At 33.7% G+C, this 57281-nt stretch overlaps 3 protein-coding genes and 2 long non-coding RNA genes across 6 annotated transcripts; 1 reads left to right on the forward strand and 4 right to left on the reverse strand.

Moving 5' to 3' along the window:
* Nucleotides 1–1607: 1607 nt before the first annotated feature.
* Nucleotides 1608–2554, reverse strand: LOC145560789 (uncharacterized). Its single transcript, XR_014093406.1, has 2 exons — nucleotides 2312–2554; nucleotides 1608–2078 (listed from the first exon to the last, which is right to left on the reverse strand). It is a non-coding gene; the product is annotated as an uncharacterized LOC145560789 (long non-coding RNA).
* A 415-nt stretch (nucleotides 2555–2969) lies between these two features.
* LOC145624930 (uncharacterized) lies at nucleotides 2970–12697 on the forward strand. The gene is made up of 2 exons (XR_014110482.1): nucleotides 2970–3000; nucleotides 12284–12697. It is a non-coding gene; the product is annotated as an uncharacterized LOC145624930 (long non-coding RNA).
* Nucleotides 12698–13403: 706 nt separating this feature from the next.
* Nucleotides 13404–18126, reverse strand: LOC145560757 (protein FAR1-RELATED SEQUENCE 6-like). Its single transcript, XM_081621807.1, has 5 exons — nucleotides 17915–18126; nucleotides 16004–17415; nucleotides 14100–15306; nucleotides 13874–13936; nucleotides 13404–13795 (listed from the first exon to the last, which is right to left on the reverse strand). Exons 2-5 carry the CDS (start codon nucleotides 17356–17358, stop codon nucleotides 13667–13669), a joined length of 2754 nt encoding a protein of 917 aa, XP_081477933.1. The 5' UTR covers nucleotides 17359–17415; nucleotides 17915–18126; the 3' UTR covers nucleotides 13404–13666.
* Nucleotides 18127–18927: 801 nt separating this feature from the next.
* LOC145560773 (membrane-anchored ubiquitin-fold protein 3-like) lies at nucleotides 18928–28932 on the reverse strand. Its single transcript, XM_081621808.1, has 3 exons — nucleotides 28251–28932; nucleotides 26119–26289; nucleotides 18928–19358 (listed from the first exon to the last, which is right to left on the reverse strand). The coding sequence occupies exons 1-3, from the start codon at nucleotides 28378–28380 to the stop codon at nucleotides 19303–19305; spliced, it is 357 nt and encodes a 118-aa protein (XP_081477934.1). The 5' UTR covers nucleotides 28381–28932; the 3' UTR covers nucleotides 18928–19302.
* A 13897-nt stretch (nucleotides 28933–42829) lies between these two features.
* On the reverse strand, nucleotides 42830–52620 carry LOC145560800 (uncharacterized). Of its 2 annotated transcripts, none has more exons than XM_081621810.1 (8): nucleotides 52306–52620; nucleotides 50562–50727; nucleotides 49645–49892; nucleotides 48957–49079; nucleotides 48704–48854; nucleotides 44723–44850; nucleotides 44262–44297; nucleotides 42830–43848 (listed from the first exon to the last, which is right to left on the reverse strand). In XM_081621810.1, exons 2-8 carry the CDS (start codon nucleotides 50635–50637, stop codon nucleotides 43030–43032), a joined length of 1581 nt encoding a protein of 526 aa, XP_081477936.1. In that variant the 5' UTR covers nucleotides 50638–50727; nucleotides 52306–52620; the 3' UTR covers nucleotides 42830–43029. The 2 variants fall into 2 exon arrangements, with proteins under 2 accessions (XP_081477936.1, XP_081477935.1); XM_081621809.1 differs by having other exon boundaries at nucleotides 48704–48860; nucleotides 52306–52619.
* Between the last annotated feature and the right edge of the window lie 4661 nt (nucleotides 52621–57281).

Below are 57281 nucleotides of genomic sequence, written 5' to 3' on the forward strand. Positions count from 1 at the left end.
GATAATTATATTCCTAAATTATATATTATAGTTCCCTAGTTTATTGCCATATACTTCCTCCATTTTCTTTTACTTGTAACACTTCACTAAAAAGGAAACGTCACAATACTTGCAATACACTATAAAAGGAAAGTTACTTTAGGGGAAAACTATATTATATCCCTCATTTAAAGCATATGGCCCACTAAATTACACTCCTAACAACCACTCATCCTATTTTAAAGTTTATTATATCATGTAAACCCCATCTTTCTTAATTACCGCGCTAAAGGGTGTGTTGCATCTAAAAGAAAACGGAGGAAGTATATTATAGTCAAAGGAAATAATTAGCTTGATAAAAATGACAATTATCTATTTATAGTTAATTGAACCCGAATATAACTTGACTTGGAAATGACCCGACCTGGTTGTAACCTGCAAATTATTGACTTGAACATAACCCGCCTTGAATCCAAGAATGACCCGACTTGGAAATGACCCAACCTGATTTTAACCCGTAAATTATTGACTTGAACCGAGCCCGACTTGAACCCGAGAATGACCCGACTTGAAAATGATCCGACCTGATTATAAAGGGCAAATTATTGATTTGAACTAAACCCGACTCAAACCCGAGAATGACCCGACCTCATTCAAACCCGCAAATTATTGACTTGAACCGAACCCGACTCGAACCCGAGAATTTCCCTAACTCGTTTTAACCAGTGAAAACCCGAATTCAACCCGACCTATTATTCACCCGACTCGAATGTAACCCGACCTGTTATTAACCCGACTCAAACCCGATAAGAAGTATGACCCGACGTGACCCGACTCAAGCATGACCCAACCCAAACCCAAACCCGACTCGCATAGGTTATGGAATTAATTAGAATTGACTCGACCCACTTATACACGACCTGTTTACCCGAATTGACAACTCTAATGATGAGGCCACTAATTTGAAATTGCTTCTATTACTAGCCAAATTGCACACAGGACTCTGATCCAACCCATGAAACCGTCTAAAACCGATCCAAGGATCCAAATTGATTGCTGATATCTACGATTACCACAATATACTCCGTATAAGTCATCTTAGCAGCATATGAGGCCATAGAAAATAATACAAACAGATTGCAAAGACATGATTTGATTGGTAAGTTCAACTCTGTTCTTATTTTTTTGGAGGCAGGGTTTGTGAATTATTAGACAGATATTTGTTAGAATTATTACCACCATGCATTATTTACATGTTGCAATTATGTGGCCCTCGAACAGACATTTTATACTATACAAATTTTCAATAATTATACAGGCGGCTAAATAATAGATTTGCTAGGCATCCAATGTCATTAGAACCCCCAAACAGTATTCCCTCGATTTCTAAATAATAAACCGTGATAAATAAGAGTCACTTTCATGAATTAACTTTTTACGCGTTCTTCTCAATAAAAAAGACAACGATTACATAGTAAAAGACAATAATGATAGTTTAAAGTTCAAACAAATAAATCGGAAAGTGATTTAATTATTCTTAGATGACCTATAATAGAATTATGACCTACTTATATGCAGTAACGAACGGAATAACTAGTAATCAAAATCCAAAATCACCAACACCAATATTAAGATAAATACTATTATTAATACTCTATTTGCATATAAATATATATATAATTTACTCTTATTAATATAGTAAACAAAAATTAGAAAATAAAAAACATAATTAAAGTTTAATTTGGGGAAGAAAAAGGCTTGTTAATTTCCACACAAAGCCTTGTTCTTGCTAGAAGGTCTAAAGTTCAAAGCACTTAACCCATAAATGCAGATATGCTGTTGGCTAGACTTAAAATACACAACATCAGTAGTAGTCTGATGTCCAGGCACATTACATTTTGAAGTATAACTCCCTATTAAACTCGCCCTGCATATCGTTTCGACGGCTGCTCCTTGTGCACATTCGATCCCATCTACTGAAGGTATTTCAAGTTTGTACCACCCGTATTCGTTTGTCGTTCGATTCACTGAGAATGTTATTTCTTCAGATGTTCTTGGTGCTGTTGCCTTGAACTTGCAATCAACTTTCACTTCCACTCCTATGTGTTTTTTTTTTTTAATGTAACAACCCGAGACCCCAAAACAGAAATCAAGTCAATTTAAGGTTCGGATTTTACAAACAAGTAGTTAGTACCTTGTTCGGTATCATTGTCAGTTTTTATTTTTTAAGTATTGTTTAAACATAAGGTGCATAATGTACTTAACTTTAGTCGCACAATTTTGAAAACTGATAACAAAAAAAAACTCGGAACTAATAGTTTTAGTTATTTACCTGCTAGAAAGTAGCTGTGCCTAGAAAAGGAGTTATTTGAGCAAATGTCACAGTAAACAGTACCCATGACAGTGATCTGAGAAGTGGGTTTAGCTGCTGGGTGGTGAGACTTGTGACCGCCGTGACCGCCACGAGACTGATGCGAGAGAGAAATTGCAAGGAACAAAATAAGAAGACATAGAATGCTGCTAGGTTTCTCCATTAGAACCAAAATTATGAGAAAAAAATCAGAGGAAAAACATGAAATTTTTTTTTTACATAAAAACTATGGGTGCACCCCCATTCATCTCAGAGATGAACGTTTGGTGTTTATCTCGGGGGTTTATTCGTCATTTCGCAATTATGACTAAGGGTATAATTGGAACATTAAAGTTAACATAAGGTGACTCAGAAACGGCTGTTTTTATTGAACGTTATCCTCGACCAAAGTAGACTAATGGAAACCTAGGAGAGAGAATGTGACATACAAAATGTTGATGTTCATTCATGGTGATAGTTGAGATAAAAGAGGCGAGTGTAGAGGTGGATCGAGAACGAAGGGTCGCAGAATCCGGCAACCCGTGATGATCACTTTTCCGGCCTTGTTACCAGAAGGGGGTTGTTGCTGTATGGTCTCCGAGCAAGTTAGGTGGGTCTCCGTGTTGGTTACCCGGAAACGTGGTCGATATCTTTGTATTTGATGACTGGCTGTAAGTATTAATTGCGTTTGTTATATTTAATTCACATTTTAACATTCTAGCCTTTTAATAATTAGTCCCGACTGAGTGTTGTTGAGCTTGCTTATCTGTTTGTCGAAGCTCAACGAATGTCCTGCATGAATTGAATGTTCCTAAATTATGAATTGAATTGTGCTAATTAACCAATTGATTGTCCCGCTAATTAATGAATTGATTGTTTACTGAGTTATGTTGAGGTTGTTAAATAGAAGCGACTGAGTTATGCTGAGCTTCCTAATATGCTTATCGAATCAATCGATTGTCCTGCAATGTGAACAATTGAATGTTGGTTAATTAGGAATTGAATTCGGCAAATTTAAATTTAACAATTTTTTTTGCTACCAATTGATTGTCCTGCTAATCAATGAATTGATTGTATGAATATGTGTTGCTATACTGCTAATTATGCAATTGATTGTTATTTTGATTAGTATGTATTTTCTTTGCATAAATGGTTACTTTGTATTAATGTTATTGAGTTATGCCTGACTTTGCCTATCTGAGCATCTTCACCTTGCAGTATGTGTCCAGGTTTTAGGACCCTTGTTCTTTTTTATGAAGAAACATTGAATCTGACTATATAGGAAAATAGTCAATATAGTTGCCTTGTGACCAGTCATATTCTTTAATCCAATTTATGAATTCTTTATTCTAATTTATGAATCTTTGTGAGGGAATTTTAGGTAACATCTTATGATTTTCATGCTTGAGTTGATTTTGTTTGCAATTTATCGTACAATGTCAGATGAAGTGTTGGGGATTCTATTTTGAAATTCCTGGTTCTTTGGTTCATTGGTTTACATTCCTGGGTCTTTATTGTGCTATTTTCGTATTTAACCATTTGGAACTCTCTGTTTTGGAGAGCGTTTCTTTAAATTTTGACATGTTGACCATTCTACATTTTAGAACGTCTGGTCTCATCTTCCTTTTGTACCTAGCCCATTGTCGAGGTCTTCTTGTAGGTGGTTATGACTATTCCAATCCCTTTATCTTATGTTGTCGATTGAAGCTATCGTAGATTAACAAGCTGAGTAAATTATGTGCAGTACTAAGAATGAACACAACAGCAACTTTATCTGGGGCTGGGAGTGAGGGGAAAAGGGTTTTTAATGGTAGGAATATAAGATGCTTCTTGGAGTCTTAGGAGGCATGATTATCGTGAAGTACTGGAGTTGGGGCGATGGAATACGGTTGAGGCGAGCAGCTGGGATTATTCTGTCATGTTTACTTCGTCTTGTGGTTATATGAAAGGTCTCAATGATGCGCGAAGACTATGTAGAAATTGCTGGTCTTGTGTGCTGTGGAAAACACTCTAGGCACCATACTGGTGGGGCTGTTGGATTATGCTCCCTTGTATGTATCCTAAATAACTACATTTATGGCTCTAATTTCAAAGGTACGGTTTTGATTACTTCTTCATCAAATGTGTGATGGTTTCATTATAAGAGTGCATTATTTATTTTCATCTCAATAACATCATAGTTCTTTATTTGAGCATTAGATGTACTGCGGAGATGCACATACAATTCCAAAAGTAAGCAACTTCTGGCTGCACATACAATTCCAAAAGTAAGCAACTTCTGGCTACTTTCCAAAGTTGGAAATCCTGTAGATGTTTGGTTGCTGAGACTTGGTAATGGTTCACCAGTATTTCATTACTTTAACAGCGCTGTAAGTAATAAGCACAAGTGATATGGGTTTCCTTAGAATAAAAACACAACAAGCATATAACTGATTAGTTGAATTATTTTTTCATGCAGTTGTGTGTTAGAAGGCAGGTGGATCTTCTGTACAATTTTATTGGTTCAAACTTCTTCCTTTTTACTGTTATACAAGGAATGTTGTCATCTCGCCAAAATGAGGACCTTATTATCATGTTGAATGCTGTCACATTGTTGTATTTTACTTTGTTTTACCAATATAGAACAAAGAAGTCGCCTATTTGTAAATTTAGATTTACTAAGAATGTGTAGAATAATACCACTTTATTTGGGCCATTCTACATAAGCTTGAGCTTGACTACTGTGCGTTCTGCTAAGCGTTATGCTAAGCAAGTTATGTTAAGCAAGTCATCCTTTTTTTTATTTTTAAGATTTGATGCTAACACCTTAAGAACTGTAATCGACATTTATTAGTGCATGCATGATTCTTCACTTAAAACAATTCAATCGCTAATAACTTTTGACTAAATTTACTTTCATCTACTTTACCTATAGTTAATGTTTTTTTTTTTTTTTTTTTTTTTTTGTGAATACCTATAGTTAATGTTGGTTATGGAAAACTACTACTACTTTTTGAATTAAGATATAAACTATGAAACCACTTCATTTGGCCCATTCACATAATCTTGACTACTGTGGATCCGGCTAATCAAGTCCTTTATTTATTTTTTGACAGAAGCAAACACCTTAGTACCTTTATTTGAAACATAGAAGTGCACACATGACTCTTCACTTCAATACCAATATATTTTGACTAAGTTTAGATTCATCTACTTATAGTTAATTTTAACTAGGAAAACTAAGCTCTACCTTTTGAATTAAAGTAGATGTGATCCGAATCATCAAGTTAAATTATTTGTTTCCATTCCGATTGAAAACGATTTCCAATGCACATTCGACAAAACTCATTTGATATTATAAAGTTGATCATTCACCATATGATGCAATAATGAAGTAGATAATTAAACCACACAATCTTAATAACCTTACATAAATTAAAAAGAAGCTCATACAAGCTTCACTTACACATTACATAAACATGGTTACCATGGACTATCCATGATAATACCTTAATTAATACATAATAATAGAAAGTCTAAAGGATGCTACTAATTGAACGAGTTCCTTGTTAATACAGACCAAAGTGCATACAAATTACATAAGAAACAAAGGTGATACAATCCAACCAACACAAACACCAAGGCAACCCGGCCCCACACATACTCAGGCTCCATCCTCATCAGCTGCTCCCTCCTCGTCAGATGCAATCGCCGCATCACCTTCGCCATCCACACCAGTAGCTCCCTCCTCATCCTTTGCACGGGGTTCATCAGCTGCTCCGTCCTCATCTTCTTTAGGTGCCGGCTGTGTGAAAGTAATAATTGCATTAATTAATGTAAGTATAGAAATCCATACAATTGATAACAAGTAATAATTGGAATTTGAATTTTACTAGCCAATTACCTTCATTGTGCCTAAGAGCCTCATTGGGAAGTCTTGTGTCATCGTGACCAGCAACTCATCTGGTTTGACTTCTTTCTCGTCCCATATCACAGCAAGCCCACCCATTAACCCAACACTCTCATCCAAAGTCCAATTGAACTCATAGTCAATTGAATTAAAAATTTCTTCAAATGACTTACGATAGACTCTTGCCTCAACAATTATGAATATGATAGGCTTGTGAACAGCGATAATTTTCTGGACATTGGACTTAAATGAGGGACGAGTAACGCCACGGGCATTCCACATAACAATGGAAGAACCTAGACGAAAGGCATTTTCACCTACTTCATACTTAGACTCAAGGCTAACGTCAGTGTACCTTATGAAAGGATCGACACGAAACCTTCCAACACATGCTATTACATCAAGCTCACTAATCTTCTCATGCAAATAAAAAATCTGAAAACCATCAGAGTAGCATGCAAATTCTGATTTAACCTTCCTAATAGTAAGTGGGTAAATAGGTCCCTCAATATTGATAATTGGAGTGGGGTCAACAATTTTCTCAAGAAATTTTGGAATTACTTCCCCAAGGTTTTGTTTGTTATACTTGGCATTACCACTGTTGAGTTTCTTAAACACATCAACTAAGTCTATTGTACCAACAATATCAACTAAATTAGGGAGATGGGCAGGAACGAACTCACCATTTGGTCCAAGCATGACCATTCCCTGAAGTTTCTCCTCCCATGGGCTGTCAGGGCTACGAATAATGTCTCGAATTGTCACGTTGCTAATAATCTCACGGGCATTACGTTCGTTTTTGACGGTAAAGTACATGGCCTTATTGAAATTGATCTCTGGTTTTCCCTCAATGTTTGTATCTTTAAAAACCATATGGTCTGGTAGCGGAACTGCGTAGCAGCCCTGAGGGTACACGGGGTTTTGAGGGTCGACATCAAGGGTAGCCATGAGGGTTAAGCTTTGATTATTTTTTTTGTTCAAGTGAAAATGGTGAGCACAGGTCTTTAGGTTGTGTAAGTCATGCTTATATATTGGTATTATGGGTAAGGGCACCTGTGAAGATAACAAGTATGTTTACTCACACGTGTCTAGAGTAACTTGATAACAAGTATGTTTACTCACACGTGTCTAGAGTAACTTGGTCTAGTTCATTCAAAACTACTATCCTCAAGGAATACTTAGCAAAACAAATGGGTTCAATCCTCAACGAAATTAGATTGCGTGTTTGAGTATAATCTGAATGATCTGATACATTGCGTTTAGTCAAATCAATTTTTTTTAAAAAAATTTGAACAATACAAGGGCATGCTTACTGAAGTCTATTATAGAATGGTTGAATCCATGTGTAGGAAGTACTGAAAAGGTAGATTAGGGAAGATATGGTTGAATTACTTGAGAACATAAAAAGTTCTACTATTAAAAATATATATGGTTGTACTTTTTATATACTTTTCCTCTGACACAACCTCCAACTTTCCTTTAAGAGCACCCACAATGGTGGGGTGGCTCACAATTTTCTCTTCCCTACTTTTTCCCTCCACATCATATTCCACTATCTTGAGTCACCCTCTTGAGTCACTCCTTTTATTTTTCCTACAATGGTGAGTAACCCCACCATTCTCTCTCCTACTTTTATCAATACCCTACCATGTTTTGTCTCTCCTACCAATAGAGTTTATGTTTAATTATTCTTCTAATAAACATGTTAGTCAAAGTAATGACATCTATAAGTTCTTGAATTTGTCATCAATTTAGTTTGCGTAACAATTATTTGTAATAATTATCAAAGTATTCATAATAATGACATGATTAATTTAAAGTGTGAATAACATATGCAATATTGGTCTCTTTTTATAGGCAAAAATATAAGAAAGTCGTTGGTAAAATTTTTTTTTAAAAAAAAATTACAGATTTTTTTTTATTACCGTTGAAAGTTTTTTAAGAGATAAAACTTACTTGAAAATATAACCTCCAACAGCCATAAAATCAATGGCTACAATTAAATCAAGATAAAAGCAACTTATTTATATTAAGAACAAGACTAATTCTCGATTAAATTTGTGGTTTTTATATGTTTATTTTTTTTAAATGAAGAAATGCGGTTTTCATGTAAAGCAAATAGTTATCAAAGTTCATATGTTCTGGAAAATAATAAAAATTAATTTAATTAAATAAAAATTATTTCATTAGTATCTTATTAATGAGAATTTTTAGAGATTAGCAAATTGATCAAATTTAATTACAAAATACTCCTAAGAACAAGAGATCTTATCCCAATCGATCCATTAGGTTTGATAAATTAAGATATAGAAGACAACGATAATACACATAATGCCAAGAGTGAAGTTTTCAGGAAATCATTCGTTGACAAATTGTATGAACACAGCTTTAAGTCAGTGGTTAAATAAATATCAAAAACTCAAATTATCAATATAATAAGTTGACGTTAATGAATCATTATGTATGGAATTCATAAAAGGTAACAACATCGCCGAGTGTATATATGATTACAAATTATGAACAATTATCAAATGACTGATTATATGATCGCAATATTTCATAAACACATATGTGTGTTCAAAGGAATTCCATATCGAGGAATTCCATATTGAGGGTTGAGGGTTTAGGGTTTAGGGTTTAGGGATTACAATTAAGGGTTAAGTGTTTAGGGATTAGGGTTTAGGGTTTAGGGTTTAGGGTTGCGGGTTGAGGGTTAAGGGTTTAGGGTTGAGGGTTGAGGGTTGCGGGTTGAGGGTTGAGGGTTCAGGGTTAAGGGTTTAGGGTTCAAGGTTTAGGGTTTAGGGTTTAGGGTTGCGGGTTGAGGGTTTAGGGTTTAGGGTTGAGGGTTGAGGGTTGAGGGTTTAGGGTTTAGGGTTTAGGGTTTAGGGTTGAGGGTTGAGGGTTGCGGGTTGAGGGTTGAGGGTTTAGGGTTAAGGGTTGAGGGTTGAGGGTTTAGGGTTTAGGGTTTAGGGTTTAGGGTTTAGGGTTTAGGGTTTGAGGGTATAATGGTAATTTGGTCCCATGAACTTAGTGTCAAAAGTTCCATAAACCTTAGTGACACCAAGCGCAATTACATCAAGGGCATTGACATATCTTTGATCCTTCATGTCCCAAATGTTTCCAATATGCACGTGTATCCTCAACAAATACTCATACCTCATCTTGATTGTACCACTCCTAAATTTAAATATTTGTTATTTTGGGCATTATTTTTTTTGGATCTTTTCTTGTCTTGGGAACAAATAGCATGAATTCAGTGTGATTAAGCAAGCACAAACATAAGATATATGAACTTAATTATATTAAGACAAATGAAGCTTCTTCATTGTATTAAATTATACTTCCTTCCTTTTTAAATATATACTTGTTCTACTTTCCATTTCCGACCCTATTTAAATATTTGCTCCATTTCCCTTTTTAGAAATCTTGTTAGTTTTCTTCTTTATCTGTATTTAAATTATATCGTTGTGTTATAATGTTTGAAATTTTAATTTTACGACGCTTTCAAATTTGTGTACGATGTTATAACATTAAATAATATTTGTCATGTATCAACAACTCCCTCCGTCCCCTTTTGACAGTACCTAATGGACAAATTTTAGTCCCAAAATGTGCACCCCATTTGCTTTTACAAACAACCCTTAATATTAATATTTTTACCAAAATTTCCTCCTATTTGTGCAAATTTAGATTTCCCAAATTTGTTTTTTTTTTTTAAGGTAAATGATAATAACGTACAGGACAACGTGAAGGGTTAAATTTTTTTATTGAAAAAGGGGGTTCATTGTGTAGGATATGTAAAACATAAGTTCTAGGATTGTGAATCATTCAGTTGGGAAGGATTGTTTCCTTGGACAAATAGTAGGTCTTGTCACATCAATACAAAATCAAATAACAACATTAGTAAGTTGACAATCAATGTAGCTTGTAGTAAGTTCTGAAAAGGTAGATTAGGGACGATATGGTTAAATTATTTGAGAACATATAAAGTTCTACTCTTAAATATATATGGCAGTACTTTGTATATACTTTTCCGCTGACACAACTTACAACTTTCCTTTAGGATGTTTCTCAAAATTTCCCTAGGATGAACGTCCAACCACAAAGTGAAATAGTATAATTTAATAATAGTAGGATTACGTTAGTTGATATTGATAAGTATCTTTAATAATAGTTGATGTTGGTTTTTTTTGTTATTTTATTTTATTGAGGAAATTTGTTTTTAATGTAAAGCAAATCGTTTAATTGTTGCTACAAATTATCAAACTTCTTATTTTCTAAAAAAAAAAAATTTAGTTATTAAATTTAAAAAAAAAAATTAGGTTTGAGTTTCTTACTGATGAGTATTTTACGAGATAAGCAAATCGATTAAATTAAATAAAATTGTTTATAAAGGTTAATTTAACTTAACCCAATCCACTACGTCTGGTAAATTAAGATCAACAATAAGATAAAAGGAAACAGATAAAAGTGTCAATGGATTAGCGTTATTTAAGGATCAGATTTCCTAAATCATCACCTTTATCAAATAACGAAGATATCACGCAATATGTGAATTTTAATGAAAATAGATTTGAAGATTACATTTAATTTAACTTATTATATCAAATTCATGTGTGAAAACACTTTTTTGTAGGTATTACTCGTCTTGTATAAAAATGGATTTCAGTAATTAGTATCTGTTCACCCAAGAATTAAATAAAGGAGAGTTTGATGAGGTATAGCATTGTTGATCTAGCCAATTTGCTTATTAATCAAACTTATTAATCAAACTTATTAAAACTCATTTAATCTATTGATGATATATACATATAGCATATTAATATACTTAATAAAAAATTGATATAATTATCCTTTTTTAAAATGAATTACCAATTCGGAGACGAACCCTATTACACTCCGCTAATTATTTGTATTCATCTTGCGGTCCTTAGATACTTGTACTTCGTATATTGTATTTAAAAAAAGTACTATTTTTCCCTCACAAAAAATAAAAGACAAACATAAATATATAAAAAAAAGTGTAGGGTTTGATCCTCTAAATACGTATCTGTTATCAATAGAAATGACATAGGGACAATGTTTTGGTTGTCTATGTAATTTACCAAAACAAATATATTGGTAACAAACAAATAAAGAGTCAAGGGAGAAAGTGGGGTCTTGTATCTTTACTTAGGAGGGCAATGGTCTAAATAATTTCCCGCCAAAGTGAATGTTTCATGGCACTCCATGATTGGATATCATTGACTATAAAAGGCTACTGGTGGGAAGACATTTCTTTCCCACCAAACCATCAAACATTTTTTTCAAAACCCTAAGCCTTATGTGAAGCATGTCTTCATCTTCATCAACCCACAAAATGCCATCCCCTCTTGGTTTGAGCCTTTCCAAAGCAACACAAAATACTCCTCCTTCATCTTTAGCCCAGCAATTTGTAGCCCTTAAGACTCGTCCTATCCCGAGGAGATTTCCTAAGAAAAGGACCCTCAGGGAGAAAACACTCTATCGCAATGCCATTAAGCGGTTGCGAAATGATGCTGTGGGCATTACTAAGAGGCCAAACGTGGCTTCAAACAAAGTGAAAAACCAACTAATGGAAGGTTTAGCTTTCTCTGACACACTACGGGCTTGTGGAAACCGTCAGTCTAGGAACTTTGCTAGTGACGGAGCTAGTGGCAGTGGCTGTCCGGTGGTGAGAGATGATGTTCTCGATCCTCTTGCAGCTAACGAACCACTTCCCACCAACCACAAAATCATGGTCAAGAGTAGACAACGCAATGACATGGGCGTTTTCTACGAGATAAGGGATGAAGAGACCTTTGAAGCCATTTACGAGGATTATGCTTCTAGGGTGGATGTTTCACCCTATGCAATAACTCTAGAGAAGAATGGTGTGGCTATTCCTCAAGAAGCCACGGCACTAGCTGTGAGGATAAGGACCGGAGACATAATCATTGTGTATGGCAGGGTATGTAGTATACTAAATTTATGCATTTCAAAACTTGTCTAAAAATTGCTTCCCCTTATATTATACTTATTATCTCATTTTGGTTCTCTAATTACAGAGTCCTAATGCTAACATGAATTCAAGGGTGAAGGCATTCTACATTAGAAACACTTGTACACCTTATCATGAAGTCAAAGTTTGCGCAAAGTTGACTTCGAAGCTCACAAGGCTGTTTCAGAAATGGGCTGCTGAAGTCAACTTGGATCCCAAAATCATTCGCATGCAACACCAAGACAAGAAGCTTAACAGGAGGTTCACCATTGGGGAATCCGGCATTAAGAACCAAGACTATGTCTATGCCTTTCCTGATTAAAAACATGTTGGTCAGAGGGTTTGATTACAGTAGAAGCTAATTAATGTTTTGTGTTTAAGAAAGTTTAAGTTGTTGCAATTTGTAGTAGACTTAGCCCTTTTGGATGTAATATAGTACTAGCAAATTAGCTTAATGGTTTTCAGCTAGATGAATCTTGTATTTCCTTAATCGTAATGTTTTTTAGCTAGAAAGTACAAACCTGTGTCATGTATGTGATGGCAACTTCATTAATAGTAAGGTTTGTTTTGTTAAACTAATTGACTTATTTGTTTTTGGTTATTATCAATGTAGCTTGTTCAAATAATCGAACTAAAAAGGGTAATTTCCGGAAATGTGTTTAACCCTAAAACGAACAATGAATGCGTGAACATTTTGTTATCGAATAAATAATTGTCAAATTAAATGGAATAATTTCGTGCATTTATCCTTTTTTTTTTCTTATTTCGTGCATTTATCTTGCACGATGTTTAAGTGGACGACATTTACAATCAATCATAAATAGATAATGAGCATTTAAACCCATTAATATCCTTAAATTATCTAGTTTTACCTTTAAAAATTTTATTTTAAAAGCATTCAGAAAGTACAAACTGAGTTGGACTTGTTCTGCTTAAGTGACCCGCAAATTAAGCAAGGCCCAACTTAAAGTAGGAATATAATCTTAATGCTTAATACGCTTGCAAAAGAGAGGGCCCCTTATTAAAGATCCAAAGTATAAAATTCTCCCTCACGAATTGAACCTTATGAAATCGAATACAAGGTCGCGCAATTTGATAATCATTAAAGTCACAAATAAGAAGCAAATTGTGTACTGCCAGATAGACATAGACCAATTTTACACTAAACATTAAGCATGTACAAATTACACATGATAGGCAATCAGTCAGATTAGGACCCCAATTTGGGTAACCTTGTTACCAGGATTGGTGACTACAAAATACGACACCAAAATGCTTACTAATTATACAAAAGGTCATACTGTAATCATAATTCCCTAATCATAATTCCTTAATCTCAATCTAAATAGGATGAATTACATCAAGCAATAAAGATCTGAATGAATCAGAATGCAAATGAATCACCAAAAGTTTCTCATCACAATAGTTTCTCGTCACCTAAAGTTTCTCATCACATATCAAACTGCATCGACCATCCTTCACCTGACATGTTCGCCTCAAAATCTTCACACCAGCCATCTGGCTCTGTTGTTGGCTCTAGGAACTCGGTGTATGGGTTGTCCTTTTTCTTCCTTTTCACCTGAAACAAAACCTTGATTACAGCATATCGTAAAATAGCAACATCATATCAACACATGAGAAAAAACTTAACGAATACCGGCAACTTAGTAGCTGCGCCTGTAACATCAGCACCCTCTGCTGGAGCTTTCTTTTTTGATGCCTACAGGAGACATAAATTACATTCAGAACAAGGGAGATGACTGATGATATTAGGAGAATACGAAAAGATCAATTCTTATTTTTTTAAAAAAAATGATTAAATTATCAAAGGGGTATTGGTACTTAATCTTCAATTATGGCTCATGAGACAGAAACCTTTTCACCTTTGCTTTTCCTGTATTGTATCCTAGCTCAGCCCGTGTCTTGTTCCTAGAGCCCTTAGGCCGACCACGAGGCCTCTTTTGAGTAATTGGATCTCGGACAACAAATCTTGAGCTGGTTGAAGCTTCATTTTGTGCATTGTTGGGATTTGTTCCGGTGTCCGATACATTGCATGGCTTAGACATTGGAGTACCTCCAGCTTCAGGGGGCTGATTTGATGATCCTTTATGAGAGCAAGGATCCATATTACTAGGTACCACTTCCGGAATATTTTTCTCCAAGTGAAGTGCACGACGTACTCTGACTTCGGTGCGCAATTTGAGAACTGCTTCTCTAACAGCCACAATTGTATCCTCATCTACATTGGAAGCTTCATCACACAAGGCCTCGAGGTCAGGAAACAGCTTGTTGTAGCGAATGCCTTCTGCGGTTTGACTTGGGTCATGATATGCCACTTTTACACGTGTGTGCCTCCGCATCACATCTTTGCGCCACCGATCAAGTACATATTTCGATGGTATTTGCTTCACCAAATTTTCATCAAAAACTCTAATGATATGCTTGCAAAGAATCCCATCCTTTTCAAATTTCCTGCAATCACATGTTATGTCTTTGGTAACGGGATTAAATACCAGAGAGTACAACCTTCGATAATCAGTGATTATTTCTTCATTTGATCCTTCCGGAACAATCCATACTCGATCTGAAAGCAGATAGTGAATTTCAACGTCACTAATCACAGTCTCAGATTTAGGAACTACGTACAACATTCTAGCACATTCTCTTTGCACTTCTTGGAACTTCGCATCAGTGTAAATTTGTTGGAAGTATCTCTCTGCTCTGAACCCACTCACAAGCCGTCTTATGTATTTTGCATCCCTTGCATCTGCATCGGTCTCATCACCAACCCTCTTCTTCATTGCAGCCGAGTACTTTTCGGGGAACTCGCACAACCTTGTTTTACGGGTGACAAACCCATCAAAAAACCTGTTGATGCTCTCAACCCTCTGTGTAGTTTTCATACCGGCCCAAAAGAACTCTTTCATCCAAGCTGGCACCCACATGTGCCGCTCTACAAACAATTCTTGAAGCCATTCATTGTCCTCCAAACCATACTTCTTCATTGCTTCACACCATCGGGTCTGGAATTCTCCGGTAGTGAAACTATCGTAAACAATATTCTTCAACGGGCTCTTGAAATCATTGTACCTGTTTGCTTCAAAGTGTTACTGACCTCCATACACATGTAGCCTTAAATACATATAGCAATTTTTTCAAGGACCAGGAGTTTACAAAAATGCTCACTTATACTAAAGCACTGAATATATCTAATCAGTTCAAGATCAACAACATACAAGTTAGCCATAAAATTATTTAATACACATAAAAAATGTCATATCAGATAAAGTTAAATTTCAGAAGACTTCAGAATCAGGATATGGATATGCCGTGAATCTAAATAATACCCTACTCCTACAAAAAAACCTCATCCTCATTTTACACCAGAGCATTGCTCCCAAAACCTCATATAGAGCTACACTCCTTCTGTTTAAGCTTATAAAGATAGACATGTTGTGCCATCTAAATGGCCATCTCATATACACCTAAATGGCAACAAATGTTATCAATTCCACCATAGCAGGTACTGACTCTCTTGATACATAGCAGGTATCAATTATAACACCATTTCACTGACAAATATGGCAACATCATACTGCACACAACACAACAAAAATAATAGCAGAAAACTTAAATGGCAACAAACATGCCAATATGATATTGCAAACAACACAACAAAACAACCACAAAACAGGTGAAGATTCTTCAGAACAAAACAAAAAGAAATCTGAAAAGTTTCATTATAAATACAAAAACAATTTTAATAAAATCAATCTACAAAACTTACATGGCACACCTCCCAAGTTTGTCAGGAAATTTCCGGAGAATATGCCATATGCACCATCGATGGCGTGTATTAGGCATGACTTCAACTAATGGCTTCCTCATAGCAGGGGCTTGGTCAGTTAGGATGGCAAGAGGGGCTTTATTGCCCATGCACAACAGCCATTGTTTAAATAACCACCGAAAAGTATCACAATCTTCATGAGAAACTAGGGCACAACCTAATAAGATCGACTGGCCATGGTGATTGACTCCTACAAAATTAGCAAATGGTAGCTCATACTCATTTGTGAGATACGTGGCATCAAAGCAAACGACATCACCGAAGTCTTCATAAGCTACACGGCTCCGAGCATCAACCCACATGACGTCCTTTAAACGACCTTTATCGTCCAACCTATGTGCATGGTAAAAATTCTGATTATCGGCTTGCATGGAATCAAAGTAAGCCATCATGGCTTGAGCATCTCCACCGGCCATCTTAAGCCGTCGTTGTTTGTACACCTCATGTTGCATATCCTTCACATTAGGCAAATTAGGATTTTCCGTGCCTAAACATCGACGTATTACACTCACAGGTACACCCACCTCATAATAATTCACCAAACGCTTGCGAACTGTGGAGGTCATCTTCTTCATACGGTACTCTTTCACTAAATTTGCCATACTTGGACACATATCATGATTATGCTCCAACTCCACTCTTTGCAACACCCAAAGCCCTTCACGATTCACACTTCCATATACCCTAGCTTTACAATTACATTTTTTAGATTTCCTTTTCCCACGTGATAGCTCTGCCTCCCCTATTACACCATTCACATTTCCTCCACAACCGCCAACATCCATTTGCTTCGCCCTTTTCTTAGCCTCTCGCTTCGCCCTCATATCCGGTGCACCATAACATTCACACTTCCAAGTGATTCCCCTTCTCTCTTTACTAGTAGTATATGATCCTTGAACCCGGCTAACCCCAAAGCCACACTCCTCAGCATATAGTTTGTAATAACACTCAATATCCTTCCATCCTTTAAAAACCATTCCGACCTTTGGAGGTTCAATAGAGGTGACTTCAATCACATCATTCGTTGACACTGTTGTATTTAAGGTCTCTACACTCTCAACTGGGGAACCTTGATGGTTTTGACTACAAGAGTTGTCATTGATACATGGTAAAGGAGAATTGTATTCTACGGTCTGTGAGAGGGATATATTATCCAAGTTCTCTTCATCCAAAGTAATATTGCCTTCATTTTCATTATCATCTACACCTATCTCCATCAACGTACCAATCTCATCACACCCCACCCCTCCTAAGGGACTAAATCTGTCTGCATCCATTTCAAAATTCTCATCCATTACCCACAGCTACCAATGACCACCAACAGCAGAATTTAACACATAACTAACTGCAAACTATATAAAACACATATTATGTATCATCAACTACAGCAGTTTATAGAATAATGCAATATCAGTAAAGACAGTAATCAAACACATAGGAAACACACATAGGCCCAAAAATTCAGAAATAAACCTAATCAAAATCGCATTACCAAAAATTCAGAATTTAATTCACATTACCAAAATTTCAGAATTCTTTCACATTACCAAAAATTTCAGAATCAATTCAGAATTCAGTTCACCCAAACTGCATTACAAATAATTCAGAAAACAATTCAGAAATGAAGTCACCCAAACCGAATAATCAAAGATTCAGAAATCATTTCAGAATTCAGTTTACCCATATAGCAATTAGAATTCATAATTCATACAATAACAATTAGAAGAATATACCACTACACAGGTCGCAAATCAAAGGTTACGACCAATTCACACTACAAATTGTCGAAATTAAATTAGCAACAGCGATATTAACTACGAACACCTCAACTACTGAGGACATTGAGCTTACCTTTATAAGTGACAACACCTTGCATCCAGGCCGAACATCAACGAATGAATTCGTCTGAAGGGCAGTGGGAGACCAAAGTTTACGAATCCTCCATAGATCCAAGCTCCGGACAGCTTACCCTTCGCTACTTTCTGGGTGGGTTTAGTTTGGTGAAGAAAACAAGGAGAGAAGGGCAACAGCGAACAGGGCAAGCTCGATTAGAAAAGTTTCTGGTGTTTTGCTTGTTTTCCAGCAACTACCCCTCCGTTAAATGGTCATGTAACGTCGTCAATTCACAAAAATAAGGACCCCACCTCTTGGTATTTAAAAATATTAAAATATGCTTATGTGGCTTGTGTGATAAATGAGAATTGATATCTCTGAGATGAACTCGAAATCGCCGAAAAACTATAGGTTATATAAATGGGAAGAAAACAGAAGGGTGTTAGAAAGTACTGTCCCTTATAATGGAGGGGTATAGAGAGAGAGAGAAAGCAAGTGGAGAAGGGTCTGAAATTACAGAGGACAACCCAAAAAAAATGAGGTTTTTATAGAATTTTATCCTTTTCACTGAAAACAAAGGCATGTGACTCGTGAATGTCTTTTTCAAAGCTCAAAAGTTATGGTAGTCATGGAGTGTTAACCCAATTCATTTATAGGGCCTTCTTTGTGTAACGGTCCTCTCCATGATTGTGTTTATGATTTTGTGACTATACTTACCTATAACCTCTCCCTCCTATTTATTGATATCATGCTTTCTGTCACCACCTTTCGAGATGCTACTACGCGACTAAGGGCAGAGGGGAATACCCTGTGCCGGGGAAGTCTACTGTGGTGCGTTGGCCTAGGGATTTTCAGCTGTAGATTGGCTATAGAAATGTCTTTTGGCTCTATATCTGCCCGGGCTTACGTACTCTTTAACCATAGAGAAAAGCAGCAAAGGGGACAAGATGGACCGATCTAAAATGGACCAAATTGAAATTTGAATGAACAGAAATAGCTGTTCGTGAGAAATTTCTTTCAGATCATAATCATAACCAAATAACCAGTAGTTTTCTTTCCATCTTGCTATACATTACAACTATAACATTATATCGATGACCATCTTCATTGCCAAATAAATTACTCCAGCAGATATAGAACTTATAAAATCGAAGGACCAGACTCCAGAGTGCACTAGATACATATTCATACACGGGTGTTCGTTCCCCTAAATTAAATAGAGAATACATCAAGGACAGCCTGCATTGCAAGATACATGCTTCCTAGCAAATTTAAGCAGTAGAGCAGAAATCTCCTCAGCATTTAGATTAATAGGGATTTCAAGCATAGTAATAGTTTCTCCTGGGAGATTACGCAGCAACATGCACGCAACGCACGAACCTAAAATCTGGCCACAACACAAATTCTCACAATATTGAACATGAACAGATGCTCTTTCTTTCAGACTCGTCAATTTTCTTTTCTGCATGGAAGAAACAGAAACTAGTATCAAAGATGTAAACAAGGAACACTAAACCCAAACTCTATCACTATTTACTAGCTATCACCAAGGTCACACTCAAAGGAAGTAACAACGGCAATAAATACACATAGCATCACAAAGCCGATAAACACTCAACAAACTGCTCTGCAAGGATAAGAAATTTTTTAAAAGTTTTGGTCCCCTACCCCCAAAAATAGTGCTAAGAATCAAGTCATTTCCTCAACTAAAACGGAATTCCAATAATTTAAGTCACGTACATTGAAGCAATTTAATGACATGAAGAATTTAGCGGGAAGCTTAATAAACTAGAACTTGTATTAGATTATCAAAATAAACAAGCTAATGACAAGCTAACCACACTTCGAGGAGTGGATTTTCTCCCAATGTGTTATCTTACTAAAATCAGCATCAACTCCCAACAAGTCTGGTCCCCCTTATCATTACGTAAGCTACTCACCCTGACTTACAGCCCAATTTGCCTCTAACAAACTTCCAGCTCCCGCAAAATGTCACCAATAACTATCTCTTAGTTGCTATTCCCCACCACACCCCAAAGGTTCCTTCTAGAACATGTGTTGTAACAGGAGGTCTTGGTGGATGCTCAACAAATCACCAAAAACTTCAGTCAATGCCACAGAAAACATCTCAACAGTTAAAAGAGAGGCTGCACTTTAAGCCCAACTCACTATGTTCACTCACAAAGATATATACAAGAATACGACCATAAAAATAACTAAAGCAGAGTTTTGTCAAGCATAGATGAAAATATTACTAGCATGGGAGCACAAAAACTTATTACGGAATAAAAACTAAAATTTTCCAATTTAAACTAATTTTTACAGATTAAAGCTTATGTTTACTAATTTAAAAGTTTTTTTTTTTTCTATTAACATTATTTTTTAAAGATAAAGAGAGAGTAAAATGTATGAAAGGTTAAAGGAAGCATATGGAGGGCTATCCTTAATACTTGCATCTCCAATTTTCAAATTAAAGGCAATAATGAAAGGAAGTGAAACAGAGACCAGAGAAGAAAAACTGCGAGACAGAAAACTATGGATTAGGAAATCATCATTGAGCATTCCAAAGAGATGGAGTAAAAAAAGACCACATTACTCAGACTCTTCATTTCACCTCAAGTACACATTGGACACTCTGACCAATTGAACACTTCGACAATTCATTTAATGCCAAAATCATGGAAAATTTTACAGCAAAATAGTAGAGGACACTTGAAAAATACTTAACATAGAGCTGCAGTCAATTAAATACCATCAGTGACATGTGGGTTCCTTGTGGGAACATGGGAGCCAACCATTCATTATGTTATTCAAGCATCAAATTCACCCTTGCCATTATCTAGACGTGTTTTTTTTTAAAAAAAACGCCTAAATTGACTCAAAAAGGGTATAGTAAAGCTGTTGAAAACAAAAATGATATACTAGTGCCAAACACACAACCATTCTAAACTAATAATGGATGTTATATCTTATAGTGTGCTGCTAATAAAGCCCTATTCTCAAGAACTAAAATAATGTGTGATATTATATGACCAGTTGGTAACCAACAAACCCCTTTCTCCTTTCCAATGCCACTATCTAGGTACTTAGTGTGGGTTCTATTCACTAGATTTAATACTTACCAAGGATCATCAATAAATTATTTAAATTTGAATCAGCTATCGGTGAAGAAGAGGAGGAAGACGCCATGGACTTTCATTAAAGCTTCTTGGCTTGTATTCTAAGGAATTATTGAAAAAATCCAGCTCCCAGCTATTCACATCCCAAACACAGTACAAGCCAACTTGAACCTTAAGCAAAGACAGGCCAAGATTTTCTTCTGGTTCTCAAAACATATTTTCCAAGAAGGTGGGTGAGGCAGCAGCTATATGATTTGGTCTGCAAATCGTGCACCGGTTTGGTTTAAAGAATATATGGGTAGAGAGTGATGCTAAGGGTGCTGTGCAGGCTGTCAAAAGCTCCTCGAAGCGCCAAGCTCCTATTTTCTTACTGTACGATGGTTTTAGATGGTTATCTAGCTTGTTTAATTTTACTTATTTTACTCATGTCAAGAGAGCCAGAAACACCATTGTTCGCCTTGATTTGAGGTGGGATACAAACGGTACCTCCGAGTTAATTTGTATGAACTTATTCCCCCAAAGCATTCAAACTTTGGCGGACCTTGATTTGCAAAAAAAATTATTATGCATCCATCAGGCTAAGGGAACAGAACCATAAATGTCCCAGGTGCGAGGCAACATAAATCGAAGACCCAGTCTGTTACTTTAGATAAAACAAGGCTGGATTGGCAGATACCCATCCCAAATCAGTTCAACCCAAACCCAAAAGGCAAATGCATCCGTGATTTCCCTAGTAAACCACTACCCTTACTTACTTTGCTAGTTGGCCGACCAATCCTCAAAATCTACCCTACCATCATTGCCTTCATATTATAGTCAACCAAAATAACTTCATCAAAGGGCCGATATACACTCTAAAATGCAAGACGGAGAGAGGGGGGGGGGGGGGGTCCAAGTTAACAGCAAGGCAACAGTCCATGCTGACCCACAACCCTGTCCTAGGCATTACTACAATCTTTCAAACCCCAACAATCAATCAATCAAAGCCTTAATCCCATAAGTGAAGTCGGCTACATGAACCAAAAGTAATTATTCCATATAGTCATCCACAAAAATCTTCCTCCTCCACTTACGATCAAGTACCTCATTCTCATGCAAATCCATATGCTTCAAATCCTTCCAACCAAATCATTTTCGGTCACCCTCTACCTCGTTTAACCTCTCCATGATCTCATTCTTCCACTCTTCGAGTCACGTCTAGATCCACCTCTCTATCCCAATCCACCTCCATGATTACTTTTTTTTGTAAAAGCCTTTAGCATTTGTGTCCCTTACACTAAGTTTGGATAGAGAGAAATGGAGGGAAAGGAAGAGAAGAGAAATGGAGGGATGCATCCTCCCTTGTTTGGATATCTAATGTAAGGAGGGAAGGGGAGGAAATTGGAGGGATCCATTTTCCTTCCACTTTTAATAAATCAAATCCCTGAAGAGATTTGGAAGGAAAATGGAAATTCTCCTTCTCCCTCCCCCCACCTCTCTTTCCCTTTCCTCTTTTTCCTTCTCCTCCCTTTCCCTTCACTATTGTTATCCAAACATAGTGTTAAAGTCCACCATCTTATCCTTGACTGCCCATGTCTTCCTTTTTTCTTCACCTTATCTTTCAAATATATACTCAAAACCAAAAGTCGGTGCTAAGCTGGAATGACCTTGAGTTCATGCAACTTTGTCTACCCATGCTCCTTGTGAAAAGGAAGTCTATTTGAGTTGCATTTGCTCTAACTCAGAATCCCTCTTCTTAGACCAAGTATTAGCCAAAATTAAATCATATGATTCGATAAAACCCGTAATAGCCTCACCACCTACGTCCCTCCACTCATACCCAAATCCACTTGAATTCAAATGAATTCATTACATTTTAATATGATTCAATATAAGAAACCATATAGTACAACATTTAACATACTACAATCTTAATGAGCACATCAAGCATTGGAAGGTGGGGCCCGATGGGGCTCTCTTTCCAGCATCAAGGAACAACCCGCGCAAACAGAATTATCCTCAAAGAACCATTGAGTATAAGGCTAAGCAGGGAAAAAAATTGGAAGTTCAAGGGTAGTGAAATTAGTTTCGTGATAATTATAAAATAAATTTTAATTTATGTCAAATGCTTATTAATCATCTAAATATTAACTGAATTTTTTTGAACTCCCAAATTTTTTTTTAACTCCCCCAATCAACTATAAAAGCCAATCCGACTTATAGGCCATCACAAATCTAGATAAGTGATTTTGTCCCATAACAAATTAACAAGTGAGAAGACAAAGAGACTTCTTAAGAGACCCTTATATTCCACTCCAGTCGCACAAACCACATGACTACCATAAAAGTGTTGTGCCATTTAACTTGGAGAAATTGACTTGGAATTTTTCTATTATATTCAAGGGTACTTATAGATCGGCTGAATCTTATTGTATGCAGTGAGAAGAGGATGTAAAAAGTAAAACAAAGTTAGTTAGAGTATAAAAGCTTTGTGTCAATGGACAAGAATAAATGGTAGCTGGGACTTTGAAAGGAAGAGGACAAGTTTTCCTACACTAATGTTTTGTTATTTAATTTTTTTTGGGTAATTTGTCATTAATGTTTTTACCTTTTTCTCTCCTCTATATATAACATCCACTGACGTGTATTATCCCTTAAAAAAAGGCAAACTATAATCTAATGACTTTCAATGGTAATATAAGTTTAATGAGAAGTTTCTAATAATGAAAAAATGAGAATAAAAATGTGCAAATGCAAGTTCAATCAGTTAGATATGCCTTTTTTTTTTTTAGAAAGCTACTAAAAACTTGATACACATCAATAATTGACACGCACGCGTGCACATACACATCATATTCTTCTAAAACATGTCCTTGAGTCCTTGAATTTGAGACTTTCAAACTCAGAACCATACCTGTGTTGGGCACTCACATCCAAGTCAAAGCATCCTAGCTACTCATGTTGAAAAAACGCTAACTAGTAAATTGATTGTCAGCAAATGTAAGAAAGGATAACTAAACGACCACACCCACATACCAGCTCTTCACACCATGTTTTAATCTTTTCAAGTGAATATTCTGCACAAGTTAGAACGTTTTTTGTCCCATCGGTGTCACCAATTCAGTGGCTTGTGAGCTCTATTTTGGTTTATAGACCCAAAAATATCTTTAATGTCAACTTATTTACCAAAACTATAGTTTTATTAGTCTATGACTCTATGTATATGATGCTATATACCCACATCCTATCAACTGTATGCAAAAATACTTATCCTATTTTCTTTAAAAATGGATAGACAAACTTAATCACCTAGTGTGATTACATTTGAAAATAAAACTCATTTGAGAGACACGTAAAATAAGATCAAGAAGAAGAATGTCACAGATCTAAACATGAATATTTATCACCAACATTATTTGTAAAGAGGATGTGAAATAAGATCAAGAAAACGCTCAATGAAGGAATTATTGAAAAAAGTTGCAAAAGTGATCTAGATGAGCAAGGACTAGACCAGACGAAATCAAGAACAGCCTTAAATATGCTAGAAACAAGAGGAAAGCTTAAGGACCAAATATACAATCTCTAAATCACCACTAAACAAAAAGTTTGTAATACCAGAAGTAGAATATGTACTCAGCATTCTGTTACAGTTAATGAACAAAAAACAAAAGCAGAGATTAAAAAAAGCTGCTGAAGTACTTGAAATTTTGAAAACAGCGACCCATAATCCTATGCAGGCAATACAGAAAAGTAACCAGTGTTAAACTACAATTTCAAGAAAAAATCAACAGCCATATGTTTTTACTATATAAAATACCATAGCACCGCCTAAATTTTAGGGATGAAACTCTTAGTCTTGGCACTCGACAAGTTGGTGATGCAAGCTAGAGCCAAAAGACATTTCTATAGCCAATCTACTTATATATTCCTGGGAACGACGATCAAACTTTTCACAGAGAGAAAGAATGACTCAGATTGCTTCAAAGGGTAGTATTTAACTATTAACTCATTGGAAATTGGAATGGAGGAAAAGTAACTTGTAAATTTAAAGTTAGAGCATCTTTAACAATGAACAAATAAAATTGTTTTTGTTACTATTGAAATAAAATAATGTAAAAAAATTATGGAATGATGAATAGTGGCATGAACAAATGTGAATGGTTTGGAAAACCAAACCATTTGTGAAAATTATTTGTCTGACAAAACTTACTTTTATTGATTATTTTAATGATAAATATTGTATTTTAATTTTAAGGAAAAGATAAATTGAAAATGGGGTAGGTGAATAGTAACATGAACAATATTGTTTTTTGGTTCATTGTTAAGAGGAGAATGTTGGAAATTATTTGTTTGATTTATGTATATGAGAGAGAAAGTATTTTTTTTGTGAATAGTAATATGAATAATTTTATTTTTTTTTGTTCATGAATAAGGATGCTCTTAGGAGATTTAAAAAATAAAACTCTAGTAATCTAGATTTATAATATAATTGCATCTTTGCAATTTCATATAAGGTATTCTGAGTTTCTGACTATTTTTTTATTTATTACTCCCTCTATCCCTACAAGATTGACTCGTTAGCCTTCTCTACTCTTTAAAGTGTTGTATAGAGTGGGTATCAGCTTGGTCCTTTTACAAGTGAGGTATCTAAAGAAGAAATGGGACAATCTTTTAGAGACAGCCCAAAAGGAAAATGGAGAAATTTTTCAATGACAAAGGGAGTATGTAATTATAATGCTACGTCATCAAATAATCAAAATACAGTGACAGAACTTCAATCAATAATAAATGTTGAGATATCAAACCTTCTTTTCCTAATTACTATACAACATTAATTTGGAAATTAGCAATTACTTTGAAAAGCCTTAGGAGACCTACCACTCTACCAGTTAAGAGGTTCTCCAACAAGTATAGTCTAGAATATAGTGACTACTGGACAAGACAGGTGAAATAGAGCAATTCAGCAGCCACCAACAACAGCTGAGGAGAAAATGTCGCTTACAAAAAAACAGCAATCAAATCAAGAAACCTAGAGTCTTAGATACAGAAACTGCATTATTGGAACATCTATATTGTGAAAGGATTTTTTTTTTTTTTTTATTTAAAAATGCTCAAAAGAAATACCTGACTTCGTTTTTGCTACAGTTGGCTGAACAACAACATGCATTGTTATAACTCCCTTTTGAAGCTCACCAAAGGTCATTCGGCATTGGCCAGCAGTCCTGCTGTTCTCCAAAACCTTGCCAGCACTTATGATCTTGACATCATTTGCAACCTTCGGTGTGACCTTATTATCTAGAATAAGCCAAAAATAGAAATTCTAAATTATAGGCGTAATAAACATGCAAGATCAATGATTTGTTAAAAAAAAAAACAGCTGCAAACAAAGCCCAAGTAAAACCAACGGAAACATCTTCACGTGTTATTTAATTACAGTAGCTTGCCAATCAAAAGCATTCCAAAACACTACAGAATTGTTAAAAACAGAAAGGCTTCCATGATCATAGCAATTTCATGACCAAATCACATTATCACTAACATTCATGAATTTACTTAATAATCTTCAGCAATTCACCACAAATCTTCCTTGATTTCACAAAGATAATACCTCCACCTCGTTTTAAAAACTTAACCGGATGCAGTCACACTTCAAAAATCCCTCACTCATAATTAGTGTTACATGCTTCGACTTATAAGATTTGGCCCAAAAATAGGGTCCATTCAATCAATCAATCAATCAATCAATCAAAGCCTTAATCCCAAAAGTGGGGTCGGCTAACATGAACCAAATTTGATTATTCCGTGTAGTCATCAACATAAATCTTTCTCCTCCATCCCTTACGATCCAAAACTTCATCCTCACGTAAATCCATTATTTAGGTTAATTTCTCTCTCCATTCAATTATTACACTAGAATTTTTCTCCGAGCTCTCTTTTTTACTTGGTTCTATTTGGATGGGAGGTTGAAGTAGTTGTTGAATGTTTCAACTTTTAAGATTTGGCCCAAAAATAGGGTCCATTATTTAAGTAAATTTCTCTCTCCATTCAATTATTACACTAGAATTTTTTTTTCCAAGCTCTCTTTTTTACTTGGTTCTAATTGGATGAGAGGTTTAAGTAGTTATGGCTTTCATCGGGACTCCACTCAGAGGAAGACACAAATCTTCACTTTCCTACTATATGCACGCTAATAAACTCATCAAGTATTTAGCAACAAATGAAGCTATCTAACACATCAAGTATATAGTTATTATAAGAAAACGGAGGGAGTAATTAAGCATGATAAATTTCGTAGATAGATACTTACAGAGGGAAGCAAATTAACACAAAATCAACAGAGCACTATATCCGTTCACTTGATTCAGTAGACCGGGTCAATGTGATTATCAAACATTTTAGCTTGCTTTGTGACCAAAATCAGGTTCTCACCCTTAACAATTTGTAAATTGCCTGTTTCATGATTCAAAAGCTAGAAGTCTAGAACCATCTTCATCAAATGGTTTGTCCTCAATAAGAAACCAGCTTAATCAGGCCCAGTAATTTACACTAGCTAACTCATGATGCCAGTAGATATCCCAACCCCCTACCCCACCCCCTCCCACAAACTGTAACATTCATGATCATTCGAAGTCACACGGCTCTCTCTCTCTCTCTCTATCATCTTATCCTCCTCGGCCAATAGAGCAAGGCAAGATATATGCCTACCCAAACCATCAAACTAGCTATCCTATATACCCATGACCATCCAAATACCCAACTAGGTTTATTATATAAGGGTCATAGCTTACAACTGAACAATTTGTTCAATGAGATTTCCCTATACTTAACAAGCAATTTTCAATATACTATGCCAATACAATTGAGACAGCAATATTCCAACGAAAACAACAATACACGACGAATAAGGCCACAAATTAATACATGGAATTTACAATAATCAGTATCTTAAATAATCACCTTTCTTAGACAGCCTCTTCATCAACAAGGTCTCAGCTAAATTTGGCAACAACCAACAAAACCACACAAATAACCACCAATAACATCCTCAAAATATTCTACCACCTCTAATTTCTTCTTACAATATGCTTACAAATTCATAAACATACAAAAATAAATATTCTAATTATCCTAAATTTCTAACACCTCAAATAAATTTGACAACATGCTTACAAATTCATAAACATACAAAGTAAAATTCCAAATATACATACAAACAAATTAAATAAAATTTGATTTTAGGGGATAAAAGAACAAACCTTTAGGCCAGTCAGCAATAATTCTTTCCTTGAGATTGGCCACAGTTGTCGCCGGAGCAACCCGAAACGGCCCGATATCTGACCCGTCATATAATCGGAATTTCACTTCAACTAAATCTTCCTCCGGCATCGGAAAACCCTCAAAACCAACCTTTTTTTTTATCAAAAATTAACCCAAAAAATAAATAAAAATCAAAACTTTCTTGCACCAACCCAGAAACAGAAATCAAACACAGCAAAAAAATTTGAATATTTAAATATTAAAAAATGAAGAAAAAAAAACTACTTAGCAAACTTATGAAATGGGGTTCGTTCGTTTACAACAAATAGATTCGTAAAAATGGAGTAAGTAAACAAATAATTAAATTAAATAATGGGGAATCTTCACATATAATTAGGTTCCACCAAGTTGAAGAATAACTCTGAGAAAAATTATTTAAAAAAAAATGGAATTTTTAAAAAGTTTGAAGAGAGAGAAAATGGAGAAGAAAGGGATTTTAGTATTGAAAAGATATGAAGTAGTAATATAAAACAGTGATTAAAAATAATAATTGTGATAATAATTGAAGAAAAAGGGAAAGGTGGAAATGGAATTAGAGAATATGAGAAGATTTAAGAAAGGAAAAGGAAGGAAGAAGGGTGAAAGTGTTGCAAGATCTGATATGGGGTGGAAATTTGGAGTGATTAATGATGGTGGTTTCATGACCACCGATATATTATTGTACGGAGCTATACAACTTTGACCGCCTCCAATTTTTACACTAACGCGATTATATCAAATTCAGTTTACGGAGTACTTCTTTCGTCCCTTTTGTTTATGCTACTCAATACTTCCTTTTTTCATAATAATCTTTCTATTTATAAAAAAAAAATTACTATACAAATTGAGAGAAATCTTCTAAATTATTCTCCATGTATAAGAATTAAGAGCAAATATAGTCAAACAGAGAGAGTATCTTTAATTTATATGAAAATAATCAAAATATTCTTAATTATTTATAATTACAATACAAATTAAGTTTTAATTGACAAAAAATAAAGAGGTTTCTTCGTTAACTTCTTTTGTTACTACTACTATATTTAAGAAATTTTGTGCTAATGATAGATTGTTTTCTTTAGCACCACTCGCCCAATACTTTGGGTTTGTGCAATGCACACATATATAAAATCGACAATGTAGTTCTACACTCAAAGATTTAGAACTTTGATTGAGCTAAATAATCAAATAAAACTCGTAATGGACATAAATTAAAAATAAAAAATAAAAATATATGTATACCCTCTCATAGATAGTTATAACTAAATAAATGTCAATAAGCTTATCTAACTAAATTCTAAATCGAATCATTTCATGTATGTTTACATCATTTGTCCTTTGTGACTCTCTCTACTACAAAAATAACTAAATTTTTACTACTAACTCGGTTTTTTGTCATATACATTAATACATATACATAGCTTTTATTCATTATCGTTCGCATCACTCAAGCCAATATAATTAGTTAGTTTGAACATATAGCGACTAACCTTACTACTTCATAATACAATCTTTATTTTTGTTGTTGTACACTTGTACTTAGAAGTGTTATTGCAGGGCCCTTCCAAGGAAAAAGCCCTTGCTCAAAAGCAACAGCTGCCCACATGACAAACAAATTATAGTTTGTACTATTAATCATTCCACTCCATTTGGCAGTTATCAATCTTATCATTTTACGATGTTCGTTTGTGTTTACCATTTCATTTTGCATTAACTCTAATTACAATTCAACTTCAATTCAATTCTAATAAGATATACTTGGAGATAGAAACACAAACTACGTACATACTATGGAAAAAGCATATAAATTACAGTACATGTGTATTTATTATAATATTCCTAGTATATTCTCTTTGTTTTGGGTAGTAAGCAACGTGCATAAGCTTTATGCCTTTATTCATGTATTTATAAAGTTGTATAAGCTATGCTCACTTAATGCAAAATTGCTGCCTGTATTATTGATTTAAGGAAATCATTCATAAAAAGAGTGAACACTAACAAATAAATTATATTAGGGTGGGATACCGAGATACTGAATACTTTATATTGGAGTTAAAGTATAAATACTAAGCGTTTGTCCTACTCCGTACTAAATTACTAATCAATTTAGAGATTGCATGAGTCATATATAACATGAGTATTGTTTGCAAAAGTGTATAATGTAACACTAATACGCCCTTTGTTTAGACTTTGGAGTAGAAATCTATACTTAGTCTATACTTAAAACCCTAACCGGAAAATACACATGTCTCCATTCTATTACACTTTTCTAGCTTCTTTTACACTAGATGTGCCACATGTTTTCTTATATATATATTTTAATTTTTTTTTATTACACTATCTTAATTATTTCATTAAACTTATATTTTCATCTCTCTCATACACGCTTCATATTCATCTCCCCTATTCAATTCTATCTTTTCCTTTTCTCTCTTTAATTTTAGTCCCTTCACCTTCTTTTTTTTAAAGCCTCATTTTGAATTAGAGCCCTAAAAATCTAATGTCTTTCATTATATTTTAGATTACACACTACACCCCATAATGATTTATTGGTATTTCCTCGATCATTACCTTTCAATACAACTTTCTATAAACAACTCGTGCATTGCACGGGCTAGAAGGCTAGTTACACTTGATTAAACTGTCCCGGGTTGAATATTTGATCGCCATATTAGACTAGCGAGCTACTTTCCTATTACGAGTACATTTGTTATTTGAATGGAGTAGAGTTGAGTTTGTTGTACTTCGTAATTAAATTTGCATTTAATCCCATGAAAATTTAACATGGTACTAGAGCGCCTATTATCAGCGCCTATGATGGAAGGCCCAATAACTAAAAGAATACCAATATAAGATGAAGTGGATTTGAAAATATGTTTAGAGCAAGTAGTCTAGCATAAAGGGCCTGACCTCATGTTGGAAGACCTAAAAGGGCCCAACAATTTCACTCATTGCCTAACTAGCTAAAAGTACAGTACATATGTACAAAAGGTATATACAATATACTACCTCCGTTATAGATTATATGCAACGATTTGACATAAATCAGAGAGGGAAAATGTCTAATCGTTGCACATAACCTGTAACGGAGGTAGTATATTATGATGTACTTGTCCCATTATTATTGGATGTAATAAGAAATTTGAAGGCAAAAATTAAAGAATGTAATTATGTAAGTTACTGCATGCTAGTCTAAACAGAATTATAGGAGTAACAAACAACATAATTGTGTACATCTCATGCATAAAAATGGAATGATATACTTGATCAAGAAAAAATAATGGAACAATTTTTATCATAAGAACACAACAACTTCATTGGATTTGATCATATAATGATATAACAACAGAGGAGGGAGCAAGTTACATAAATTTTCTCTGTGCTCTCCTAAAGAACAACATAATACATAACCTCCTAAAAAACCGAAAGGTAGTACACACATGAAAGATTGAGATTGACTCCTTAAAACGAACGTAATAATTGAACCGGATTCTCTCCAATAACTAGACGGTCCAAGTACTTAGCGAGCTAGAGAATGAGATGTTATCTTTTTTGAAAAAAAAACCCGGTAACTGGAGAAAATTCTTTGCTCAATAAAAGAGTCCATACTACAACAACACATCGAACCCCAAAAAATAAAAGGGGAACTCCACTTCCTCCGCAAATCAAAAATATAATTTTTTTTTTTTTAAAGTACGGGTATTCTAAGTAATATAGTTAAAGTCTCTTCCACTCTAGAAAAAAAAAAATGTAAAGAAGAAGAGTCTAGAGGTTTAATTTAATTAACGAGATTCATGTAGTACTAATAATAACCATACTAACTAACAAAACTAACTCCAAAAAAAAAAAAAGTTACGATCAAAGCCAAAGAGCACCGGCTTGTTTGAGGAGGGGGACGAGGGAGCCATTAATGTGGGAGGCCATGACGCGGTCCATGGCCCCCACAAGCTGACCCCCGACGAAGACTACGGGTATCGGGTTAGGTGTAGAGAAGAGTAGCATAAGAGCCTTCTCCATGTCTTGACCCCAAGGGTCCAAGTCTAGGTCATGAACCGTTGGATTAACTCCCATACCACAGAACAACCGTTGGATGGCATGACACATGCAGCAGCTGCTCTTGCTGAATATTACCACCGCATTTTCTGATGCCACCCTCTCTATTCTCTCTACTATTTTTTGATACTGCATTTTTTTTTTTTTTTTTTTTTTTTGGTATGACAATAAATTATATTAAATGGAAATATAATTGTGGAGTAAAAGTATTGATTAGTGATGATTTGATGAGTTGAGATGAGATGAGATGAGATGAGAGTGATAGTTGAATGATGTGAAGGTTTGGGAAGGTATTTATAGGAGTTTACATGGAAGGGTTAGTTGTTAGTTGCACTATTGTTACTTTGTTAGTTACTTCAATTAGTTAATTTAGTTTATTAGGTGTTTTTTAATTAATTTAATTTGTTGGGGATTAAATATGATTTTCAATGGAAACCTCACTGTATAATAATACGAAGTAGATCAGAATAATAACAGATAATACAATTAAGACTATTTTATTTACAAAAACTTTTGTTTACACTAATATTACTGTACATCGAGTAGTATAAAGGTAATTTTTACCTAATTTTAGGGTAACTTTTTGCCTTTTTTTGGATAACTTTAAACATAATACAATTTTTATATATATAGACAATAAGAAAAGTTTTATAATGGTAATTTAATTACATTCAATCACTAATAATTGATTTTTAGTCATTTAAAATGTGATTCTTTATTAATAATTTTTATTTGTATTGGATTACTTTTATGCATATTAGGTTAACTACTTTTATTTATTTCATGGGTAACTTTTGATCAAATTAGTCTATCTTTATAGTGGATGTACAATAATTAATGTACACCCGATTTTTTTTAAAGTTTGTGTTTTATTTATCAATGCTCCTAAATTACAAACATATATGTACTCATATTAGTCATATATATGAACAAATAGTCAAATACCACCTCCGTTTAGATGTTTTATTTTGACTTTTTACGCTATACACTTAAGTCACTTTGACTAACGTCAATGAGATAATAAATTAAAAATAAGAAAAAATTATTGTCATGTGGATTTTTATCAGTATTGTCTTAATCTATAATTTCCGAATATCGACATTTTATAAATTATATTTTTCATAATTAAAGATGTTGTTAGTCAAAGTTTTACATTGACATACGTGTTTAGTTTGATTGTGGTATTTATTTCAAAACATAGGGAGTAAGGACCTGTTCTCATTGACTGAACTCAACTGAACTGAACTGAAATGAACTGAACTGAATTGAATATTTTATAAGAGAAGGAAATTAGGAGCTGAACTAAACTGAACTGAGTTGAGCTGAACTGAACTGAACTGAGTTGAGCTGAACTGAACTAAACTAAACTGAACTGGACTGAACTAAATTTCAACGTATGAGAACAGGCCCTAAGTCTATGTGTATTAGATTCTTCCTTGCATCACTTTGGAATTTGTACGATTCACATCCTAATTATTACTTCTTTTTTTTTTTTTTTACACGGGCCTGATTTGGTAAAGAAATTTTGGAAAACTTTTTAACTTATTGAGCACTATTAATTAGAGGATTCACCATAATAAAAAGCTAATTAGATGTTTGGTAAAAAGCTTATTAAAAGAACTTTTTCAAATTAGCTTATTAAACAATTAGCTTTTTAGATATTAGATACACTGAAACAGCTAAAAATAAACAGCTATTTACCAAACATTTTTACACAATAAAGCTAATTACAATTTGCTAGTCAAAATCATCTAGTATAACCCTTTAGTCAAACTAGTTGATACAATTAGTTATATCAACCAACTAAATTATACGAAGTACATGTATACATATAAACCAATTGTTATCACATAGACCTTTGTTAGTTTAATTAGTTGCAATATATATTTTCATAATATCATTTTTTTTTTGAAAGACATAATATTGAATATTTACTTTGTACAAAATTAACAATGATATTTATAGTTTAAGGGTCTTTTCACTTTAACTTAATTTCAGTTCAGCTCCAATCAGTTTATTTCAGTTTCTAATTTTCTTCTCTCATAAACAATTTATTTCAGTTTTTTAATTTCCTTCTCTTACAAACAATTCATTTCAGTAATTGAACGTGTCAACTAAATAAAAACGGAGGAAGTATATGTCAATCTTATCGGAGGGAGTGTATTATACTGTACATGGAAACATAAATGGGCAAAAACTAAATAAAAAAAATTAAGGATGGTACGTGATCCTTTAAAAATTGTCGAGTAAAAGCAAGGAAGGGGGTCCCAATATGCGAAGGTAGTCAGCGCATGCGAGAAGAGAGAGAGAGGGAATGCATGGGTACAGAAACAGTAAAGCCATTAACCCACGTCGCCTTTTAAGGTTCATAAGCTTTGCTTTACTGTCCCACGTAAAACCACTCCCTCTTCCATTCTTAGTTATGTACTTATGTTACCATTTTTACCATTTAAGTTAATTAATTAACTACGAGTACGAGTAATCGTTAATTATACACTATAATACTTTTTTCTTTTTTTCTTTTTTAATAAAAATAAAATGTGTACGTATTACCAATTAAGAGTGATGAGTGTTTTATGTATCTTTAGGTCCATTATTCATGACGTTCATGGTAATAAAAGTATTGACCTAAATATGACTCAAGCGGAATGTGATGGTAGCAATGTAGCATACTCTAAGGGCCTGTTCCGATTGACTGAACTCAGCTGAACTGAACTGAACTGAACTTATTAATTAGTGATTTTTAACTACGGATTAGTGATCTTTGATTATTTATTGATTATTTATTACTATACATATGTGTATATACAAATGTACATATTATTATTATTATTATTATTATTAATTATTGATTATTATTATTATTATTATTATTATTATTATTATTTATTGATTATTATTATTATTATTATTTATTGATGATTATTATTATTATTTATTGATTATTATTATTAGTATTATTATTTCAATTATTATTGTTATTATTATTATTATTATTTATTGATGATTATTATTATTATTATTATTATTATTTATTACTTATTGATTATTATTATTATTATTATTGTTGTTGTTGTTGTTGTTGTTGTTGTTGTTGTTGTTGTTGTTGTTGTTGTTGTTGTTGTTGTTGTTGTTGTAATAAGAGCTTAAAAGAATGAAATTTGGCTTTATATCATTAGCAATATCATTAGACGTAAATTAAAAGCTGAACTGAACTGAACTGAATTTCAACGGAAGAGAACAGGCCCTAAGGCTAGGCTATAATGTTACTGGATAGTTACCTTTAGGCTTGTGGTTCGTTGTTAGTTGTTAATCTTAGCTTGTTATATGGGTCAAATACTCAAATTCAACAGAGAGGGTTAAAAATAAGATGAAAATTTTGGATTTTCATAAAATTTGTGTTTGAATTGCGCAAGGATCCCCTATTATTAACTTCTTATATATGACATTAATTTTCATAAACGAGGTCTGTGACCCATATGGCATGTCATGTCTTGCTAGTTATTAGGCCTAATTTCGAACCTAGAGCTTACTAAACTTCAGTAATATTGTAGGTTTTAATTGGATAACCAAACGACCATTTAATAATATTCTTTGCTAATGACAAGGCTCTGTTCTATTCAGCTTATTTTCAGTTCAGTTCAGTTCTTAATTTCCTTCTCTCAATTCAGTTCAGTTCAGTTCAATCCAGTTCATCTCAATTCAGTAATACGAGTATTATTCAAAATTTAAGCGGCTAATGCTTTATCAGTTTTCATGTGGGATAGAAGTGCTTCTTGGCGCAAAGGTAAAAGCAAAAAAAAAAATAATTAGGTGGTCAAAGTTCAAAAAAGAGGCGAATGGAGAGACATAAGACAGAATTTAGCAGGGAAGACGAGGAAGCATGGGCGAGAGCTTTTTTGAGTCATTAGACCTTTGATTATAATAAATCTATTTTTATTATCTCTGGGTATTATTCAATCAGCTCCATTATTTTATGCATGGAACTTATTTAGTCTCCACTGTGATCGATAAAATTTCTTGAATTTTTTTATATATTATTGCAACATGTAAGGGTTACATGCATGCATTCTATTATATTCAAAGTATTGAGGTCCCGTATATTTCACCTTATTTTTGCTTAACTGAAATAATTTTTACTGAACTGAAATTATTTTTCTGATTTTCTATTAAATTTCTTCTTTAAAGTTACTAATATTTACTGAACTAAAATTATTTTTACTTAATACTGTTCTTTAAGGATTTTTTAACAAAATAAAGAAAAATATTTTTACAATTATACGTATTTTCTCTTAAAAAATCATACCTTAAATTGTATAAATGTTTTCAGTCAAAACAAACGAAGACTTAATGATCGAGTAGAGTAAGTATTTTGTTAAAATATGTTTGAAAGGGCAAGGAGGAACGTGGGTATCACCAATCTTTGTTCCTTCCTTCCATCCCATGCGCATGAATATTTCGTCTTTCCCTTTCTCCTCATTCTCTTACCTTTTTAACACCATCTTTTCACAATCTCTCTTTTTTACATTGTGCAAAAATAGCGCTTTTTTAAACTATAAAAACAAAATCTTTGCTTTGAATGTTTGTCTCATGCTGACGCACGCCATTAGGGCTTCTTTTTACTTCAAACAACTTTCCACAGATGATTGAAATTTTATGGTGGCCCTCCTAAAATATGAATTGTCACAAAATAGAATACTTTTAATTGGTAATTTAACACTTATAATCGTTTAGGGAGAGAGATTTGTGGTCCTTTTTATTTATCAAACTAAATTTAAGAGGATGTAAAATTGTAAATTACTCGTAATTAATTACTTTTTAAACTTTGTATTATGTGCAACAAAAAATTTCATGTATTGTAGTATACATGAAGTATATATATTGTCAAGATGTCTAATTTAAATTTTGTGTAAACCATCCTTCACAATAATAAACCGAAACAACACAAAGTACCTACTAATTAGTACAAGAGCTCTCACTAATATTGATTAATTACATGCAAACCTATACGCGTAATATTGATTCTCACATACATTGTATAAGTCATAAAATGTCAAATTTTATATGATATGCTATCACAAAATACATATATGGAGTATACATTAGAAGATCTTATCCAACCCTACATATCCATGATCTTAACGTATCAAAATGACATCATAGGTTACACATACATTATGGACCATAAATCCATAAATCAGTTCTTGTTAATTCAATGAACACTCTTAATAATTGAGCTACTAAATTACGTTGCATTGTTATATCTTCCACGGGGCCACTATATCAAGTTTATATATTTTATGTTGATTGATGAATATATATAAAATGAAGTTTCTTGATTTTATTTTTAATAATTATAAGAAAAAGATAGGAATATACGAAGTACATGGCTAATTATGTGAAATTTTCTTGTCGGAGAATGCAATAATACTGAGCCCCAAATACGTACATCATAATCACCGGCCATAGAGAGAAAGGGCGAGACAGTGAAAGACATGTTAACGTTGTTGTTTTGGACTTTTGGTCAGTGCTCATTTCATACTACATTATTATGGTCAAATTCTTTCCAATAGCATTCTGTATTGTGGTCGTTTTTCGTTTATCTGCCTATTAATCGTACACCATCGTTTGTTTGTGTGTTTAGTTGTTTACGATCAATCTACAACTGATGAACAAGTCTCTAGTAATGATGTGATATCGACTATCTCACTCTAATTACTTGGTTTGTTACTAAATGTGGCAAATGATGTAGATGAGATTTGATTCTAGATTTTGAGTACCATCTCTTAATACTTTAATCAACTAAGCTAGTTGATCATCCACTGCATCAATTTTGATTGATCTATCATTTAGGGTTTGTTACTTTGAAAGTCTCATTCAAGGTTATGTATGTACACATTACTTTAACTATCCAATAATATCACTTATAATGCACGGGTACCACAATAACAACATACCCTAATAAATATGTTTGTTTAACAAAATTCAATTTAAAAGAATAAAATATACTTCGTACATATTAGGTCAGTATTATTTATATGTAGACACAGATTATTCATACAAGTATTAATTAGTGGATAAAATTTCATTCCACCTTGTGACCCTTAGATAACGAGGTACATTAGTAATTTTCCACTTTGTAACCCTTAGGTAACGAGGTCCATTATTAATTCCTAAATAAAATGCTCATCTATTATAGATGCATGCATTGTTATTAAAATTCCGATTTAAATCTTAGAATCTTAAAATTTTACGATTAATGTATGTCATACGATTCGATTTACGATTTTACACGATTTCACATATTTCTCTTAACTAAAGAAATCCTTACAAGTTTAAACATACCTACATAGTTATTTATAAATATATATTGTTAATTATTGGTTGTTTAATGGGTTAACAACTATATTTCCTACTCCGTATTAATAATTGAGTAATGTTATATGTAGCCCTAAGGGCTATATATAAGCATTATATATACTCTTGGAAATTGTATAAAATTAGTAATTCATGACAAAAACACGCATAAATCAGTGTTATTAGTGTTTATATTTCGATGATTTCTTAACTTTATACAATATTCGAATGTATATTTATATGCTTATATGTAGCCCTAAGGGGTATATATAACATTTTCCTTAATAATTAGGTATATATCAAACTCATAATTTAAATATATTTAATTAAATTTAGATATGATGTCTTGATTATTATGCATGTCGGCAGAATCTTATGATTCTACGATTCGATTTCGAGAGCCCTTTCCGATTTAAAGTAGAATCCCAATTTTAATAACTTTGGATGCATGGGTAACTTTCTATTTCTAAATTCTAAATGTTGATATAAATGCATGAAATTGAATAGTGAATAATGAAAGCGTGATGAGGTTGTCGAGGATGATGGCAGAGGGAGTTGGATAATGAGGCAAAATCTGAGCTAAGCAAGCTACAAAATCCAATGGAGAGACAGTCTTTAATCCCCAAAAACAAGACCAACTCCACTTTAAATCAGTTGTCATTTGATGAGTGCTAAATCTTATGTTATGTTAGGATCGGAGTGTATGTATGATGTATTATAAGTTTATAACATGTAATATGATAACATGTTAACATATTACTCGTACTCTAGCTTTCTAAAAGACTATATACAAGCTAAGTATACCATATTAATTAAACTCTGATTTGTCCCTTAATTAAAAGACTAAATTAAACTAGTCTACTTCCTACTCTGTATTTTAAAATAAATGTCATATATAAATTATGCATTATTGTCAATCTCCACTCTATTATTTCATATTTTACATTTTAAAGGATAGAACTACATACTTAGCCAATACAAATAACAAAAATTAACGTGAAAAAGTAGTTTAAGGAATTAATTCTCTTCAACTACATTTAAAATTACTACTTTGTATTATTCTTTGTAAAGATCAAATTATATTAGTAATATCTCACTTCATAGCATTTTTCTTGTCAAATCAATTACATTGCATAGTAAAATTTATATCAAATTAATTATACCATAACAGATTAGACCAAATCAAAATATATCTTACAGAGTACTAATTAATACCAAAACGAACATAACTCTTTATTTCAGATGAGAAAAACGAGTATTAATTGAGTATATGATAGTGAGAGTCTAGTAATATGAATTGTAAAATAGAGAACAATAGTTGTAGAAATGTAAATAGTAATGGTACGGCCACTACAAGAAAATAACCTTTTCGTAGCGATTATTTTAACTTTTAGTATCGATTGTAATTGCAACAAAAAATTTCCCAACGAATGATCATTCGATACAATATCCCCTGTTGCCTTAGCCTTTAGAAGTGGTTTTCAATATCGCTGGGGTTGGCCTCAATAATCGATACGAAAAACTACATCCAATTGTGGTGATTATTGTCGCGATTACAATCACTATAAATGTTTAACTCATTTTCTTCAAAAAAAAAACAAACAAACAAACAAACATGCAACCTCAAACTCTTATATAAATGTTTCACCAATAAGTTATATGACATATTTTACGTATTCTTTGTCAAACAATATTTATATATCTAGTGTTGAAAAGGCTTTTCGTATCGATTTTTAGGATTTAGTGGCGATTGTGAATGATACGATTTCTCAAAATTATATAAATGTGTAAAAATAGTGTGGATATGTATTATTATGTTTTCCGTATCGATTTTATATGGGAAAACCATGACGATTGTAAAATGATACGACTTTCTTAATTATTTCACAAACATATTTGCATATTGTAGCGAATGTACAATCGCTACGAAAAGACATTTCTCTTGTAGTGTGCCATGTTTTTTAAGAACCGCTCTGCTGTGTTCTGCTTACACTTGTTCTGTTATACTCTACTATGTCGAAAACTCAAAAGAACAGGCCGTACTCGTAAATGAGATGGTTGAAAAAGACAAGTAGAAGCAACATCTTTGAGCAGCTTTTGCATTGTTTCTGTTAACGGCTCACTTGTGACTCTTCCAACTTCCATATCATATCGTTGACTGCTTTTCTTTTTATGTCTTCCTATCCCCTTTTCAGTACATTTTTACCGTGTCGTTTTACTGTCTTCGTCCTTCTCTTATGGTATCATCTGAAATATTTTTTTTACCATTTCAATATTCCCCCAATTTCCGAGTTCCACCGAAAGCCACTACTTGTGTTTTGACTATTTAACATGCATTTAGCCATCTACTTGTACGTTGCGCATTATTATTATTATTATTATTACTATTATTATTATTATACATGCATTCAGTAATGAGCTAATGAAAATGCATGTATAATAATAATAAGACATACATATTGGTGGAGTAGAAGCATATAAAAGAGATAATATATTAGAAAATAAAAGATTTAATTAATTCAAATACGAGTAAGTTTTATCAAGAATAAAAACTTTAATTTCATTACATTTATTCAGGATATTGTGTGATGTTCATGTAATAGATAATGTGCTATAGTTCTCGCCAAAATAAAAAATAAAAAAAAAGTTATAGTAGGTTAAATTCTCTCTAATTTTAAAATGAATTTAATTCATATTTCTTTTTCTCGTTATTAAATGTTGTAATATATTTTTACATGTGTATAATATAGGTACTCACAATCTAACTTATATGTAGTCGAAAAGTCATGTGCTCCAACGACGATATAAGTGCAAAGATACAAGTTGTAGCATGGGGCAACTCCGAAAAAGGGGAATCATAGCAACAAAGATCTCATGGTAATTGTCTTTGATGAAGGTTTTAACCCTTTGGCTGACTTGTCAATTGTCATTAGTATAGATCTCCAACCAGTTCATGGTCAAGGCTTAATATAATGCAATGTTTATTAATTATTATTAATCAATCTAATTATAGAAAATCAAAAATGTAAAATCCCAAAATCATTGGAATTCAGAACATTTGACCATCCAGTTACTGCCACTAAAGTAATCATAGTGTATGTCGTGTGGTTTGGCTCCAAAAAGGATAAAGCACCAGACAACCCCAGTTGCTACTTTGCTACTTCCTCACTTTTTTTTATTGTTTGTTTTTTTAAAAAATAAAAATACTATCGTATAATCTATTTTATAGCAGTACAAATGTACAATGTCATACTGTCATATTATATGTTTAATGTGTTTCTTTTAAGCATGCAATATCACCGTCCATAGAGTACATAGAGTACATAAAAATATCACAAATTTATTTAATTAAATTCATTAAATTTGTTGAATGTTACTCCATAGAGTACATAAAAGAACAACATAAATGTGCTCCATACTACTAACTCTGAACAATCAAGTTATGAACCTGATGCATCATGTATGGCATTTTGGCATTATAATAAGGGTGGCTCCGCCTGATTAATGAATATTAGTATATGGTTGAACTCCGACTCAAATGCCAAATCTAGGTCTAAGGGCCTATACTGATTTACTGAATTGAACTGAACTAAATTAAATATTTTATGAGAGAAGGAAATTAGAAACTGAACTGAACTAAGTGGGACTGAACTAAACTAAATTGAATATCTTATGAGAGAAGAAATTATAAACTGAACTGAACTAAAAATAAGCTGAAAAGAACGACCCTAAACGTCAGCCCGTCTGGAGTACTTTTTTTTATTATTTTTTATTATACCCACCAATTTCCCGGTTTTTTTTTTTTTTTTTTTTTTTTACCCATTTAGCACAAATTTATGTTTTTTTTTAAAAAAAAAAAAAACCATCTAGCTAATTGGCCAACACGTCAATGCACAGGGAAACACAAAATGTTATATTGTTATGTGTTCTTGGTAGAAAAAGATATTTTTAAAGATGGACAATGACAACTTTCCTTGCAAAAAATTACTTGTAGATTTCTAATCGTTTAAAACCAGCAATCAAATGGGCCATAAATCCTTTGTTTCAAGAAGAAATGACTGTTAGTTAACCTTACTAGTTACTACATATCAATGATGGTAAAATAACCAAATGAGAACATACAACCAAATCATAATGTGAAACTCTCCAAATCAGTAATTTTAATTTGTAAAAGCCTACAAGTTACAAATAGTTTAGGGCGCTGATATGTGCAAATTCTAACTATGCAGTGTATAACCTCAAATGATACAAATCGCACAAAAGGTTTCTACAAAGGAACAAATCTATTCAAATCTTCCACCACCCTACATTCAACCAGCTCAATTTATGAAACTACAAAGTCTGTTGACGTGAAATTGGGGCCATAGGCACAGATGACGAAGGACTATAGAACCCGCTTTCAGATCCTGGATAAGGCTGATACGAGTTACCCTGAGGAGCTGCATAAGGAGACATACCTGTGACCGTGGCCCCAACAGAAGGGTATCCAGACATAGGGGGTGGCTGCGGGGTTGCCCCGTAGCTGTAAGCCACATTAGACATTGATCCAGCAGTCTGAATAAACTGAGGCTGCATTGGATATAATGGCATCGGTGGCAAAGGGGGAAGAGGTGGAGGGGAAGAGGATGGTGGGGGCGGCTTCTCACCAGCTGTTGACTGTGGATTCTGTTGCAGGGATTCAGGATGGGGGAAGGGTGGCAACGGTGGCGGTGGTTGCTGATTTTGAGGGGGTGGCATCGGCGGGGGTGCTGGTGTATAAGTTGCCTCATTCTCAAGTTTGGGTCTCTTATCAGAATGTTGGGGATCACTAGAGGAATCTGTGGTGTTGCCGAAAGCAACACCTGACACCAAAGAAGTAAGGACGTGACTGAGCATCTCAGCTGAAGCAGTAGAAGCAGTAAGCTTAGCTGCCACTGCGGCAGCTGCAGATTTACGAGAGTCGTCCTCAGCAGACGTAACAGACTTATCAGGCAAAGGGACTTGTCTGGTGTATACAACAGGATTTGGTTGCCTGTCCCCAGAAGTAAAACCAGGTGGTGCAGAGGAAGCATGAACATCTTTCATACCCTGTTCCTCCATTGTCATGTTGCTGTCAGAGCTCACAAACTGTCGACAAACAATAACGGCTTGATCCGATTGCAATTGAGCAGCCTAGAGATGCCAGAAGTGCGGAATAGTCAGCACAGGAAGAAAGACATTATGATATCCTCAACTAAACTAAATGAAAAATGAAATAAATTCCAATAGGTAGTTTCAAAATGTACTACATTTCTGGTAAGTGTAAGCATCCTAAATTTTTGAAAAATCATCTACATAGCCACTAATTGCAGGGACAAAGAAACAGCACAAATAATATGCAGTCAAGAGGTGAGTAAGAACACAAGCGTTTTCCCCCTCTATTTTCTTATGGGATGGATGCGTAAGCTTAAAATTATCTTTTTTTTACATGTGAGTAGTACGTGGTAAGAGAAAATAAATGGCAGTATCAAGATATTGAATTTGGCTAGAACCATAATTTACCATCTTATATCAGTGAACATTGGATATGATGAAGTTTAACTTACTTGGAGCTGACTACGCACTTGATCCAGTTTTATTTCCTGCAAACAAGTCAAAACATCACTCAGTGCGGTTACAGAGTGTAAAAATATCCACAAAACTTGTATAGCCACAAACACAACCCCCTCCAACCACCACAGTGCAGATTGAGAATAAAATTAGGGAAAAAAAAAAAAAAGGTCTGTTGAATATGTTATTTTCTTTGAGAAACCACTTACAAAACTAAAGTTCAAGAAACCGCCTTACAAAATACATGTTTAAGAGTTTTTCTTCTAGCCACCGTAAAAAATAAAATAGCCATTTTGCCTTAGCTAAACAGCCACTTAGAATTTGGGTCATTTTAAGTAACTAGAGGCAGTTTTATAATTTTATTACAATCACACTAAGTTACGTCTTCAATTATAAACTTAAAAATAAAAATGCAGCAATAGAAAATCACAATTAAAGCATACTCTAAATAATTTACCTGCTCTTGAAGAGCATCTTTCAAATGCGATACAAGACTTGCCCTTGAAGCTTCAAGTGTTGTCAGCTGCTCAATGCATTCCCTCAACGCAACATGCTGTCCTTGCAATTCAGCTCCGCTGAATTTACCTGTTTAACAAGGTGTTTAAAAGAAAATATAGCTCAAAACCAACAACAGACATGCATACAAATCATCATCCAAAAACAGAGGAAAACTTTTGTAATAAAGAGGAAGGCATATGCTGATACGCTATGCGTCATGTTTCATTCTCTCAAAAAGCAGGTTTAACAAAATGCTCTTCATGAAAATACAGCTCCGTATAGTTTTGTTTCTTTGGATAAAATACTACACAAGATTATGGCAAAAAATTTGTTTCCAATTCTCTTATTTTTCCACAGTCGATTAACGATACATGATGACACTCGAGTGCTCAACTGACACAAGTTACAATCATAATGACACCCGAGTGCTCGACTGACACAAGTAACGATACATGATGACACTCAGGTACTCAGCATTTAAAAAACCAAATGTTGGTCCCATCCATATGCCATATAGGACTAGCCGAGAAGGTTTAACAAAGAAGTACCGTCGCAAGACTAGGTTGAAAGACAAGACACGTCTGAAACGCATAAAATTTGGGTTTTGAATCAAACAATGTGTAGGAACGACCGACTGAGACCCTTAAACATTAACAGGCTATATGTTCTCCGACTCACGTGCAAGTCTCAATTGCCAAGAATCATGCCAGGAATTTTGGCAGAAACTAGCACCAAGACGAGCAAGTGAAATGGGATTTTGGATAAAAAAATATTGTGTAGGAACGACTAAACGAGTCCCTGTGAACACTAACTGACAAGAATCCAAACAAATAATTTTGCTGGAACAAGTTCCAAAATAACAAACTGATGCATAAATGGTACATTCTATTCATAAAAGACCTAACCCCTTAGATATATCCTACTATTAGATTTCTTATATTGCACATGCAATGTGCGTGTCTCTCCTAGTAAGTACTTACTGTAAAAACAAATCCTATGCACACTTCAAAAAATTATTTCTGTTCTCTATCATCTTTTGCTTCTCGATCCTGACTGAAGAATCAGCTGCTAGGTTTTTTCACATCTTTTGCAATATTAATATTACCCAAATAACTTCTTATTATCTCTCTTCTCTATCATCTTTTGCTTCTCCATTCTCCCTAATCCTCAAAATCCCGATCGATCTACCCTAATAGCTAAATCTCCATAACCCTTGCTATCCTAACTTTGTGAAGTTTCCTGGCTTTGATTAAACTGCAGACCTCACATGGCCCACAACAACCAAATTCCTACCATCCCTATTCTCTACTAATTTCAACAATCGTGAGGCCAAAAATTGTGATCAGCTGACTCGATGGTAGTAGGTCCTACAAAAATCTCCTTGTTTTGAAAATTTTGAAATAAAAATTAAAAAAAAAAAAAAAAAAAAAAAAAAACGAAAAACCTAAAACCTAAAACCCCCAAAATATCCCAATGTTCACTACTAACATGCCCATAATTGCATCTATGAAGAAATATATGTTGGCAAAATCATCGCCACTACTAGATATGATTGCGGGTGGAATGGTATTTGTATTTCAACTATGTGTTGGATAGTGGAGGTGGTTTGTTACTTGGTTATTGTGAAATTCCACCTCCAGTTGTTGATATTGATTGCAATGACATAGTGCTCTCAATCAATCAATCAAAGCCTTAATCCCATAAGACACAGTGCTCAGATTACAAGTAATTTGATAAGCATATATGAATGGTTGTACTGGTATGTAACATGATTTTCAAAATGATTAACCAACATTAACTAATTGTATCATAAGTGTTAAAATGAATAAAATTGGAAAATTTAATTCACTTGGAGGCTTGGAGCTACTATTATTGTTTAGTACTCTGTAATTGTCACATAAGTGTCCTATACACGAATCCAGCTCCCCTAAGGAAGTCCTTCAAAAGAATCGAATTGAATATTACCAATACTTTGCAACAGAGAAAAACTATTATGACTTCAGATGAAAGTAAAGCAAGTTTCAAAAAACATCTCGTTGTCAAAGATACGAAAATACTATAGACCATAAAACCCCAACAAGGTAAGAAGAGAAGTACATTTAAAATCTCTTAGTGCTATTGCACAAAATTTCATGTATAATTGAAAGAAAACACTGCTAAAGCAAGGAGCTAAGGTTTCACTAGGCATGCCTTGTACTTGCAGGAAAGCATTGTAAAACCAAACATTTACGGTTTACACATGTATTCCACCACGATTCCAACATTAACACCAATCTCCTGGACTATTAAGCACTCCATCATCAAATAACCAGGGAAGGAAACAAATCACTTCACATCTTCCTACATAAGACCACCGCTTATTCCAACAAACTCCACACACAATGCTCGGTTCTTAACTTAGGTTATACAAGGGCTAATAAGTTCAAAAAAGGGGTGTTTGGTTCATAGGTTTTAGGTATAAGGTTGGAATGAGTAAAACCCTTGATGTTTGTTTAAGATAAATCTAATTTCTAAACTCATACCTCAAACCCGGGGGGAAGGCATCAAATAAAAAAGAAGATATCCATTCCCAAACAAAAACTAAACACAAAATATTAAGGGTTCGTTTGGCATCACTGTGGTTTTGTGTTTTTTGTTTTTTAAAATCATATGATAAATAATGATCATAATGAATAAAAATTAGTCAAACTTATTAAAATCATAATAATTTTAAAAACTGACAACAGAAAAGTAGAAACACCTTTTTCTTGTTTCCTGTTTTTGGTTTTTTTAGCCTTAAGAATCAAGTTTCAACCCGATACTACCTTTAGCTTCATTCTTGTTTCCAAACCCACACCGCTATGTGAGCCAAATGCCCCCTAAATTAATATAAGGGCTAATAAGTTCAAAAAAATGAGAAAAGATAAGAGTTCATATGTTTAGATAAAATAAGATAAGGGTTGCGAAGTTTTGGCAAGGACTAACCATATAGTTAGCTCAAATAAAATAAGATAACAAATAAGGGTTAATCAGTTCATATAAGATAAGCACAAGGCTACCCATACTGCCATATAAGATAAGTAAATTTAAAGTAACTAGAGCACTACCCTTGGTGTGGACAAAAAATAATTAATGGGGTATAAAGTACTTCTGATATATTTTACACGTCAATTAGTGTTGTTATATACTTATATTGTGGGCTCATTATTGTAATTATATAGGCTTACATGCATATTTGGAGTTATGTTAGGGTTTTATATTTATTAACGTTATTTTTTTTAAAATAGAATGTTTATGTTAGTTTAATAACCCAATATAAAAGAAACGTAGTAAATTAATTTTTGGGATTTTTAAGTGTTTGAAGAGTGACACACAAACCTTTTATGATTAGTATTATTAACTGACCTTATTCAAGAGTTTTCGAAGGGATTCAAAAACCAATTCATTCTTTCAGGAGTGATTAAACATATCGTCTTCTACTTAATTTTAATTTTTGGGTCAAGATTCATACTTTTGAATCTAGAATCATATCAACCGTAGTCCTAGAATATTTACATAAACGATAACAAAACAACATAACACATTTGATAAACAAAAGTAAGGTCCAAGAAATAATAGCCAAACAATTGTTATTCACTACAGGTTTCAGGTGGTCAAGGGAACAGGCTAGCTGCACACTCACGTGTGGGGTAAAGTTCAATCAACATCCTTAACAGCATCATTGACTACATTGTATACGTAAATGAAATATAATGCTCCAATATTTCAATACTAGCCATCTACTCTTTTTTAAAATAGTATAATCAATTCAAGAAAAGTCATATGACATCACACTATACAAAAGAAGATTGAACCTAAAAAATCCACAAAATTGAATCTACCAACACATTACATTCGGAGGATGAATCATAATGAAATTGAAATTTGATGAGGACATTCCAAAAAGAACTAAGAAATTTACCTGATTTAATCCCGCTGCCAATATCCTTTATAAGTTTCTCCAAACAGCTAATGGTATTTGTACATCTACTCAGTAAGGCATCTTCATCCAATTGACCCCCATAAATCGTTTCAAAATCTGAAACTATTTTATCTAACATGTTTCCAATAGACTGTCTCTGTCCACAATCAAGTGGTGAAACTTGTGTTAGTAATCAAGTTATCATGCAGCAGAAACAAAACAGATCAACTAATCAGCTAGTAAGACTCCTTACAAATTTGAAGCTGAGTTGCTTCCCACTTTTATTAACATTGTTTTCTGGTTGCCTGCCCATAAACTCTTCCTTCAAGATGTGCCCTCTTGAGCCGAACACTTTCCTTTCATCCCATATACTAATCTGTAAAGATAATAGAAGCCAGATCAAAAGGGTTCATTAAATTACTTGAATAAACACATGTTTAAATGTCATGGCATAGAATCAAAGAAAATAATATTTCTATTTCAAAAAATATACGTAACCCGTGCATTTGCATGCACACAATGTAGTTCTAACTTGAAGGAATTCAGCATACATAATATGACATGCTATAGGTGCTCGACTTTTATTTGATGCATCATTCTCACAACACCAGATATCAATCCAACTCTCTATCCACGATAGTTAAATTCTATTTGGTAGGGTTCAGCAAATAGTTATTTTTAAAAAATATCAGATACAAACTTGATGCTTCTTCCTATTACTTCTCTAATTCTTTCAGTTTCTGGCCCTCAAAGCACCTATCTAGAATTTCAATATGCACCAAAAATGCCATTGAGCATTTCCATGCTTCAAAAACATATGCGATGTAAATATGCATCTAAAGAACAGTGATAGATGGGGCCAAGTAGTAAATTGATAACAGAAATTACTGAGGAGACCAAACGTTAGATAGTAGCTGCCACGTAATACAAAAAAGACTCACCAGTCTACGAGCTGCATTTTTTGCAAACTCATCTCCATTGCGTATAACATCACGAAGTGCTTCAGGAAGGACTCTCCAAAATTCAGCAACGAACTCAGCACCCTTTCTCCGACTATTCTGCAAGATATCATTCGCAAGATACAAAAAGGCCAACCTTTGCTCACGTGGAGAGCTATGAAATTGTCGGTCCCAGGTTTCAACCACTAATTTTGCTTTATTCATGTGAAAAATACACCAATGAGATAGAGCTATATGATGTCAAGGGTAACAATTGACAAGTGGAAGAAACTGAAAACAGTGGCCAACATAACATGGCAATATGCCATACAATTAATTGATGATTGATTTGTTAAACAAATTAAAAGAAAAAGGGGGGGAAATGTGGCCTTGAGCAACAGATACAATTAAAGGAGTACGATCGGATTCACTTACATCTCTCACAATCTTTACACTGAGTAACAGAAATAAAACAGATAAACAAAACTTGACAGTTGACAGTGTAGAATACTGGAATGTACAGTACACTGAAATGACACTGGTTGTAGAATATACTAGTAGACAACACTTCACAGCAAAAGTTGAGTAAAGTAAACAAATCCAAATATATGAATGACTAGATATGAGTCCACAATGATTATTTAAGAAAATGAAACGATAGGAATCCATAACATTATCCCCATGATGATATAACATTATTCTACATACTTTCCATAAACAGATCTTTAAATAACAAAACCCAACATATACTGAATATGGATTAAATTGAGCTTGTAGTAAACTGAAATTTAGGATAGAAGATTGAGTAAACAAACAAAAAAAAATTATTAGACAGCTTTAAGGTAAACAGCTAAACACACACACACAAGGAAGAGATGGAGAACAGCATATAAATTAATAATTAAAGGCAAATAGGATACTCTCTATGCTCTGTTGAGAATTATTGAGCTTTGTCAATTTCTCTACTAAAATCTGAGGGTTGAATGTGCTGCCCATTTTCTCTCTCTTTATTGAGCAAGTCCACCACGACTACACAAAAGGCTGGTCAGTTCCTGCCCTTCCTGGTGGACCTTTAATCGAGAAAACCTTCAACATAAAACAAAAAAAAAAAAATATAAATAAAAATAAACAATGAGTTAGAGTTAATCACAAACTCACAACAAGTACATGTAAAATGTTCATAAGAAGCACTGCCAACATCCAGAAAAACTTTCTTACAGCATTATTAAAGTATTCAAGCTTTTTAATTTCTTATAAATCTGTCTTTTAGGAACATGGTCCCACGTCCCCTTCATGTAATCTCACATTAATTGATTTTGTTTCAATCCTAATAGAAATTCAATCCATATTTTCAACATAATATTCAGCACAATTAAAAAAATAACTAGCCATATTGAACAGTACAAGTTTACTCATCTTCAGAGTATCTTATACAGGCAACTTTATATAGTAGCATACCATACTTTCAAAGACATGTTACAGCCAAAGTCCACAACTTTTGATACAACGTAATTGCTACTTTCCATTTAATCTCCCTTTTGATATTTTATACACAACGGAATCACACATAGTGGAATCACATTCCACCAACTGTTGAGTTATAATCACATTCCATCAATGTGAACAGAAGTTTCCAATCTCAAGCATAGTACTTGTAGTAACTAGTAACCGATACTTGACTTAAATGAGTGAATGATCCATTCCAGATTTCACAAGCAAAAAAAAAAGGTATAGGCAAAGTAGGCCCACAACATTACTTCTCAAGGAACAAAGAGTTCTAAACGGTAAAGGCCACTTAAACAACTTAACATATGTAAAGTTCAATGTGACTACTTCATACCAAGTGGCTGAATTTACAATGTATGAACACAATTCAATAGCCAAGTATTAACAGTGAAACCTAATTCATTCATAATAAACATTTTACTTGATTCTGAACACGACTCCTAAGTGTCAATGGTGGATAACCACTACACTCGCGAAATTTGAAAATCATTACAATACGAATATCAAATTGAATCCAAACCAAGACTTAGCTAACAGTAAGAAATTAAACTGTTGATCAGGAACAGGATGGAATCATTAATTATTATTTGACTAACAATTTAAAATTCTAGCTAGTACAGAACCAATGTAAAAGAAGAAAATTCCTAAATTGTTTAAGGCAACCCAAAAGTTAAAACTGCCAACCCTTTCAGCAGTTCAACTTACTTTCTCATATATGTAGGTTTCTGAATCTCTTATCAAACACCCACAAAATAAATTACAAAAAAAATTGTCACGAGATAATCTCAATGATTTAATAACAATTTTTCATTTTTTTACATCCACTCATTAATTATCCAACTTGAATTTAAAAGTTATAGGAAAAAAATTAAAAATAAAAATTCCATTCGTTCTTGATTAATGAGGCACCAGACAAAACAATTCACACAGAGTAATAAAGAATGAAAACAGACAAAAGAGGCAAACTTTAGCAAGAAAACCCTAAAACTCGAATGGAAAAATAACTTACAAGAGTTAGAAAATTAAACTGAATAGATAAACCCCATTAAAATTCAAACAATGAGGTAAAAAAACGAGAAAGAAATCAAATTTCAATTAAAATAAAGATATGAAGACGAAACAAAAATGTAGAAGCAGGGGATAAAGAAAACAACTCACCAGGAAAAATACAACCAAAGCCCAGAAATTAAACTAAATTGAAGAGGACAAAATTGGATAAATTAGGTATAATTACGTGAATTAAAAGGAAAAATCATCCTTTTAATTCGATTTGGATGGAAGAAATTGAAAATAAAAATAGCAGGTTAGGGTGAAGTGCAGTAAATTTGGATGCAGGGGAAGAGAGAGAAAGAAGAAGAAAAGGGGACGAACAAATAATTTGGGTTTGAAGAAGAAGAGGGCAACAATACAATTGCAAGGGTGCGTGAGTTGAGAATTTGTTTTTGCCAGATTTACCCCTGTTTCCTGTGGGTTTTTTTTTTTTTAGGGTGTTTTTTCTTTGATTTTTCAATTTGTTTTGGAGAGAGATTTCGTCATCTTATTTTGAGTCTAAAATTCTTTGTCTTTGCTAATGTCTGAACTCGGAAGCTTATAGACTTTTTTTTTTTTTTTTTTTTTTTGCGATAAATAATGTAGCGTGTGTAGCCTACTATTATAAATTTTTTTATAAAATTTTACTATCTAGAAAATGGCACAAAACAACATGTTTAGTTACCTACTTCGGTCGATTGCTCCCGTAATTTTATCTCACTTTTCAACTTGTTAAGAATAATCTCATATGGGGAGTCCAAGATTTTATTACCATATGGGGAGGATGGGACGGGGATGAAAACCATAACCACCTCGCCCTGCCTCATACCCGTCACATACCTACACCCATTATCCATATATTTTTAAAAATTACATCAAGTATGCAAATTCTTCAAGGTCTGAAGACTTGATATCAGAGTCAAACACTTGTTGCTAATATGATACTTCCTTTGTTTTTTTTTACTCGACCCGCTTTGACTTTTACACTATTCACTGTCCATTCTTTAACTATCTTTTGTGAATAATATATAAAGAAAAACATATTTATGTGGAATTTTTTTGAATCCGTGTCGATAAGTTATATCATGATTATATATATCTTTTATAATTTTACTTATAGAGAATTAAAGTTATTGATCGTTAAATTTTGCATTGGCAAACATGATAAAAGAATCTGGTTAGGTAAAAAAAATAGAGGAAGTATCACTCGATGTTAAAGAGAAAAAAAACGCAATGCGTATATGCTATCATTTTGTCAAACAAAAATAGATTGTGTATTAAATGATTACTTTTTTGTAATTTATTTCAGTATGTATTTAGTAATTCATTATTGCCATTTTATTGGGCTAATTTTCCCCCTTCTTATAATTAGGTAAAGATGGCATTGGGTCGGGCCGGCTCAAAGCCCAGCACGAAAAAATAACGGCACGATACTGTGCGTGTGGGTCGAGCCTGGGCCGCCTTTATTTGGGAGAAGCACGATAAGGCACCGTACGATCGAGCCCGGCACGATGAATCACATATATATCGGTTTTATTGGCACATTTATGATAGTACAGTTTAAATAGTAGCTTTTTAAGTCTTTTATCGCTTTTTAGGTCGGAATTGCATAAGTTGTCCATTTTGTGCTTTATTACGCTTCGTTTGTGCTTTCTTAATGTTTCAGGTAGTTTCTATAACTATTTGGACGCTTTTAGAGTGGTTTTGGGAGAATCGGACAATGAAAGGATGAAAAGTCGATGAATCGAGGTTACTCAATGAAGGATATATGTTTGTGGAAGCTTAATTTGAGATTTATATGCATAAGTAATGAATATAGCATCCACAACAATCGTTATGCACTTTTCGGAAATGAATTTGAGTTGGAAATGAAGTTAAACGATATTTTACGAAGTGTCAAAACAACCTTTGCTCACTTTTTTTTATCATAACATGAGTTCTACATATTGGATTGATGCGACTCAAATTGCGTTGGAAATTAGACTTGAAGAGATTTCCAATGATAGGTCACACACCCCAAGAAGCTTCCTAAAACATAAGTTATGGCCATTTTAATCCAAGCATGTAGCCTGCGACCATATCCTGCGCCTACTCGAGCAAGCCGTAGCTACTGCTGGTCAGCGGCTGACCTGCACCCGCAAGTTTTGTAGAGCAGCCAAAGCAGACACAGGCTTCGTCGTTACACATCCTTCACTCGTCCCTCGATTTCGTCGATCTTATTCATGCCACGTCACCTTCTATCGTCCAATAGAATTAAAACTTATGTACGAAGTATATTATTTTCTTATTTATTTTCTTTAATTATTTTATAAATTAGTTTTAGGATAATATAAATACTCATCAAGGGATATTATTTTGCCCTTATGTCTTTTTATATCTTTTTTATTTTACGTTCTTTTTAGTTTTCTCTCTAACCCTATTTTCTCATGGCATCTCCATGGATTCTTCCATGGACGATTCTTGGGTTTATTATTTTAATTCATTGAGGTAATTTTATTTCTATTTATTGCTTTTAATTATGTTTTATTCTTTAGATTTAGTTTTAATTATTTATTTCATGCTAAAGTAGTTTATTTCTAGGGTTTGGGAATCCATATTTATATTATGAATTTTCATCTATATTATTGATATTTTGATTATTAATTTCTCTAATTGATAGTGTTTTATTGTTAATCTTGCAATCTGATCAATTGTTTGATTAATTATTGTTAATAAGAGTTTGAAGTCGTAAGATCTTACTTTTAGAGGCTTACCTACAATTAGCAATTATGATCATGTTAGCGGCCGAACTACATATGCTGAATTGAGAGCGTAAAGACCCAGTCGTAGGCTTAGTAATTGCTCTAGATAATTGATTGATTGAATTGTTATTGATATTTGATAGATTTAAAACTATAAACATGGTGAACCATAACCCTAGGTCTTTTTATTAATTGTTTTATTCCTATATTAGTTTAGACTACTATTCAACCTAACTCGTGACATAGTTTAGTTTCTCCAATTTCGTAGAGGTTAAATTGAATAGATATCTCTCCGTGGATTCAACCCTACTACATTGTTAGTTGTTTTTGTTAGGAATTTATTTTTGACAGATGTACGACAACCAATCACACGACAAAAGCATGCTAAAATCAATGCAATTTTATTAGGCACGCAACTCCGGCACGGCTTGGCACAATGGCACGTGGGTGTGGGTCGTGCACGGGCCAACCTTTTGTAAACTTTGGCCCGCAGGGCACAACACGAAACTCGTAGGTCGAGCCATGCACCAGGCCTAACCAACCCGAAAGCCACAAGACACGACCCGACACGACCTAGAACCATCTTTAATATAAGGGGGGTCTAGGACGGGGGAGGTGGATGGGTGTGGATATTCAGGTGCAGGGTGCAACATGAATGATTTTTGATTTGGATCCATTGTGGGATAAGAATGAAAATGCTAGATGGAGTTGAGGATGTCGGCATATGCCCCTGCATATGCACTGTATTGAGGGAAAAAAATATCGATATAACCAAACCCGTTTTTGTAGGTCCAAAATAAATAACATATAACATATAAAACTTATAAAGTAGTCAAAAGTATCATATAGCAATCGTGTATATACACTAAGGGGTGAGCATGAGACGGGTACCCGTACCGTTAATATTAACGGTTCGGGTAACCGATAACAATATCACTAGTAAAAGTGATATCTATTAACCGAATCGATAAGTTCGGGTACCCGGATTTCGAGTATCTGAATTTTCGAATCGGTTATCGTGTACCCAACAATGATAATTAAACATAATAATGTACTCCGTAGTTATTATGATATCATTTACACTAATTAACAACAATATATACCACATGATCTTGACCAACTTATTAATAATATTACTAATCATTGATATTATAATTAAAGTAATAATGAAGTAAAGTAAGAGTTTATATTTTAGAAAAATAGATTTAAGCAGGAAAAAAAAAATTTGATCAGATTGGGTAACCATTAATTTTAAAATGATACCCAATAACCATACCCGATAACAAATTATCAGAACGGGTAACCCAAACATTATGGTTATCAGATCGGGTACCATAATTTTCGGAATGGTTACGAATCGGGGTTTTTGGTTTTTCAGGTAGTTTCGCTCAGCCCTAACATATACTTTCCAATGATATTTTATTTGTTTTTTTAACCAAGTTATGATAAAAACAAAAAAACTGTAAATTATAAGGGGGAAACGCTTAGAATTTTTTAATCACCAATGGAATTTCCAAAAATTCTAAGCGTTTCTCTCCTAAAATTTTGAAAAAAGTAGGCGTTTTGCCTCCACCCATTTTTTTTCTTAAAAAAAAAGGACTTTTAACTACAATGATGAGTCCAATAACCTTGCCCTCGGTTGGTAGTGGTCGGTGGTGGTTTGTAGGGAGGTTAAGGATGTTAGATTGAGTTAGAGGGAAGAAAATTATGGAATACACACAAGGATATGTTTGTCCATTTATGTTAACACCCCTTGTTTTATCCTTTAAAAGTTATCAATTATCTTCAGAGAAGGTATTGGGTGAGGCCTACCGTACGCATAATTATGGTGTGGCAGACTTGGCTGATATGTTTCATTTATTAACTGATATCTTTAGAGAAGTTTTGAACTAATATTTTCCGAACTCATATACAAGTATATTCTTACTTTGGTAGTAACAAGAAGTTAAGACGAAGATACTCATTTCGTCCCTTACTCAGATGCCTACTTTTCTTTTTGGGGTTTCAAACTTTCAAAATTAGATGTCTATTTCGATTTTTAGAATGTACATTTTGACAATATTCCCTCTTTTTGATGAGTTGTCATTAATTTTCTTTTATTTATTTCGTACTTTTGATATCATTTTCCAACATTTTCTCTTTTTATCCATTCAATAATTACCAACGAGTACTTTTCTTTTCTCTCTATCTCTCTTACCCCTCATGTAATTTATACTTTCCAATCATAGGAATCTCTAAATTTTTTAATTCCCGTGTATTCTTAAAAGTAGACATCTAATTCAAGGGCGACAAGAGTACTTTTAAGCCAAACACATCCAATCCAACACAACCATTCTAACCAAAAACATATCACATTGCCAAAAC

The sequence above is a fragment of the Chenopodium album genome, chromosome 1 (assembly GCF_948465745.1).
Source record: "Chenopodium album chromosome 1, dcCheAlbu1.1, whole genome shotgun sequence".
Taxonomy (NCBI): domain Eukaryota; kingdom Viridiplantae; phylum Streptophyta; class Magnoliopsida; order Caryophyllales; family Amaranthaceae; genus Chenopodium; species Chenopodium album.

What these genes read in the sequence shown, in the direction of transcription:
- LOC145560757 (XM_081621807.1), bottom strand. Translation starts at nt 17,358, where the DNA reads ATGGATGAGAATTTTGAAATGGATGCAGACAGATTTAGTCCCTTAGGA. An exon ending in AAACTTGGGAGGTGTGCCAT is followed by an intron (nt 15,307 to 16,003) that starts GTAAGTTTTGTA and finishes TGAAGCAAACAG; the next exon opens with GTACAATGATTTCAAGAGCC. An exon ending in GCGCAGCTACTAAGTTGCCG is followed by an intron (nt 13,796 to 13,873) that starts GTATTCGTTAAG and finishes GTTTTGTTTCAG; the next exon opens with GTGAAAAGGAAGAAAAAGGA.
- LOC145560773 (XM_081621808.1), bottom strand. Translation starts at nt 28,380, where the DNA reads ATGCCGGAGGAAGATTTAGTTGAAGTGAAATTCCGATTATATGACGGG. An exon ending in TATTGCTGACTGGCCTAAAG is followed by an intron (nt 26,290 to 28,250) that starts GTTTGTTCTTTT and finishes GGCTTATTCTAG; the next exon opens with ATAATAAGGTCACACCGAAG. An exon ending in TGTAGCAAAAACGAAGTCAG is followed by an intron (nt 19,359 to 26,118) that starts GTATTTCTTTTG and finishes TCTTCCATGCAG; the next exon opens with AAAAGAAAATTGACGAGTCT.
- LOC145560800 (XM_081621809.1), bottom strand. Translation starts at nt 50,637, where the DNA reads ATGGGCAGCACATTCAACCCTCAGATTTTAGTAGAGAAATTGACAAAG. An exon ending in TGGCAGCGGGATTAAATCAG is followed by an intron (nt 44,851 to 48,703) that starts GTAAATTTCTTA and finishes CTTGTTAAACAG; the next exon opens with GTAAATTCAGCGGAGCTGAA. An exon ending in AAGATGCTCTTCAAGAGCAG is followed by an intron (nt 44,298 to 44,722) that starts GTAAATTATTTA and finishes ACTTGTTTGCAG; the next exon opens with GAAATAAAACTGGATCAAGT.